Source organism: Aegilops tauschii, chromosome 5 (genome assembly GCF_002575655.3).
Source record: "Aegilops tauschii subsp. strangulata cultivar AL8/78 chromosome 5, Aet v6.0, whole genome shotgun sequence".
Lineage (NCBI taxonomy): Eukaryota > Viridiplantae > Streptophyta > Magnoliopsida > Poales > Poaceae > Aegilops > Aegilops tauschii.
In genome coordinates, this window is record NC_053039.3 from 306,554,740 (window position 1) to 306,626,828 (window position 72,089).

The 72,089-nt window shown below is 48.9% G+C and overlaps 1 protein-coding gene and 1 long non-coding RNA gene across 2 annotated transcripts; one reads left to right on the top strand and one right to left on the bottom strand.

The window, feature by feature from the left end:
• Nucleotides 1-2,065: 2,065 nt before the first annotated feature.
• Nucleotides 2,066-11,044, bottom strand: LOC109764436 (ABC transporter G family member 53). The gene is made up of 25 exons (XM_020323251.4): nucleotides 10,841-11,044; nucleotides 10,310-10,756; nucleotides 10,082-10,202; nucleotides 9,224-9,312; nucleotides 9,062-9,146; nucleotides 8,816-8,975; nucleotides 8,654-8,730; nucleotides 8,488-8,541; nucleotides 8,228-8,318; nucleotides 7,827-8,128; nucleotides 7,204-7,485; nucleotides 6,764-7,080; nucleotides 6,527-6,687; nucleotides 6,272-6,375; nucleotides 6,031-6,187; nucleotides 5,800-5,925; nucleotides 5,522-5,664; nucleotides 5,084-5,416; nucleotides 4,475-4,765; nucleotides 4,277-4,360; nucleotides 4,048-4,181; nucleotides 3,477-3,704; nucleotides 3,195-3,366; nucleotides 2,692-2,946; nucleotides 2,066-2,543 (listed from the first exon to the last, which is right to left on the bottom strand). Exons 2-25 carry the CDS (start codon nucleotides 10,630-10,632, stop codon nucleotides 2,286-2,288), a joined length of 4,347 nt encoding a protein of 1,448 aa, XP_020178840.1. The 5' UTR covers nucleotides 10,633-10,756; nucleotides 10,841-11,044; the 3' UTR covers nucleotides 2,066-2,285.
• On the top strand, nucleotides 9,040-9,591 carry LOC120965066 (uncharacterized). The gene is made up of 2 exons (XR_005757224.2): nucleotides 9,040-9,174; nucleotides 9,292-9,591. It is a non-coding gene; the product is annotated as an uncharacterized lncRNA (long non-coding RNA).
• Nucleotides 11,045-72,089: the final 61,045 nt, after the last annotated feature.

Consider the following 72,089-nt stretch of genomic DNA (forward strand, 5'->3'; position numbering starts at 1 on the left):
TTCTTCTTGCTGATCAGAATCCAAATTTTCATTAGTCTGTTGCTCTTCCACTATGGCAACAATCGCCAACGCATCATTTCGGTTTGGCAAACTAGTGGAAGCACCAATATTACTTGGCTTGAGAAATTTGTGAATACCTCCGCGCTTTGAGTGTATCAATTTATTCTCTTCCTTCTTTATTTTTTTCCTTTTGTGGCTACCCGATGGATATTTCCTCTTGCCGGGCGGCATGAGAACAAACACAATGGAGCTAGGGCATGATAGTTCCTTACCTTAAGTTTGGTGGTGCTACACTTGTTACACTATCATTTTTGTCATAATTTTAATTGTGCATTGTAATTTTGTTTCATGCTATAATTTCTAACACACATGCAAAAAAGTTTTGTCGGCTGCTAGCGGTCCAAATCAGTACACAATTAACAATTATAATGTAGGTGGAACTTGTAGCCATATTGGCATATTTTATGGGTCGGGTGGTGGGGGTGCAGGGAATCGCCGGAGTTCTTCATCGGTGATACCAGGCTTAGAGGGCTGGCCTGGGCGGCAACCACAATGACGGTAGGGGAGGCTCGGGGGGGGGGGGGGGGGGGGAGGGGGGGACGAGGCGGTGCACGGTAGCACCCGCCAACTATGGGTGGTCGATGCCGGCGAGGCAGGCTAGGGGCGTGCGTGAGGATAGGAAAATGCACAATACGCGATTTGTTTTGGATTGTTGGATGAAGATCTAACGTTCTAAATAAGAAGTGACTGATGCAACCGTTTTTTTGAGGTACATGGCAAATAGATGCTCCCAGGTTTACTTTCAATAAAAATATGATACACGAGATATCAGAGAGACTTTAGAAAAATTACAATTCTCAAAACTCGTAAATACAACTAAAAAAGTGAAATTACAACGTGAGAGGAAAAGGCTCCATTTTAAACATTGATTAGGGCATGTATAGTGGTTGATAAAGCGGTGTTATCTTAAGTATAACATATAATTTAGAGATGATAATAAAACCATGTTTACAATGAGTTATCTCTTAGTATTATCTGCAATATCTTTATTCCTAAAAAGATGGTGAGACATATTATGCTAAGAGATCATCTCTTAAATAAGGGAAGACAATCATTTTCTTATGGTTTCTCTCTTCTTCACCTCAACGCTTATTTCTACATGGCACTTCTAAGATAGCATCATTGTACAAGCCTTATAACCGCTGAGGTGCCCAACAGTCCCTCGTAACAGCTGCTTTGTTAGTTAACAAACAGAATTGCTTCGCGGACGATACTTTCCACACGATCTGCGGACGAGACTTACTTCGCAGCAGATGCTCATGCTTGTGCGCTTCTTGTGGCACTGCTAGGAAGGATCGTGCACGAATTGGGCACAATTTTATCGCGTGTATAGCAGCGCTCATTAACAAATCTTCACCCAAATAACACTTGCAATAGTTTGGACAGTACAGTAGTTGTAGGCTTGTAGGGTTTTTCTTCGTTGAGAAATGGATACTAGTTGTAGGTGGGCCGTAGTGCTAACTTCCGGTCGATTAAGGTCTGGTCCAAAAACACCGGTGCTGGATGGGCCGAGGTTTGAAGTTGGTCAGGGCCGGCCGGATTAGCTCAGCAAAACATTCGGACCCCTCAGAAAAAAAAAAGCAAAGCATTCTGAACGCGAGAAATCTCCATTTTCTCGTTGGCATTCCGTCGAGCACCGCCGGGGCTCCATGTCGTCCGTCGATCGCCTCGTCACGCTGGTGAGTTCCCTCCCCGCCGCTAATCGCCGCATATGTCTCGCCTCTTCGCGACGCCTTGCGTACCTTCTGCGCTGAGAAACAGCGGGCGCGATTTTACCATTTTCGTGGATCGAGTTCTTATCTAGTTCAATTGGTGTTCGAATTTCAGTGCAATCGGTCATTCGGAAGGTTCATAAATTGAATCCGTGTATGGTTTCCCCCCACGATTCCTGACAGCTTGTGCGAATTTCGGTATCCGTATCAGTTCGATTGGTCAAATTTCGAGTACAGCATGCCACCATTTTGTTTTGTGAGCGCTCCAAAGGTGTTAGAGCAAATCGACGGTGTGGCAAATTACTTGATTTATACAACTTGCAAAACTGTACTCCTAGGGCACTGGGCACAATGTGCACTGTCACTATACATTCGATCTGGGCACTGTGCTCTCAAAATATATGCTATGCTACTATTCACATGTATCCAATACAATTACAAGGACGTAGTCTTATTGTACTATCTCTGCTTAGTGGGCTTTGGTCAAACTTGGATATGTTCTTCATTGATCACTCATCTCTTCTGGAAGTTGAATAGCTTGATTGAGAGCCCGAATAGGAAAGCAAAGAGAAGAGCGAATGAGACGACCACCACAGCGACCACCCACAGGAAGTCATGATGGTACCCAAAATAGCTTTCTACAAAATCGGATACCCGCACGCCATTATCAAACTTTTCGGTTACATCTCCAAACTGTGAAGTGACTAGACCATTCAGTGTCCATGCAATAGGGCTGAGCCAGTAGTACCACCTCCACCATATCGGGATTCTCTGTAGAATAAAGTAGCCAGTTCACATAATATTACTTTTTGCATGAGAGCTTGCATAATATTAGGAAAAGAAGGAGCAAATTTTGGTTATTGGTTATAGAGGTGGAAGTATAGGAAGTTAAAACACTGAGAGCAAATAGTATACTTACAGTTCTTGGTGTAATAAATCCCGAGAAAAGGTTCCAAAGAGCATAGAATGCCGTGGAAGCAACAGAGGCAACGTTGTAGTTTGGAGTCAGGCCCACCGACATCATTCCGTAAAATGTGAAGTAAGCTAGAGTGAAGTACATGAAGAACAGGTACCAAAAGAATTTGACAGCTGTCCACTCGAACCCAATCATAGCATATACTAGCACACCATATATTAAGGACTGGACAAAGATGTATGGAAGTTCAATTGCAACCTGCAAAGGGAAGGATGTTAGGGCTCTTATTGTCTTACCGTTGCTTTCCACTTAGGGGATTTGTTTTAACTATCGGTACCATCTTTTCTGGCTGTAATTCAATATTATCTGAAACCTTTTATGAAGCCTCGTTTGCATCTGTTTATTATACTTTACATGAGAATGTGATGCCATCTGTTTGTTGAGCTCCCTTTTTTACTTGGCATATAAAATAACTACAGACGAATGTTAATGCAAAGTAAATTTACCTGTCCCAATGCATATGGCAAAGGTGAGTACATGTGAGCCGCTCTTTCCCTGTAAAAGACCGTGCGCTCAACAGCCACAACTGGCTGAACTGAGGCAGAGTTCTGCACCCCCATGAACAAAACTGAGGAATACATGGAACCCATGGCATTGAACAAGTCCTGTTGATTGTGTCTGCAAGAGTAAAATGTTTCTAGTGAATTTTGAAGGTAAGAACCATATGTAATCTCCTCAACAAATACCATGTATTGTTTTGTACTTTCTTTTATTACATATTATCTTACCTTTTTTTGCCAATGCCCCAGAACATTGTCCCAAACAACAGTGCAATCACTGTAGTATAGAAGTACTTGACAGCTGTGTATGGAGGGTTTCTCCAGTATGACAGGCTTTGCTTCCACAGGCAAGCAAAACACTGTGTGAGGAAAGTTTGTGAGTATTGGGTTGGAAAGGATAGGTCGCTTGAACCTTCAGGAGGTGTGCTTAGCTCCTTTATTAGATTTTTGTTCCTCCTGAAATGCAACAAAACTGACAATATTAGTGCACATTTAAGACACTATTCAGTTGCAGAAGATTAAACTGAATACTAGTATGATACTAGTGTTGTCATGCTTTTAAAATGGGCCATATATGATTTCAATGTTGTTTGTAATGCATATTTGTCTGAAAATATTCTGGTGTTTTGTAGTTTAGAGATCTCTCTCTTAAATACTAGTTTAAACTTTAAACGTGCTGAAGAAAATGTTGATTTTTGCTCTTTGTTTCGAAATATAAGATTTCATAGCTTAAATCAATATTTTTCAGTCTTTCATTCTTTAGTTATTAAATCATGAAGTAATGCAACCAGAAGCCTACCGATATAGTTCAGAATTCTTGTATACTTGACTGAAGTTAATCCCAGTCATCTGTTCTTGTGTTGCACTAGTCACTTCCAGCATCCATGTTGAAGGATTGTAACCGTCTTTAATCTTTCTGACATCTTCAATAGCCTGTGTAGAACCAAAGGAAAACAACTCAGTAACATTTTCGTTCGGTGCGAGGCTGCATATATAAACATGCACTAATTTATGTTCTCTTTCGTCACCTCAAAATATCTGATCAGCTCACATGAGTGCCGGCCTAGTGGACCTACATAAATCTCTTCACCTCCTCGTTTCATCAGGAAGAGCTACAAAGACACACAGGATCATCAGGTATTAAAAGCGTTGATAAACAGTATGAATTGTCCTTGTGTTGCTTTACTGTTTTTTTCTTTACTACATGTAGGCACTGCATTTAGTACCTCATCAAAAGACTCAAATATGTCGATGCTTGGTTGATGAATGGTGCAAACAACTGTCCGTCCTGTATCTACAGTATTCCTTATTGCCCTCATGACAATGGCTGCTGCCCGTGCATCAAGTCCAGATGTTGGTTCGTCCATGAAAATGATGGAAGGGTTAGCAACCAGCTCCACTGCTATTGTTAGCCTTTTCCTTTGCTCAGTCGACAATCCACTAACACCAGGTAATCCAACCAATGCATCTCTTAAGGGGGAGAGTTCCACCAATTCCATGACCTCATCAATGAACATCTGCAGACCAGGTTTCATGTGTTAGAACAGTCAGCAGGTATTGTCGCCCTTGCCAAGATATGACTAGTACATAAATGTGATCAACAGTCACGTCAAAATATCTGTCTGAATCATTTCGGTGAATTTGAATTCTACAGTTATCAATTTTATATTTTATATCACACAACATTTAAGATCAGTTGCCAATTTGTTTTACGGAACATAATCAGTTGCAATATTAGTTTTCTCACTTAATCATGTTTCATACAATTTTATAATAAATATATATACTCGTATACTATGAAAACATTAAAAAAAAGCAAATTGTTCTTTGCAAACCTTTCTTGTTGAGGAATCAACATTGGCAGGTAATCGGAGCCATGAAGAGAATGCAAGAGACTCATAGACGGTCACATTTGGTGAATGAATGTCGTTCTGCTCACAGTATCCTGATACACGAGCAAAAGTTTCTTGCTTCTTTGGATAACCAGAGATTGTAATGTTGCCCTCTATGTATCCACTGGTCTTCCGTCCAGCCAACACATCCATCAGTGTTGTCTTACCGGCACCACTGACACCCATAAGAGCTGTAAGCACTCCTGGCCTAAATGAACCACTGATACCCTTCAGTAGTTCCAACCGGCTCTCTGCCACACCTTGTGCTTTAATTTCCTACATTTTTTGTTGGATAAAGGAGTTACGCATGATATTTTCACTCATTTATGTTCCATATATTGTACATATCTGTACTTTATAGAATTTTCAGAAAGAAAATACCTGTGGCATGTCTACACTGTATTTTATATCATCGAATGTGATGGAGAGAGGCACAAAAGGGAGGACCATTCCTTTCTTGCCTGGACTAGAATTCACTGTTGCATGATTGGAAGTTGATTCATCATTGCTCCCATCCTCAGTATCTGGTAGACATATGCAAGTGGTAATTTTAAATTATACCTCAACTATCAGGCTGGGAAGTCAAATTTATTGAGCTTTGCCGCTTGGCCATTATGTTATATCTTCTTCAAATTGATGAATATGGAATCAGTAAGTACCTCTAGATGCTATTGTACTGTTGTTAACCCGTCCTCTCGATGATGCTTCTAAAACTTCACCAGTGAGATTAGCTTGTTTTATCTTCAATGTTTCTTCAGATACTGTTGGCTGGTTGCTGTCAAATGCTGCAGATAGGAGAATGTATGAGATTAGAATTTACAGCATTGTTTTTTGAAATTGCAAAATTAGCTACATATTTGCATTCTAAATACAAGTTAGTTCTGACTCACGGTCGAGGAATGTGAGGCAGACGGTATAGAGGATATTAAATAGTAGCACATATCCGAGCAAGGCACCAGCACCAATCCAGTACCACTTCGTATCAGGAAAGACCCCTCGAGATTTCAGAACTAGGTTTCCAAGTGGCTCCTTGAAACCGGGGATTGTCTGTAGTATAGCAGTAACAATATACTTTAGCCAGACATATTCAGAAAGATGATTGTTTATCCTTTTTCACAAAAGTCTATTTACCTTGTTCCAGCTGTGACCTAGGAACTCATTCACCGATAGTGCATTTTGTGCGTACATCAGGGGTGATATCCAGTACCCCCATATCCACCATTTCTTTACATTCTCTGTTAAATCAAAGGAATGTTTTAATCTATGATTCACAGATACCACATCCAATGAGGAAAAAGTAACTGAACTGAGGAAATTTAGTCCAGGTGTTCTTAGGTGGACACGTCAAAATCAATTTTGGACTTTAGCTTAGCTACTTTTGCGTACCTCTTGCCAGGACGAATCCACCAGTGAGCATAAAAATTAGTATGCAGAAGGAACCGAGGGTGCTTGAAACAACCTGATGCCTTGCAAGACCAGCAATGAAGCGAAAGAGTCCAGACGACGCCTCGTTCATTAAAAAGAGCAGCAGGAACTGCCTAAAAAATCTGTAGCATTACATTGTTTTCATTAGCTTCTGCAATACATTAAAAAAGATCATGTATGTTAGAATTCCACCCTTACCTCTGTACGTTGGGATCAAATCCAATGCCATAGTATGTTATGCCGACCCAAATTGTTACATTGAGCAAGGAGAGAGGGGTCTTAATGAGCCATGACGGCAACGTGTATGTCCATGCTGGAAAGAAGAGAAGATTCCGTTGCTTGAAAAAAACAGGGAGCTTTGCAATAGTTAGACCTACTTCTGCTAAACCATTGAACATGATCATCAAAATCCCAAAGAAGAGAGCACCCATGTATATCCCTCCATCTGTCACCGAGTCATGATGCATATTGATGCGCAGAAAGACGGTCATTGCAATGATCGCCATGATTGTCAACTGAAGAATAAAGAGAAATAGTAAGAAAATTTATGTTATGTTCTTGTATACTTATCTAGGAATAACAACGAAATCAGTTAGTGTTGAATTTTTTTAATAGATTTTGCCTTTTAGCATCATCACCTGAGTTGCCTTGAATATATACACAAAGGAGTTTCTTTTCATGAGCAGCACCTCTCTGTTGATATTAGCTTTGAGTAGTTCCTTCATGCTGGCACCGTATTGTGATGTTTTCAGAGCCGCAGGATGACTTCCATTCTTGTCAAACGGCACTGCTAACTCACTCTTTATAGCTTGACCAACGTGGAAAGATTGAAATGCCTCCGCAAACTCCTTAACAGGAACATATCGGTATGTCTCATCACTGTTTATCCAGTATTGTCCTTGATCTTTTCTTGATGTAACCTATCAAATTTCCAGTTATAGTCAACCACACTTGAACATTGTAGCCAATTATGGTTCTGGTATTAAGAAAATCCGAAGTTTTTTTTTTGGGGGGAAAATCCCAACTTATGACGGAGTTTCTACAACTATCAATTTTCAGCTTGCCATATTTTGCCCAAGACGCAAATTGTATCAAAAATTAAAATATGTCGCTCCATCTGTTCCACTTGTGAGCACACTCTGCCTTTATGAAATTCCCTACATATTTAACGTTTTGTATTTTGAAGGCATTTCACACTAATGTGTTATTAAAACAAATCCATAATTAGAGAAAGCTTCATTCAAACGTTGATGACACTCACTTCTTGCAAGAAGTCAGCTACGCCTTTTCGCTCAGGACATTTGAATCCCATTGATTTAAAGAACTCGAGCACATGTTCTCGAGGGCCATTGTAGACAACCTGACCGTCTGAGAGGAGAATTATATCATCAAACAATTCGTATGTCTCTGGTGCAGGTTGTAGCAAGGCAATGACTGCTGTTCCACCAATAATGTGGATTGTTTGTCGGATGGAGTTCACAATCTGGAAGGTTGTTGAGCTGTCAAGTCCAGTTGATATCTCATCCATGAAAAGGGCTCGTCCTGGTGTGACAAGCATCTCAGCTGCACAACCATGTCAGAGAATGGATGAGTACGAAGTAATTTTGTTCCATAATAACACACAAGCATCTGGTAGGTTTCTTACTCATAGGCTATATTTACCTGTAGTTACTCTCTTTTTTTGCCCTCCTGATATGCCTCTCAACATATTATTGCCTACCAGTGTATCGGCACAGATATCCAACCCCAAGACCTTCCATAATAAAAAAATAAATCAAAGAATTAGTAATGTAGTCACTTTTTAATTTTCTAGAACTTTCTGTGAGCTTAAAGAAAGGAACTTGGTAGCATTCTTGTTATAACTGTGTAACTCTATGTAAACTACAACTGAGCTATAAAATAAGTAGCTGATTCGCATGCACCTTCAAAATGTGATTTGTGACCACCTCGGCTTTCTGCTCTCCTGTCGCAGCAGCCTAGATAAGAAAAACCAAAGATTGATATGCATCAAACTTTCTATTGAAACGTCCTCAAGTCCCAACCACTGAATACGGTGAACTATGATTTGAAATGTAACGACTGTAGTACCTTCAAGTAAATATCAATTTCTGGATCTGGTTTGATATTTTCTTCCTTTTCTCTCCTCGATAGCTCCATTAGCAGGTCTGATCATTTCGTACGAAATTCAGGTTACTCAATGCAATATGCTACTGTGATGAGTTTTGAGGTCTCCATTTTTCTTGTTCTTACCGAAACGGTGACCAATTCCTTGACATTTTGCAGAGAAGTTGACTGTCTCACGGACAGTCAATTCCGCCATATGCAGATCATGTTGGCTAACATAGGCAGCCGATCTCCGTGGCACAAACTCATCCATGGTATGCCCATTGTAAATTATGTCCCCTGACATCTTTTGTGATTGCAATGTTTCCTCATGTTAGTAGTAGCAAGTTACCATGATGAAAAAGAGAACAACCAAAAGAACAAACGATCCACCTTAAGACTCGAAGGCAGGGTTCCGGCCAAGGCCAAAAGCAGCGAGGTTTTTCCCGCGCCAGGGGGACCCAGAAGCAAGGTCATCCTGAAAATGGATGGGATAAGCTGATAAGGTACAATTCAATGGAGATGATTTGCCAAGTGAGCATGTCTAGAAATTACCTGTGAGGCTTGATGATTCCACTGACATTGTGAAGGATTGATATTTTCCGCTTCTTGTTTTGTGTCAGGTGGAGAGCATTTGCCAGGCCCTGTTTGAAGACGATCACCACCATGTATGTAAGTACGCATATTATGCAAGCACAAAAATTAAGGTAAATGAATGCAATGGAGTCCTGCACGTTTGTAACTCCTAACACTGAAGCTGCATAATAGACCAGTATGCTGGATTTGCAGTTATCCTAACGTTCGGAGCTTCAGTGAGCAAACTTGACTTTTTATCCGAGACAGTTTCCTTACTGACTCCGAATGGAGAATACTGATGTTTTTTTCAAAATATTTAGGACTGGTGTGTTAACATGGGATCAAAATGTCGCGGCAGTTAGGATTTGTACAGCTCCTCTTATGCTTCCGACTTTGTTTGCTTCTCGGAACAAGAAATATTTCTGAGCAACGTGTGTCAGCTGTCAGTGCCATCGCAAAGATGAGTAAAATATCATCCAGTGGAAGGATGATGACATGCGAGGCCTAGTGCCACTTGACACTTGTCGAGTTGTCGTTGACGCCTTGTGGTATATATTACCAGCTCAGTGACCTTTTTGGTGGTAATATTGCTCTTGTTTAATTGACGCTTACCGGATTAGAAAGAGATGGGGAAGAGAAAATGGGTAGCCAAGTCAAGCAATCTTTATCGGAAACCAGTCAACATCAGTCTGTAGTGTTTTCTCTCCTAGCCACAGTTTTCGCTGTTGGTCGTGCACTCAATCTATTTCTGTTAACTCTCACCGCAGGCTCAACAGTCAACGTGTAGAAAGAAAAGAAGTGTAAGAGTACTTCCTTGTGGAATTTCTTGTGACGTACCTCGAGTACATTGGCGTAGGTGTTGAGGATGGTGGGCAGGCCCCTGCTCCCGACGTACGCCTCCGCCTCCACGTTGAGGTTGTCGTACCTCACCTCGATCGTCGGCAGCTGGATCCCCACTCTGCATCAGCCATCAGCACGCGACCAGTGTTAGGAGCTACCCTGGCCGTCGCCGGGAGTACTAAGAGGGGAGGAGCTCAAGCAAGCCAGGCGAGTAGGGAGGCGTACCGGTCGACGCGGTCCTTGAACTTGGAGAGAAAGCGCTCGTGGTCGTCGCCGACCCAGGCGATGCGCTGCAGCAGCGCGTGCTTCTCCTGCGCGCCCAGCTTCTCCACGTTCACCTCCTTGAGCTCCCCCTCCGGCATGGCCAGCACCGCCGTGCGCGCGCGGTCGTAGGTGGGCAGCTTCTCCAGCGCCGCCCATCGCAGCGCCTCCTCGTCGTCCTCGTCCCGCGACGACCGCGAGAACAGCTCCTCCCCGCCGCGCGACCACACCGAGCTCTCCCGCCGCAGGCTGCGCCCGAACGCGTGTATCTCGCCCGCGTCGTCCATCCCCTACCTATTATCCCTCCGCCCCGCCGCCAACACGGCGGAGGAAAGAGGAACCTGATCGACAGGGGAGAGTGGGCCGCAGCTGCTGTCCCCCTCTGTGCGTGCTTTGCTTTCTTCCCTGGCCCTGCAGATGAGGAGATGCGGATGAGAAAGAGATTGGCACTTATATAGAGTGGTGGAGCCGAGGAAGGAGAAGGAGCTAGCGTACCCCGTGACGTCGCACGATCTATTCTACGGGCTAACGTCAGGGAGTTGTGGGACGAATTCGTTTTGTGCGGGCCGCGAACTCGTGGACAACTTTTGCATCATCTGTGCTGTGGGTTAAATCTTAAATGTGGAGATAGATAGGACTCCCGTGCTGCTACGAAACAAGCTGCCGCATGCACAAACCCTTCTAGAAACAAATTGAGCTGGATACTACGTACATATGCACTCCCAAAATAATCAGCGAGTATGAAGGGGAGAAAGAAGAGCGGTTTGACATGAGAAACAAGCTGGCACAGCCGCCAAATCTTTGTAGAAAAACTTATACTACGTGACGAGAGCATGGAATTTTGCATAGAATGTACTCACACGCCACGCTGACACATTTTGCACATGCATGATTGGTTGGTATATATGCGGCGCACGTGTTTTTTCTTTGTTTGTTGCTCGCTTCCTAGTATTTTTTTCCCCATTTTTTGTGGGGGGGGACGTACAAAGTGGCACTGCTACACTATCGGGAGAAAATCACCATCTGATCGTGGCAGATTTGATCTCAAAAAAGAGAACAAAATGATACTGGCAATTATTGGAGGCTCTGATTTGATCCGCACCTCCAGCCTGGAGCGGAGCGCTGTCCAATGGCATCCTACGTAACATCATCATCATTATTGGATGAAACAGTGCAATATACAACGTATATACGTATATAAACAGTTTCAAAAAATACTACGTATATACTTAATATGCATAATTTTTTCATGGCGGCTACTCTTTGTTTCAGTTATATATGGCGGCTACTCAGGCGGTGCCAAGAGGGCAGTTGGCCATGAACGAACATCACGTGAAAACGCCAGGTGGTTGTGGGCCTTTGCATCAAACGAAAGAGATATCACTACCAGTGCACTGTCAGAGTGCCAGCGGGGCACTTAACTTTCTTTTCACAGCACTAAATGAGGCTTTACTTTAGTACACGGCCGTCGTTTTCGCGCTTGACCCCGGCTGCTCGGTCCAGGGATTCTTGATCATCGGTCTCTTTTTTCCCCTAGAATATACAGGCCTGGCGGACACGAGAGCAACTTCAAGGCAGCGACCCATTTAAATGGTGCGCTCGCATCGTGTGTCTGTCCGTGTTGTCGGAAACAGTGTCCAACACACAGACCCTTTTCCATTTTCTTTTCGTTTTGTGTTTGTTTCGATTCATTTCCGATGCGAATTTGAGTCACACTTTGAGGCGGACACAAAGCGAATGTTTTTTGTGTTCTCTTCATCTGCCTCTGTTCGCTGCATGTCTTGCGTGACCCACCTGGCACGTAACATCCACTCACACAATGTTTTTCCCCTCTCCCCTTTCTCGTGCCCAGCCATGGCGCGCCGCGCTGCCGCGCTCGCCCGCGGGTAGTACGAGCATGCACGCGTGCTAGCTAGCTTCGCTGGATGGCATGGCGCCCCACGTGAGCTAGCTAGTGTCGTGGGAAACCACGGCCACCTATGGGACCAAGGGCGCCTTGCTGGTTCGGCAGGGGGATGTCTCGCGGCAACGATCACACAGGCAATTTTACCTAGGTTCGGGCCGCCGTGAGGCGTAAAACCCTACTCCTGCTTTGGTGGATTGATGGTGGAAGAATGGTGATGTAGCTTAGTACACTTGCCCGGCAGGGGCAGTAGTGGCTACGCGTGTATGGGTGTGTGTGTTGTTCAACCTTCCAACCCTTTCTATGGTTGCCATGGGCCTCCTTTTATAGTTTAAAGGGGCTACCACAATGGCAAAGTAGTCATTATGCACTGATAAGATAGCAAACAGTGCTATCATACCTAACTCTGCAGGCTGACAGGGTGCATTACATGCACCGCCTAACGTCACGTCATTGGTTGCCCGGCAAGCCTTGCCGGGCTGTTTTGCTAGCTTCACACCTGCTTGCTTGACACGTCACAGGACGGGTGTCGTTCGTGGAGAAATGCCGCCATGTGGCGAATGGCTGCCACTTAGTCACTCTGTGGCTTGACATTGCATCGATCGTCGGCGTGGGTTGTGGTGGAGTAGTTGGGTGAGGTGGTTTAGCCTTCGTGAGTCCCGGCAGGCCCTACCGGGACGTCTTGGACGTCTTCTTCCGGGGGCGACCCCGTTCTTGTCGAGCTCCTCTGCTCGGCAAGGGAGGCTTTTCTCCTGGTGGCATCATGTTTCCCTGGCTTGATCTCGGTCCTCTTGATCTGCATGTTGGTCTTTCGAAGCTCTTGGTTCCTTGCACTCTGACTTGGGTTGATGCATCAATCCTGTTCCCGTGCCTGTGCACAGTCTGGGCAACAAACCCAGGGTTTGTTGCACCGACAGAAGCCCCCGGGCCTGCCCCGATCGCGCTGCCGAGTGTCCTCGGGGTAGGGCCTAATAAGTGCGCAGGCAGGAGTGTTGAAGAGGCTGGCCTCTTGAGGTCTTCTTTGCTTCTTCATTAATCTTGAGCTTGGGTCAGTTTCCGATATCCCCGTGCGTCGTGTAAAGCCAACAGTGGTGGGGCCGCTCTTGTAATGGCCCGTGAATGACTTTAACGCACGGGGTAGAAACTGCCAGTTCACTCTTCCCACCACGCCATTATCCTTAGCCATGTATGCTGCATTTATCACGCGGGGTAGGTAACGGAGGCGCGTGGCATGGGAGGGCATCAAGGCAAGGGCTCGGCCTTCTTGAATTGGTGGAAGAGGACGGTGGCCGCCCGTTGAGGGAGCGGCTCCCCTCCCCGGCCCGCCTATAAAAGGAGAGGTGGAGAGAGGGTGGAGCCATTCATCCTTGTGCTCCCCCTCCTCTGTTTTCTGCTTCTTGCTGGTTATGTCGAAGGGAAGAGCCTGGGGTCAGCCCCCGGGCTCTTGTCCGAGGCTGGTGTTGCCAAATGTTGGTGACGGTGCTCGGGGAGTGAGCCTGGTCCTTGTTCGGAGAAGGTGTTGTGGGCGTGCCGCTTGTGGCGCGGGAGACATCAAGCTTCTTCATTGTGGGGAATTGCTTGCTCTTTCCGCCACGGTCGGCCGCCCATTGGGTAGCGCGGTGCCCAGTCCCGGGCTACCGCTGCTTATGGGCCGGGCGATCGGGTCCTCGGCGTCTTCGGTGCTCTCCCACTTCTGCCGGGCTACCTCTCCTGGAGCCCGAGGGGGGCGGGCCGGGCTTCTGCCCAGGCACTCCTTTTGTCCTCCTCGCCTTCGACCGCCGTGCCTAGGAGGAGTGGGACAAGAAAGGGCATCACGAGGCACTTATCTTTTTTCAATCTTAAACTTGTAGGCACTTGCCAAATTTTAATTCAAATAATGTAATCTCTCGAGTCCATGTTTGTGTTCTGTAATGCTTGTACTTGTATCATCAGCATATTAATGAAAAAGATGAACCTTGCTGGGAACTCTTGCATGTATATGTCCATGCAGAGGTGGGATGCCTCCTTGGTGTAAATAAACGAGTTTTTCCCGGCAGGCTACCCTGCTGGTACCCTCTTGTTTGCCGGAGAACCGAGTCTATCGGGCAAAAATAAAGGGACCAGCTTATGAGGCCATGAACCTAGGGTAGGGTCATAGGCCAGACCTGGACACCTTCCCTAAGGACATCACCCTAAAGACAGAAGCATTTGAAGGGTACCATCATCCACTCGACCAGAGGCATTCCACTCGGGAGAGTCAGTGTCACTCGACCAGTTGCAGAAGCCACTTGACATACAGAAGACCTACAGTCACTCTATGCGGCAACGGTCGGGCATTTACTCATAGACTTAATTATCATTTATAACACTTTATTGCGGGCGTTACCTGTAACGCTTACCCTTTATGAATATTGAACCCTGTGTAACGGAGGGGAGCTGGGGTCCTGGTGCACTCTATATAAGCCACCCTCCTCCTCTGGGACAGGGGTTCGCACCCCCTGTAACACACACACACTTAATCCAGTCGACCGCCTCCGGGCTCCGAGACGTAGGGTTTTTACTTCCTCCGTGAAGGGCCTGAACTCGTAAAACTCGTGTGTACAACTTCGCCATAGCTAGGACTTGCCTCCTCATACCTACCCCCATTCTACTATCAGTCTTAGATCCACGACAGTTAGCACCCACCGTGGGGCAGGTGTCTTAGCGACTTGTTGGAGAAGTTGCGATTTTTCCGATTCCCATCAACATGGTTTCTAGCGGAGGATTGGCTGAGGGCCGCGAGATCCGTCTCGGTGCGCTCATGTTCGTCGCCGACGACTCCGCTTGGCTCCAAGAGGCTCCACTCGACGTCGAGGCGCTCCCCGTCCGCGGGGCTACACACTTTCGCGCATGCGTCCGCGGCGTCCTTCTTCGGCAGCCGTCGACTCAGTATCGGTCGGCTCCTATCGCGTCCTCACCCGCCGTTGTTTGCGGGCGCAAGCGTTCCGGTCGGTCGCGGCTCCAGCGGTGGGTGAGGCATGCGGTGGCCCGCCAATAGGCTACCCCGCAAATCGCGGCGATCGAGCCCGATGAAACTCTCTACGGCCTGTTCGACTGGCTCTGTCGAGACTGCATCCGAGTGCGCAGCAGTGACCCCGCGGCGGAAGTCCTGATGGTCAACGGACCGCGCAGTCCTCCTGGCTTCCCCCGTGATGACGGCGGCGATGGTGGCGGCGATCCGTCGCGTGTCCACGAGGAGTACCGCCCTGAGCCCCTCTCTTCGCAACAGAGAGAAGAGCTTCGCTGCCGCAACATGGATGCACTTCACACCCTATCGTTGGAGAAACCCGCGAGGCCCGGGCCTTGGAGGAGGCGCACCTGGCCAACTTGGATGAGCGCACTCGACTGGAGAACCTCTAGCACGCACTCGACGAACGTGCTCGGCAGCGGATTCCTGAGTCCAGTCGACGACAACTTTTTCCGCCTCCGACTCAGGTATACTGAACTCCGATTCAGAACCTCACAGTTGCAGCCCGAATACAGAATCGATTCAGCCTTTCCAGTCAGAGGCTGGCAGAGGGTTGATGCAGATCCGAGCTTTACTCCGGGCGGCGGGAGAGCAGAACACAGCGGTATCTTAGTCGTGGAATAGGATCCACAGCAGATCTGTGATGGCAGACACAGTTCAGTCGGCTCACAGCCCAAGATCGCCTCCGAGGCGTAAGGGACGTGGAGACCGGCGAGATCAGTACAGAAATCATGAGCAGTATGATCACCGACTCGACCACGATGATCGCCGTCGAGTGCCTACACCTCCCCCGAGGAGTGGGTCATATGTGCCTCGGCAGCACGATGACAGACGCCCTCACAGTGGCGGACAAAGAATTCCAGTCGACCCCAGAGAGCCGGGCTTTGATGCGAGATCTATTCTCGTTCAAGGTCTGGTTGACAGGAACCGAGCACACAGGGAGGGCCATGATAGAGATTATCCGGCTGGCAGCAGAGTACATGTTTTGGGCCCCGAGTGTTTCAGCAGAGCCATCAGAGCAGTAGTGATTCCTCCCAACTTTAGGTTGGCGACTGGAGTCAGCAAGTTCATTGGTGAGTCCAAGCCTGACACTTGGCTTGAGGACTACCGAGTGGCTGTGCAGATCGGTGGTGGCAATGATGAAGTGGCCATGAAACACCTTCCTCTGATGTTGGAGGGCTCGGCCAGAGTGTGGTTGAATCAGTTAGCACCTGGCAGCATATGTAGTTGGGAAGAACTTGCCCGAGTGTTTGTTAGAACCTTTGAAGGTACATGCAAACAACCAGCGGGGTTGACAGAGTTGCAGTCCTGTGTGCAGAAACCGAATGAGACCTTGAGCGATTATATTCAGAGATGGATCACATTGCACCACACAGTAGAGAATGTGTCCGATCACCAAGCAGTTTGTGCCTTCAAGGAGGGTGTTAAGTACCGAGAGTTGAACCTGAATTTCGGTCGGACGGGAGATATGCCCCTGAGTCGAATGATGGAGATTGCCACCAAGTATGCCAATGGTGAAGAGGAGGACCGACTCCGGAGCGGCAAGCACAAAACAGTCGCCCAGGAAACCGGAGGAGGGACTTCCAATCGGAAACAGAAACACAAGGCCGAACCAGCAGCTCCTGGTGAAGCTTTAGTTGTGGCTCAAGGGAAGTTCAAGGGGAAGCCCAAAGGGCCATGGAACCCCAAGAAAGTTAAAGATCAAGACGGAAATGATGTGTTGGATTTACCCTGTCACATTCATATCAAGAAAGACGAGGAGGGTAATCTGATTTACCCTAAACACACCACTCGACAGTGTCGGCTCCTGATTCAACAGTTCCGAGAGAAACAACCCAAGGAGAAGGAAAAGGAGTCGGACAAGGGTGAGGATAAGGAAGAAGACGATGATGGTTTTCCCAACGTCAATTCCACTCTGATGATTTTTGCTGATGTTGAAAGCAAAAGTCGACTGAAAGTTATAAATAGAGAGGTGAACATGGTTGCTCAGGCAACGCCAAGTTACTTGAAGTGGTCCTAGACTGCCATCACATTCGACCAGTCTGACCATCCAGCTCGTATAGCCACCCCTAGGAGGCAAGCCCTGGTGGTCGACCCAGTTGTTGAAGGCACTCGACTGACTAAGGTGCTGATGGATGGTGGAAGTGGCCTGAATATCTTGTATGCGGAAACCTTGAAGGGAATGGGCATTCCGATGTCCAAGCTCAGTGAAAGCAACATGAGTTTTCATGGCGACTTACCTGGCAAGAAGGCTGAATCACTCGGCCAGATCGCCCTTGATGTGGTTTTCGGTGATTCCAAGAATTACCGCAAAGAAAAGTTGACATTTGAGGTAATGGATTTCCAGAGTGCTTATCATGCCATTCTGGGCAGGCCTGCTTATGCACGTTTCATGGCTCGACCATGTTACGTGTATCTCAAGTTGAAAATGCCTGGTCCCAGAGGAGTAATCACTATCACTGGCAATCGGCAGAAGGCAAAAGAGTGCTTCCAGAAAGGCTCAAAAATCGCAGATGCACAAATGGCAGTAGTAGAATTACAAGAGTACCAGAAAAATGCAGATCCGAGCGATTTGTTGCGCTCCAAGAAGCCCGCCGCTGATTCTGCATTTCAGTCGTCCGGTGAAACTAAGCCGATTCATATTCACCCGACCGATCCCAGTGCTGCTCCTACTCATATTTCAACTTCACTCGACAGCAAATAGGAAGAAGCGCTCATCCAGTTCCTCCGTGAGAACTGGGACATCTTCGCATGGAAACCTTCTGACATGCCGGGTGTACCCAGGGGACTGGCTGAGCTTCGTTTGCGAGTCGACCTGAAAGTGAAGCCAGTCAAGGAACATCTTCGACGGTCTGCCGTACAGAAGAGAAAAGCAATTGGCGAGGAAGTGGCTCGGCTTCTGGCAGCTGAGTTCATCCGAGAGATTTACTACTCCGAGTGGCTTGCCAATGTTGTCATGGTCCCCAAGAAGGATGATTCACTTCGCATGTGCATTGACTTCAAGCATATCAATCGGGCTTGCCCGAAAGATCATTTTCCTCTCCCCCGCATCGATCAAATCATCGACTCGACCGCGCGGTGTGAGCGGTTGTCTTTTCTGGACGCCTATTCCGGGTATCATCAGATCCGACTGTATGGACCCGATGAGATAAAAACGACTTTCATTACTCCATTCGGATGCTTCTGTTATGTCACCATGCCATTCGGCTTGAAGAACGCTGGAGCCACATTCATGAGGATGATTCAGAAGTGCCTGCTCACTCAAATCAGTCGGAATGTGGAAGCATACATGGATGACATTGTGGTCAAGTCACGTAAAGGTTCCGACCTGCTGACTGACCTTGCTGAAACTTTTGCCAACCTCAGAAGGTATGATATCAAGCTCAATCCATCAAAGTGCACATTCGGAGTTCCTGGCGGAAAGTTACTCGGTTTCCTCGTTTCCGAACGAGGGATCGACGCTAACCCAGAGAAAGTTGGTGCTATCCTCCGGATGAAACGCCCTGTGCGTGTGCATGATGTCCAGAAGCTTACTGGTTGTTTGGCCGCCTTGAGTCGATTCATTTCTCGCCTCGGTGAAAAGGCATTGCCTCTTTACCAATTGATGAAGAAATCTGATAAGTTCGAGTGGACTCCTGAAGCTGATGCAGCATTTGCAGAGCTCAAAGCCCTGCTTTCCACCCAGCCGGTGCTTGCTGCCCCAATCAGCAAAGAGCCTTTACTGCTTTATATTGCAGCCACTGGACAAGTTGTCAGTACAGTACTCACGGTCGAGCGGGAAGAAGAAGGAAAAGCCTATAAAGTTCAGCGCCCAGTATATTATGTTTCTGAAGTTCTGACTCCATCCAAGCAAAGATATCCACATTATCAGAAGCTTGTTTATGGGATTTATATGACCATGAAGAAGGTTGCACACTATTTCTCTGACCACTCCATTACAGTCGTCAGCGACGCACCATTGTCAGAGATTCTGAACAACAGAGATGCAACTGGTCGAGTGGCAAAGTGGGCGATTGAACTCCTTCCCTTAGATATCAAGTTTGAGGCAAAGAAAGCTATCAAGTCCCAAGCAATAGCAGATTTCCTCGCCGAGTGGGTTGAACAGCAACTCCCGACTCAGATTCACTCGGAGCATCGGACCATGTTCTTCGATGGATCCAAGATGTTGAATGGTTCCGGTGCTGGGGTGGTACTGGTATCCCCCTGAGGTGACAAACTCGGTTATGTTCTCCAGATTCATTTTGACTCCTCCAACAACGAAGCTAAATATGAAGCACTTTTGTACGGGTTGCGTATGGCCATTTCACTCGGCGTCCGTCGCCTCATGGTCTATGGCGACTCGGATTTAGTGGTCAATCAAGTGATGAAGGAATGGGACGCCAGGAGTCCAGCTATGACTGGTTATTGTAATGCGGTGAGAAAGTTAGTGAAGAAGTTCGAGGGGTTAGAGCTCCATCACATACCCCGACTGAAAAATCAAGCAGCCGATGATCTGGCAAAGATAGATTCCAAGAGGGAGGCCATTCCCAGCAATGTGTTCTTGGAACACATTCATACACCTTCAGTTCAAGAAGATCCTTTCACTGAAGAGCCCCCACAACCAAAGAGTGCCACTGATCTGACTGAAGTCAAGGTCCCAGCTGTGGTCGACTTGATCATGGAGGTTTTGGTCATCACTCCCGACTGGACAGTGCCGTACATCGCGTACATTCTTAGGAAAGAGCTTCCGGAGGATGAGGAAGTGGCTCGTCAGATCGTTTGTCGATCCAAAGCCTTTACCGTGATAAAAGGACAGCTGTTCAGAGAAAGTGTAACTGGAGTCAGCTAGAAATGCATAACACCGGAAGAAGGTCGAGTGATCCTTAATGACATCCACTCGGGGACCTGTGGTCACCATGCGTCCTCTCGGACCATTGTGGCCAAAGCATACCGAGCGGGATTCTATTGGCCGCGAGCAAATGAGATGGCAAAAGAGATAGTCGACAAATGTGAAGGTTGCCAGTTCTACTCCAACATGTCTCACAAGCCCGCATCAGCCCTGAAGACCATTCCACTCGTCCGGCCCTTTGCTGTTTGGGGTTTGGATATGGTTGGACCTCTGAGGACTGGTAGGAGCGGTTTCACTCACGTGCTCGTGGCAGTCGACAAGTTCACCAAATGGATTGAAGCCAAGCATATCAAAAGCCTTGAAGCAAGTACTGCTGTCAGCTTCATCGGAGAGTTAACATTCAGATATGGTGTTCCACACAGCATCATCACTGACAATGGGTCAAACTTCGATTCTGATGAGTTCAGAGCCTTCTGTGCTTCCCAAGGTACTCGAGTCGACTATGCTTCAGTCGCTCACCCCCCAGTCGAATGGACAAGCTGAAAGAGCAAACGGATTGATTCTCAAAGGGCTGAAACCCCGACTGATGCGTGATCTCAAACACGCAGCAGGAGCCTGGGTCGATGAACTTTCGTCAGTATTGTGGGGACTGAGGACAACTCCCAATCGGTCGACTGGCCGAACTCCTTTTTTCTTGGTTTATGGAGCTGAAGCTGTACTTCCGAGTGATTTGCTCCACAATGCACCCCGAGTCGAGCTTTTCTCAGAAGATGAAGCAGAATAGGCACGGCAAGATGCAGTTGATCTCCTGGAAGAGGAAAGAGAGATGGCCCTGATCCGGCCGACCATCTATCAGCAAGACTTGTGTCGATTCCACGCCAGAAACGTGAGAGGTCGGGCATTTCAAGAGGGAGACTTGGTTTTCCGAGTGGATCAGCAGAAACCACACAAGCTTGCTCCTGCTTGGGAAGGTCCCTTCATTGTCACCAGAGTGCTCCACAATAGAGCGTACCACCTCTACAATGTCGAGCACAAGAAAGACGAGCCGCGCGCTTGGAATGCGGAGCTGCTCCGCCCCTTTTATACTTAAACACTCATTCTGATGAGATGTAATAAGAAATACCTTTGTAGTTTGTTTATTAAAGACAAGAGCTTTACAGTCTTCTAAAATGATTGTCGTTGCTTATGTTTGTGTCTGAGATCCCCCAGTGGGTGACTTAGCCGTGAATCCGTTTCGCCAAAGTTTATGAAATCCTACTGAGTGGTGAGCAAGCCTCTCACTCGGTGACTTAGCCGCGAATCCGTTTCGGCTAAGTTTATGAAATCCTACCGAGTGGTGAGCAAGCCTCTCACTCGGGGGCTTAGTCGCGAATCCGTTTCGCCTAAGTTTAAAAAAATCCTACCGAGTGGTGAGCAAGCCTCTCACTCGGGGGCTTAGCCGCGAATCCGTTTCGCCTAAGTTTAGAAAAAATCCTACCGAGTGGTGAGCAAGCCTCTCACTCGGGGGCTTAGCTGCAGTCCAGTACTCGCCTAAGTTTAAAAAATCCTACCGGGTGGTGAGCAAGCCTCTCACTCGGGGGCTTAGTTGCAGTCCAGTACTCGCCTAAGTTTAAAAAATCCTACCGAGTGGTGAGCAAGCCTCTCACTCGGGGGCTTAGCTGCAGTCCAGTACTCGCCTAAGTTTAAAAAATCCTACCGAGTGGTGAGCAACCCTCCCACTCGGGGGCTTAGCTGCAGTCCAGTACTCGCCTAAGTTTAAAAAATCCTACCGAGTGGTGAGCAACCCTCCCACTCGGGGGCTTAGCTGCAGTTCAGTACTCGCCTAAGTTTGAAAATCCTACCGAGTGGCGAGCAACCCTCCCACTCGGGGGCTTAGCTGCAGTCCAGTACTCGCCTAAGTTTGAAACACATCCCTATCCGCAAGGACGACGAGGTACAGGTCGACTGCAACCTTCTCCTTTGGAGCTGCGCCACAAGTACAACGTGTGCTTCATCCCTATCTGCAAGGACGACGAGGTGCAGGTCCACTGCAACTTTCTCCTTCGGAGCTGCGCTACAAGTACAACGTACACTTCATGCCTATCCGCAAGGACGACGAGGTGCAGGTCAACTTCAACCTTCTCCTTCGGAGCTGCGCCACAAGTACAACGTGCGCTTCATCCCTATCTGCAAGGACGACGAGGTGCAGGTTGACTGGAACCTCCTCCTCAGGGCTGCATCTCAAGTACAAAGATTATTCCAAGTGAAGAACAGGCTCCGCTCGAAGGCAAACACAAGCATATTTAGAGATAAATTCAGATAAATCCTAAAGTTCAAGACCGCAGATTAAAGTACCGGGCATTCAACCCGAAGGAGTTTAACGGTTACAAAATCACTCGGCATTCCGAGGCAAATTCAAGGTGGAGCATAAAAGTTTGTTCACTCTGCATGAGGAGGACTGGCAGGCTCGACGAATTCGTCCAGGTCGATTCCGTCAGCAATCTGAGTGGCAGCAGCAATGAAGGTCTCCATGAAGGACTGGAAGTCGTGCCTCTTGGTATTGGCAACCTTGATCGCTGCGAGCTTCTCTTCCCGCGCTTCCCGACAGTGGACACGAACCAGAGATAGAGCCAAATCAGCGCCACACCGGGCAGAAGACTTCTTCCATTCTTGAACTCGATCGGGAACTTCATTGAGCCGAGCCATTAGAGACTCAAGGTCATTCGGGAACATCGCCGTTGGCCAGAGAGCTGTGTCAATCCACGACATTGCGACTTTCAGTCGAGCGAGATAATCGACAACACCAGCGATGCGAGATTCCAGTCGGAGTACGTTCATGGCAGCTTCATCCTTCACTGGAGAGTTGATGGGGTCCAAGCTTTTTTCAATTCGCCCGGTCTCTTCCTCGAAGTTCCGGCAAAATTCTGCATGCATAATTCAAGGATGAGTCAATGGTTATATGTCGAGTCGACAGGAACAAATCAGTCGGGTCAAAGAAAATACCTTCAAGCATGCCGAACAGCTTCTTAGCAAGGCTTCCCAGATAATTATCCAGATCATTCCTCCTGCGAGCAATGCCTTCCATCTTCTCGTTCAGATTGTCCTTGTCCTTCTTCAGACGGGTTGCTTCCTTATTGGCTTCGTCAAGGGCAACTTTTAGCTTGGCGTTTTCTTCCTCCAGTTTGCCGACTGAAGCCAACTTCTGTTCAGCGAGTGCGGTTTTCTCACCAGCTGTTTTCTGCGCGGCCGCCAGATCTTGATCCTTTTTCGCCAGAGCTTGGTTCAGTTTCTCTGAAAGAAACAATGCTTGATTCAGAAAAAGCAGAATGAAATCCGGTTCAGAGATAAATCAGTCGACAAGTCTTTCTTACCAGCGGCTTCATCCTTGGCTTTCTGTAGATTTGTCTTGGCCAGCTCCAGATCAAGGTTGAGTTGAATCTGCTGCTTCTCCAGCTCAGCAAAACGAACTCCAAGATCACAAGATTTCTGTAACCAAAGAACAAGTCAGTCGACAGATGAAAAGATTGGTTATTTCGGAGAGATAAAGCGTCAAAGTCAACAAATTCTAAGACTACTACCGAATCAAACATCCAACAGTAGTCTCGGGGACTACAACCAGTGGGTGCACTTAGCGTGCCCCCACTGGTCCAGTTTCCACTCGACACAGTCTGTCCAGGTTGAGTGTAAAAAAAGAAGGTCGCTCTCAGACCATAGTCGACTGCCCGCAGTCGACCACCGTCTCGGGGTCTACACCTAGTGGGTGCACTCAGCGTGCCCCCACTGGTTTAGGTTCCACTCGCCATGGTCCGTCCAGGCCGAGTGAGGAAATTCTGATTCTCAGACCACAGTCGACTGCCCGCAGTCAATTATGGTCTCGGGGACTACACCCAGTGGGTGCACTCAGCGTGCCCCCACTGGTCCAAGGATTCAATCAACAACAACATAGTTAGTGCAAGGTTACTTAGTGACAAGTCAAAACACCAAGTGGGTGTACAAATGCAAGACGCAGATTGATGGAAAGATTCCTCTAAGAGAGTTTTCAGGTACCATATCCTAACAGAACAAGCGGCAAACTGAAGGGTCAGTCGGCGTTCAACTAACCTGGACGTTGTTCTGAAGTGCTGAACTAGCATCGTAAGCAGCTTGGCTAGCCTCTCAGATCACCTTCATCCGCTCCATCATGATGCTCGCTTGGCGAAAAGCCTCCCTGGCAGCACCCGCTTGGTCCTCTGGGATGTGATGTGTAGCAAAGAGTGAAGATGGATTGTCTGGAGTCTGGGCAGTCGACACTGAAGGCTGAGCACTCGTCAGCGGTATGGCGAAAGTTACAGCAGTCCGATTGGTGTCACCGGCTTCCTGGATCACCGGTTCTGTCACCAGCGTCGACGGAGGCGCCTTGTCGGCTGACGTCTTCCTACTTCCTCATTTCCCGGGCCTCAGTGGCACGTCTTCATCATCATCCGGAAGATCAATGACATTGGGAAGAGCCGTGAAAAAGATCGACCACCAGAATTCAGTCGACCCACGAAACAGTCGAGAAAATAAAGACAAGATTATGAGAGTGGTACTCGGATTAGAGGTGACTGCATCCTCCATCTCCTCGTCCTCATTCTTGTAAGCAGAAGTCCCAGAGGTAGCAGCACTACAAATTTCAGAATTCAGTCGGTCATGGCTGACGAAATGAATCGACTCAAATCCAAATGCATACTAAAACAAGAAATCAAGTTCAACTAATACCCGGAAGCAATGGGGATGACCACTTTGATCTTGGACAAGGCTTTTGGTGGTTTGGACGGCGCATCTTTCGGTTGCTTTGGTGCCTTTTCAGTCGGCGCCGGAGAAGACGTCCGAGGGCGCTTCGATGACTGCCCAGTTTGCGCGGTCAGTTTGCCGCGGGCGCTTGCTGGATCGTGAGTAAGCTTGGATCGTCTTTCCCTACGGGGAGGAGAGTCGACCTCTTCTTCATCACTCGGGTCGTCGCTATCCTCGTCCTCTTCACCATCAGAATGCCACTCGCCGCTTTCACCTCCACTCGCCTCTCCCTCTGGGTCCTGCTCCTGTTCCCCGTTGGGCATCGAGTACATCTCAGTCAGGACCTGGAAGACAACAATCAAGACAGGAGTCAGTCGGATGACAACAAACAGTTACTTGATAAATCAAGAAGACACTCGACCATTTGGAGTCATACCTTGTCTGTTTCGTACGAGTTGTTGAGTGGAGGGATCCTCCTGGACCCCCTGGGCTCTTTGTTGCCAGTGATACCCCTCAGCCACCCTTCCAACGTAGCTTCATCGACTTCCTCTGGATGGATCCAAGTGGTGTCGTCAGTGCCCGAATACATCCACATCGGGTGGTCACGAGCTTGAAGCGGTTGAATGTGTCGCCTGAGGAAGACCTCCAATAGATCCATACCGGTTACCCCATCATGGACAAGCTAAACTACTCGCTCGACTGACACCTTCACTTGTGCCTTCTCCTCTGGGGTCACTTTCAAAGTAGAGGGCTTCTCCACTCGGGCCATGGAAAAGGGGGGAAGTCCAGTCTACTGTCCTGGAGTCGGTTGGTCCTTGCAGTAGAACCAGGTTGACTGCCACCCTCGGACCGACTCGGGAAGGATCATGGCAGGGAAAGAGCTTTTACCCCTCATCTGAATTCCAAGACCCCCGCACATCTGCATCACATGCGTCCTCTCTTCACTCGGGTTGGCCTTCTTAACCGACTGAGAACGACACGTGAATATGTGTTTGAAGAGGCCCCAGTGTGGCCGACATCCCAGGAAGTTCTCACACATGGACACGAAAGCAGCAAGATACACGATGGTGTTTGGGGTAAAGTGGTGGAGTTGCGCCCCAAAGAAGTTCAAGAAACCTCGAAAGAAAGGGTGGGGAGGCAAGGAAAACCCGCGGTCGACGTGAGTAGCGAGGAGAACGCACTCACCCTCCTGTGGCTGCGGCTCGGTCTCGTTCCCCGGGAGCCGCGCCGATTCGTGGGGGATCAGTCCCCCCTTGACCAGGTCGTCAATGTCGTCCTGACGGATCGCCGAGCGAATCCAGTCGCCCTGGATCCAGCCCGGCGGCAGGCCGGACCTCGAGGAAGATCCGCCCCGGCTGGACTTCTTCCCCTTCGCCTTCGTCATCGCCTTCTTCGCGCGCTCCAATGCCACCGTCTTCTCCTTCCCCATCACGGCAGACGGAGCTCGAACGGAGTGGCGGCGCCGGGGCAAGAACAGATGCGGTGGAGAAAACAGAGAAGGAATAAGCAGAATGAAAGCGCACTATTCAAAACCCCCGGACGGACGCCTTATATAAGGTTGCCTCCGAGTGACTGACTTGTGGACCCGGACGATCTTATCAAATCCCGCAACAGTCGCACGAGCGATACGTGGCGAAAAAGGTGGCGCGGAAATCGAGGCGGCCCTTCCTTTCCAGCCCGATTGCTGCGGCCTCCTCCGCCCCACGCGCTTCCCAAAAAATCAAATCCCGCGATCTCCGCGGGCGACAGAGCAACCTGTCAGACGGAAGATTTTCTCCATATCAACGCTCGAAGCTTTTTCAGTAAAAGTTCACTCGACAAAAACAAGAATGGATCAAGGCGACTGAAAAAGAAGTCGATGTCACCGTGTTGATTCATCAATCCCAACCAGACGCTCTCAAAATGCAAGAGCTGAGTCGGAAGTATTTTCAACTTCTCCTCCACTCAAACCCTGAACCATCCGGGGGCTAATGATGAGGCCATGAACCTAGGGTAGGGTCATAGGCCAGACCTGGACACCTTCCCTAAGGACATCACCCTAAAGACAGAAGCATTTGAAGGGTACCATCATCCACTCGACCAGAGGCATTCCACTTGGGAGAGTCAGTGTCACTCGACCAGTTGCAGAAGCCACTCGACATACAGAAGACCTATAGTCACTCTATGCGGCAACGGTCGGGCATTTACTCATAGACTTAATCACCATTTATAACACTTTATTGCGGGCGTTACCTGTAACGCTTACCCTTTATGAATATTGAACCCTGTGTAACGGAGGGGAGCTGGGGTCCTGGCGCACTCTATATAAGCCACCCCCTCCTCTGGGACCGGGGTTCGCACCCCCTGTAACACACACACTTAATCCAGTCGACCGCCTCCGGGCTCCGAGACGTAGGGCTTTTACTTCCTCCGTGAAGGGCCAGAACTCGTAAAACTCGTGTGTACAACTTCACCATAGCTAGGATCTTGCATCCTCATACCTACCCCCCATTCTACTGATAGTCTTAGATCCACGACACCAGCCCCCGCCAACTTCCTTTTACCAAAGGCCACTACGACCATCCTGGCTTGAAGCAGCATTCGAGCCAAGGATGGGAGCACCTAAGTTTCAAAAGATTGGCGAGGTTTTCTTATGCACAAGCCATAGCTTACGGAACACTAATGGACAAGAGATAGAACTTATCTGTTGGGCTTGCCGGGGATCGCAACACTGGTGCATCTTCCCAACTCCTTGTAGAGGCCAAGTTCACGGCAGGAACCTGCAGCTTCATGCAGATGGGAGTGATGCAAGATGTGATCCTATCTATATGCATATGCAAATGCTCATGAAATGCTTATGTAGTGCTCTTGGAATGCTTATGCATGATGCAACTTGGTTGGGGGCCCCCAGCGCTTCGTCTATTTCTCTGTTGCTCAGGGTCATCGCCTGGCTTTGTACAAGGGGTTACATGCAATTGAGGCAACGCCTGTACAAAAGGGTGGCTGCCGGGCAGGGTCTGACAGTCGTGCCTTACGGGTAGAACTTGCGGAGATGCTGAATATTCCATGAGTTTTGCAATTGAATGCCATCTCCGGTCTCCAGACGGACTGCGCCGGGTCTGGTGACTCGTACTACCCGGTAATGGCCTTCCCACTTTGGCGTCAACTTGTTTGTACCCTTGGCGGACTGAACGCGCCTAAGGACAAGGTTGCCTTCGTCAAAACACCGGGCATAAACCCTGCGGCTATGATAGCGACCAGGGCTTGCTGATAGTGTGCAACACGCGTAGCAGCCCAGAGACAGTTCTCCTCGAGTAGCACAATGTCGTCACGCTGGTGCTGATCTTGCGCTACTTCATCATAGGCAAGCACTCCAGGCGACCCGTAAATGTCTAAATGAGTTTCGTGGGGATAACTGCTTCTGCCCCATAGACTAGGGAGAAGGGAGTTTGCCCGGTAGCTCAATTTGGTGTCGTTCTGAGGGACCAGAGAACTACCGGTAGCTCATCGATCCACCGCGTGCCATGCTTCTGCATCGTATCAAAGGTTCTTGTCTTGAGTCCTCGCAGCACTTCAGCATTCGCCCTCTCAGCTTGTCTATTGCTTCTGGGATGTGCAAAAGAGGCAAATGAGATCTTGCATCCGAGGGCATGAACATATTGCATGAAGGCGCGGCTCGTGAACTGGGTGCCGTTGTCGGTAATGATCCTTGCCGGGACTCCAAAACGGCACACCAATTCTTTCAAGAATTTGATAGCTGACTGAGCAGTCACCTTTCTCACGACAGTCACTTCCGGCCACTTTGTAAACTTGTCGATAGCAACGAACAAGAATTCAAAGCCCCCGATCGCTCTCAGACCGAAAATGGCCATGATAAAGGGATTGTCTGAAGAGCTTGGGCAGGTAGGTGGATATTCTTGGAATGGAACTGGCAGGCTTCACATTTGGTGACTAGCTCGACCGCATCTTGGAGGGCTATGGGCCAATAGAATCCTTGCCGGAATGCTTTCCCAACTAATGCCCTTGATCCAATGTGGGAGCCGCACATGCCTTTGTGTATCTCAGCCAGCAGTTCCTTTCCTTCTTCCTGGCAGATGCACTTCAATTTCACACCGTTGGGCCTCCTTCTGTATAGAGTGTCATCGACAAACTGATACATACTGGCCCTCCGAGCTACTCTTTCAGCTTCATCTTGGTCGCCAGGAAGCTCTCTGGTTTGGACGAAGTGGACTATGTGCCTTGCCCAAGTTGGAGCCTGGGGCTCGGCAACGAGGACTAGAGGCACCTCCTCTACTGCGGGGGCACATTCCTCGTTCGCGGGGACCATGGGCCCGGCTGGAGGGTGCGGTTCGGCAGGCGGCGAGGAGTTGTTTTCGGCAGGGTCTCTGCCAGGAGCGGACGGTTCTACAGGGAGAGGCTTACCGGAGTCCAACTTTCTCCTTTTCTGGGCCATTGTTACTGGGGATAAGGAGGGCTGAGTAAGATGGAGAACAAAAGTCCCTGGTTCCACTGGAAGCTTCCGCGCAACACACTTTGGCAGATGATCAGCTATGCTGTTTTCCGCATGGGGTACGTGCTCTGTTTGGAATCCATCAAAGCGTTCCTCCAACCTTCTCACTTCCTCAACATATGCCTTCATCAATGGGCTTTGGTAATCCTTGTTGATTTGTCTCACCACGAGCTGTGAATCTCCTCGAATGATCAGTTTCTTAATTCCCAATTCTGCGGCAATCCTGAGCCCGACAAGGAGCCCTTCATACTTTGTTGTATTGTTGGTTGCCTCTTCCCGGGCAAAATGCATCTAGACGATGTACTTCAAGTGCTCCCCGGAGGGGGCGAGAAGAAGCACGCCAGCTCTTGCGCCTTGTAGGTAAAAGGCACCATCGAAATACATAATCCATTCTTGGGGCGATTCCTTGCCGGGGATGACGGTCTCTAGTATTTCCTCATCAGGGGTTGGCGTCCATTCTGCAATAAACTCTGCCAATGCCCTACTCTGGATAGTTGTCATGCTCTCAAACTTCAAACCAAAACCGGATAACTCCAAAGCCCACTCCACTATTCTGCCGGTAGCCTCAGGGTTTCGGAGTATCCTTTGCAATGGGAAACGAGTGACTATCGTAATCTCGTGGGCTTGGAAGTAGTGGCGCAATTTCCTTGAGGCCATGATGAGACCAAAGATCAACTTTTGCACGCTAGAGTACCTCGATCTAGCCCCCTATAATAAGGAGCTGACGAACTACACTGGGCGTTGCACCACTTTCTTCCTTGCCGTGTCCTTGGGGTTGCTCTCGCTGCCGTGCTCATTACTATCTTGATCCTTCTCTGGCTCTGCCGGTCCTTCCTCACTCTCTGCTTCGTCCACTTCCCGCTGCGCCACCAAGGCTGCACTAACCACTTGGTTGGTTGCCGCTAAGTATAGCAGCAACGGCTCTTGTGGTTTGGGAGTAACTAGGATAGGCATAGGGGACAAGTAGGTCTTCAACTCTTGCAAAGTTGCATCTGCTTCCGGAGTCCACTTCATGGGACCTGCCTTCTTCAAAATTTTGAAGAACGGCAGGGCGCGCTCGGGAGACTTGGAGATGAATCTGCTTAGCGCGGCAACGCACCCTGTTAGACGCCTTACATCCTTGACTATCCTTGGCGCTTGGATATGCTCGATAGCTTCAATCTTGTCAAGGTTGGCTTCGATCCCCCGATGGGACACAAAGAACCCAAGCAGCTTGCCGGAAGGAGCGCCAAACACACACTTCTCCGGGTTGAGCTTCAAGTTGATCTTGCGTAGATTAGCAAATGTATCCTCCAAATCCTGAATAAGGGTGACTCTATCCTTGGTCTTGACCACAATATCATCCATATAAGCTTCAATGTTTCTGTGCAGCTGTGGTTCAAAACCAATCTGGACTGCCCTTGCAAAAGTGGACCCGGCACTCTTTAATCCAAATGGCATGCGGATAAAATATTACGTACCACATGGAGTGATGAACGATGTCTTCTCTTCGTCTTCCTTGGACATGAGATTTGGTGATACCCTGAATATGCATCTAGAAAGGAGAGCAAATCGCAGCCTGAAGTGGAATCCACAATCTGATCGATGCGCAACAAGGGAAACGGGTCCTTCGGGCAAGCTTTGTTGAGATATGTGAAATCTATGCAAAGCCTCCACTTCCCTTAGCCTTCCGGACTACCACTGGATTTGCCAACCATGTGGGATGTAGCACTCCTCTCACCAAACCAGCTGCTTCAAGTTTCTTGATCTCTTGCGCAATAAACTACTGCCTCTCCAAGGCCTGCTTCCGAACTTTCTGCTTGACAGGTCGGGCGTGTGGGCAGACAGCAAGGTGGTGCTCGATTACCTTCCTGGGAACACCGGGGATATCAGATGGTTGCCAGGAAAACACATCGATATTCGCCCGCAGGAAGGCAACGAGCGCGCTTTTCTATTTGTCATCGAGGGTGGCGCTGATAGTGAAAGTTCAAACACATCGATATTCGCCCGTAGGAAGGCAACGAGCACGCTTTTCTATTTGTCATCGAGGGTGGCGCTGATAGTGAAAGTTCAAACACATCGATATTCACCCGCAGGAAGGCAACGAGCGCGCTTTTCTATTTGTCATCGAGGGTGGCGCTGATAGTGAAAGTACCATCAACGCCAGCCAGCCCTGTCGGGACCTTCTTCACTTGGGGTGCAAGGACCTTGGATCTCTTGCTGTTGGAGCTCTCCGGCAAGTCATTAATAGGCACAACGCACTCCGGAGAGGTACGCTTCCCGGATTCCTTGCGAGCATCCTTGCTATCCTTCTTCTTTCCTCTGTCCTCCTTGGCCGGAACTGCCGCTGCCTCTGCCGTGACTGCGTCCCGGTACATCTTGTCCATACAAATGATTGCATCCTTCTGGTCTGATGGGATGGTAATGACTCCCATCGGCCCAGGCATATTCAAGGTGTTGTAGGCATAGTGGGATGCCACCATGAATTTAGCCAGGGCTGGGCGTCCAAGAATCCCATTGTACGACAGGGGGAGGTCGACCACATCAAACACAATCTTCTCTGTCCGGTAGTTCAGCTTTCCCCCAAAGGTCACTGGCAGCGTGATCTTTCCCTTAGGATGACTCCTGCCGGGATTAACTCCTTGAAACGTGCCGGTGGCCTTCAACTCATCTTCTGCTATCTGAAGTTTGCTGATGACTGCCGGGGAAATCAGATTCAACCCGGCCCCGCTGTCCACCAACATTTTTGTGACCTTGAGGTTGCGAATCGTTGGAGAGACCAACAATGGCAAACACCCTACCACAGTGGTACGGTTAGGATGATTCTGTTCGTCAAAGATGATGGGCGTGCGTGACCATTTGAGCAGCTTCCGGACCTCTGGCGCTGGTTCCACGACATTGACTTCTTGTGCCCACCGTTTGAGCTGGCGGTGAGAGGTGTGCAAAGATGCACCCCCGTCAATGCACAGGGCGTCAGTAGCCTTCTGAAACTCCTGCTCAGTGGTTTCCTCTTCATCCCCTCCATCGCTCTCATCATCACAGGTTTCCTTCTCTCGACCTCTGGCGGGTTTTCCTAGGTTCCGGAAGGGTTTGCCGGGGCGATTTACTTCACCGCCTCGACCCTTACCGCAAGCGACATTCTGACCCTTTTCCTTGTCGCGCTTCTCATATTCTGCTCTCTGTCTCTTAACAAGCTGCTCAACCTGATAACACTCTTGAAGGTCATGGCCTTTGGTCTGATGAATCTTGAAATACAACCCATCACCTTTCCCGGCCTTCTCGACAGCTGCGGCCTCTCGGCAGTCAGTGCACACGACAGCTTCCTTGCCGGGGACCTCAACCTTGGCCTTCTTGCCGGTACTAGGTGTACCCAGTCCTTCAACAGTCATCACTGTCTTATCCTTCCGCTTCTTACTGCGCTTCTTGCTCTTCTTCTGACTGGTTGATTCATCATCATCCTTTGAATCGATGTTGGTGCAATCTTCCTCTCCAGGCAACTTCCTTCCCTCCTCCATCCGAGCACACTTATCCACCAAGGTATAGAGCTCCTTCACAGTCTTGGGCAACCTCATGTTCATCTTGGAACGGATCCGGTGGTTGCACACATTGGACTGGATAGCTGCCGGATGGATATTTGGGATGTTCCTATGGACCTTGCTGAATCTCTGTAAATACTTACGGAGGGTCTTTCCTTCCTTTTGTTGGAGAAGCTACAAGTCGCTAGGTCGACCTGGCTCTTGATGGCCGCCAGTGAAGGCGCCAATGAATTCATGGCACGGGTCAGCCCATGACGAGATGGAGTTCTCCGGCAGGTGCATCAGCCAAGACCTCACATTGGACTTGAGTGCCAAAGGGAAGTAGTTGGCAAACACCTTCTCATCTCTTCCCTCGGCAGCCTGGACAGCGATGGTGTAGATGCTTAGAAATTCTGCCGGGTTCAGCCTCCCATCGTACTTCTCGGGTATCTCTCGCTTGAACGTGCGAACGGACGGCCAATGGACTTGCCGCAACTCACGAGTAAAGGCAGGGCACCCAACCTCGAAAGGTAGGTGTTGGAAATATGCCCTAGAGGCAATAATAAATGGTTATTATTATATTTCCTTGTTCATGATAATTGTCTATTGTTCATGCTATAATTGTGTTATCCGGAAATCGTAATACATGTGTGAATACATAGACCACAACGTGTCCCTAGTGAGCCTCTAGTTGACTAACTCGTTGATCAACGGATAGTCATGGTTTCCTGACTATGGACATTGGATGTCATTGATAACGGGATCACATCATTAGGAGAATGATGTGATGGACAAGACCCAATCCTAAGCATAGCACAAAGATCGTGTAGTTCGTTTGCTAGAGCTTTTTTAATGTCAAGTATCATTTCCTTAGACCATGAGATCGTGCAACTCCCGGATGCCGTAGGAGTGCTTTGGGTGTGCCAAACGTCACAACGTAACTGGGTGACTATAAAGGTGCACTACGGGTATCTCCGAAAGTGTCTGTTGGGTTGGCACGGATCGAGACTAGGATTTGTCACTCCGTATGACGGAGAGGTATCTCTGGGCCCACTCGGTAATGCATCATCATAATGAGCTCAATGTGACTAAGGAGTTAGTCACGGGATCATGCATTACGGTACGAGTAAAGTGACTTGCCGGTAACGAGATTGAACAAGGTATTGGGATACCGACGATCGAATCTCGGGCAAGTAACGTACCGATTGACAAAGGGAATTGTATACGGGATTGATTGAATCCTCGACATCGTGGTTCATCCGATGAGATCATCGTGGAACGTGTGGGAGCCAACATGGGTATCCAGATCCTGCTGTTGGTTATTGACCGGAGAGGCGTCTCGGTCATGTCTGCATGTCTCCCGAACCCGTAGGGTCTACACACTTAAGGTTCGGTGATGCTAGGGTTGTAGAGATATTAATATGTGGAAACCCGAAAGTTGTTCGGAGTCCCGGATGAGATCCCGTACGTCACGAGGAGTTCCGGAATGGTCCGGAGGTGAAGAATTATATATAGGAAGTCCAGTTTCGGCCACCGGGAAAGTTTCAGGGGTTATCGGTATTGTACCGGGACCACCGGAAGGGTCCCGGGGGTCCACCGGGTGGGGCCACCTATCCCGGAGGGCCCCATGGGCTGAAGTGGGAAGGGAACCAGCCCTTAGTGGGCTGGGGCGCCCCCCTTGGGCCTCCCCCTGCGCCTAGGGTTGGAAACCCTAGGGGTGGGGGGCGCCCCACTTGCCTTGGGGGGCAAGCCACCCCCCCCTCAGATGGGATCTCCAGGGTGGCCGGCGCCCCCCCCCCCCTCAGGACCCCTATAAATAGTGGGGGGAGGGAGGGCAGCAGTACAACAGCCCCTGGCGCCTCCCTCTCCCCCTGCAACACTTCTCCCTCCCGCTTGCGCTTGGCGAAGCCCTGCCGGGATCCCCGCTACTTCCACCACCACGCCGTCGTGCTGCTGGATCTCCATCAACCTCTCCTTCCCCCTTGCTGGATCAAGAAGGAGGAGACGTCGCTGCTCCGTACGTGTGTTGAACGCGGAGGTGCCGTCTGTTCGGCACTCGGTCATCGGTGATTTGGATCACGACGAGTACGACTCCATCAACCCCGTTCACTTGAACGCTTCCGCTCGCGATCTACAAGGGTATGTAGATGCACTCCTTTCCCCTCGTTGCTAGTAAACTCCATAGATGGATCTTGGTGATGCATAGAAAATTTTAAAATTCTGCAACGATCCCCAACAGTGGCATCATGAGCCAGGCCTATGCGTAGTTACTATGCACGAGTAGAACACAAAGCAGTTGTGAGCGGAGATGTTGTCAATTTTTCTTGCCACTACTAGTCTTATCTTGTTTCGGTGGTATTGTGGAATGAAGCGGCCCGGACCGACCTTACACGTACGCTTACGTGAGACAGGTTCCACCGACTGACATGCACTAGTTGCATAAGGTGGCTAGCGGGTGTCTGTCTCTCCCACTTTAGTCGGAACGGATTCGATGAAAAGGGTCCTTATGAAGGGTAAATAGAAATTGGCATATCACGTTGTGGTTTTACGTAGGTAAGAAACGTTCTTGCTAGAAACCTATAGAAGCCACGTAAAAACTTGCAACAACAATTAGAGGACGTCTAACTTGTTTTTGCAGCATGTGCCTTGTGATGTGATATGGCCAGAAGATGTGATGAATGATATATGTGATGTATGAGATTGATCATATTCTTGTAATAGGAATCACGACTTGCATGTCGATGAGTATGACAACCGGCAGGAGCCATAGGAGTTGTCTTTATTTTTTGTATGACCTGCGTGTCATTGAATAACGCCATGTAAATTACTTTACTTTATTGCTAAACGCGTTAGCCATAGAAGTAGAAGTAATCGTTGGCGTGACAACTTCATGAAGACACAATGATGGAGATCATGATGATGGAGATCATGGTGTCATGCCGGTGACGAAGATGATCATGGCGCCCCGAAGATGGAGATCAAAGGAGCAGAATGATATTGGCCATATCATGTCACTATTTGATTGCATGTGATGTTTATCATGTTTTGCATCTTATTTGCTTAGAACGACGGTAGTAAGTAAGATGATCCCTTATAATAATTTCAAGAAAGTGTTCCCCCTAACTGTGCACCGTTGCGAAGGTTCGTTGTTTTGAAGCACCACATGATGATCGGGTGTGATAGATTCTAACGTTCGCATACAACGGGTGTTGACGAGCCTAGCATGTACAGACATGGCCTCGGAACACACGCAATACACTTAGGTTGACTTGACGAGCCTAGCATGTATAGACATGGCCTCGGAACACGGAAGACCGAAAGGTCGAGCATGAGTCGTATAGAAGATATGATCAACATGGAGATGTTCACCGATCTTGACTAGTCCGTCTCACATGATGATCGGACACGGCCTAGTTGACTCGAAGCATGTTTCACTTAGATGACTAGAGGGATGTCTATCTGAGTGGGAGTTCATTGAATAATTTGATTAGATGAACTTAATTATCATGAACTTAGTCTAAAATCTTTACAATATGTCTTGTAGATCAAATGGCCCACGTTGTCCTCAACTTCAACGCATTCCTAGAGAAAACCAAGCTGAAAGATGATGGCAACAACTATACGGACTGGGTCCGGAACCTGAGGATCATCCTCATAGCTGCCAAGAAAGATTATGTCCTAGAAGCACCGCTAGGTGAAGCACCCATCCCAGAGAACCAAGACGTTATGAACGCTTGGCAATCACGTGCTGATGATTACTCCCTCGTTCAGTGCGGCATGCTTTACAGCTTAGAACCGGGGCTCCAAAAGCGCTTTGAGAAACATGGAGCATATGAGATGTTCGAAGAGCTGAAAATGGTTTTCCAAGCTCATGCCCGGGTCGAGAGATATGAAGTCTCCGACAAGTTCTTCAGTTGTAAAATGGAGGAAAATAGTTCTGTCAGTGAGCACATACTCAGAATGTCTGGGTTACACAACTGCTTGTCTCAGCTGGGAGTTAATCTCCCGGATGACGCGGTCATTGACAGAATCCTTCAGTCGCTTCCACCAAGCTACAAGAGCTTTGTGATGAACTTCAATATGCAGGGGATGGAAAAGACCATTCCTGAGGTATATTCAATGCTGAAATCAGCGGAGGTGGAGATCAAAAAGGAACATCAAGTGTTGATGGTGAATAAAACCACTAAGTTCAAGAAAGGCAAGGGCAAGAAGAACTTCAAGAAGGACGGCAAGGGAGTTGCCGCGCCCGGTAAGCCAGTTGCCGGGAAGAAGTCAAAGAATGGACCCAAGCCTGAGACTGAGTGCTTTTATTGCAAGGGAAGTGGTCACTGGAAGCGGAACTGCCCCAAATACTTAGCGGACAAGAAGGCCGGCAACACCAAAGGTATATGTGATATACATGTAATTGATGTGTACCTTACCAGTACTCGTAGTAGCTCCTGGGTATTTGATACCGGTGCGGTTGCTCATATTTGTAACTCAAAACAGGAGCTGCGGAATAAGCGGAGACTGGCGAAGGACGAGGTGACGATGCGCGTCGGGAATGGTTCCAAGGTCGATGTGATTGCCGTCGGCACGCTACCTCTGCATTTACCTACGGGATTAGTTTTAAACCTCAATAATTGTTATTTAGTGCCAGCTTTGAGCATGAACATTGTATCTGGATCTCGTTTAATTCGAGATGGCTACTCATTTAAATCCGAGAATAATGGTTGTTCTATTTATATGAGAGATATGTTTTATGGTCATGCCCCGCTGGTCAATGGTTATTCTTGATGAATCTCGAACGTGATGTTACACATATTCATAGTGTGAATACCAAAAGATGTAAAGTTGATAACGATAGTCCCACATACTTGTGGCACTGCCGCCTTGGTCACATTGGTGTCAAACGCATGAAGAAGCTCCATGCAGATGGACTTTTGGAGTCTCTTGATTACGAATCATTTGACACGTGCGAACCATGCCTCATGGGTAAGATGACCAAGACTCCGTTCTCCGGAACAATGGAGCGAGCAACCAACTTATTGGAAATCATACATACTGATGTGTGCGGTCCAATGAGTGTTGAGGCTCGCGGTGGCTATCGTTATGTTCTCACTCTCACTGATGATTTAAGTAGATATAGGTATGTCTACCTAATGAAACACAAGTCTGAAACCTTTGAAAAGTTCAAAGAATTTCAGAATGAGGTTGAGAATCAACGTGACAGGAAAATAAAGTTCTTGCGATCGGATCGTGGAGGGGAATATTTAAGTCACGAATTTGGCACACACTTAAGGAAATGTGGAATCGTTTCACAACTCACGCCGCCTGGAACACCTCAGCGAAATGGTGTGTCCGAACATCGTAATCGCACTCTATTGGATATGGTGCGATCTATGATGTCTCTTACCGATCTACCGCTCTCATTTTGGGGCTATGCTTTAGAGACTGCCGCATTCACTTTAAATAGGGCTCCGTCGAAATCCGTTGAGACGACACCGTATGAATTATGGTTTGGGAAGAAACCTAAGTTGTCGTTTCTAAAAGTTTGGGGATGCGATGCTTATGTCAAGAAACTTCAACCTGAAAAGCTCGAACCCAAGTCGGAAAAATGCGTCTTCATAGGATACCCTAAGGAAACCATTGGGTATACCTTCTACCTCAGATCCGAAGGCAACATCTTTGTTGCCAAGAACGGGTCCTTTCTGGAGAAAGAGTTTCTCTCGAAAGAATTAAGTGGGAGGAAAGTGGAACTTGATGAGGTGATAGTCACCCCTTCCGAACCGGAAAGTAGCGCAGCGCGGGAAGATGTTCCTGTGGTGCCTACACCGACTGGGAAGGAAGTTAATGATGATGATCATGAAGCTTCGGATCAAGTTACTGCTGAACTTCGTAGGTCCACAAGGACACGTTCTGCACCAGAGTGGTACGGCAACCCTGTCCTGGAAATCATGTTGTTAGACAACGGTGAACCTTCGAACTATGAAGAAGCGATGGCGGGCCCGGATTCCGACAAATGGCTAGAAGCCATGAAATCCGAGATAGGATCCATGTATGAAAACGAAGTATGGACTTTGACTGACTTGCCCGATGATCGGCGAGCCATAGAAAATAAATGGATCTTTAAGAAGAAGACAGACGCGGATGGTAACGTGACCATCTATAAGGCTCGACTTGTCGCTAAGGGTTATCGACAAGTTCAAGGGGTTGACTACGATGAGACTTTCTCACCCATAGCGAAGCTGAAGTCCGTCCGAACCATGTTAGCAATTGCCGCATTCTATGATTATGAGATATGGCAAATGGACGTCAAAATGGCATTCCTTAACGGCTTTCTTAAGGAAGAATTGTATATGATGCAGCCGGAAGGTTTTGTCGATCCTAAGAATGCTAACAAGGTATGCAAGCTCCAGCGCTCCATCTATGGGCTGGTGCAAGCATCTCAGAGTTGGAACATTCGATTTGATGAGATGATCAAAGCGTTTGGGTTTACACAGACTTATGGAGAAGCCTGTGTTTACAAGAAAGTGAGTGGGAGCTCTGTAGCATTTCTCTTATTATATGTGGATGACATACTATTGATGGGAAATGATATAGAATTCTTGGAAAGTATAAAGGCCTATTTGAATAAGTGTTTTTCAATGAAGGACCTTGGAGAAGCTGCTTATATATTAGGCATCAAGATCTATAGAGATAGATCAAGACGCCTCATTGGTCTTTCACAGAGTACGTACCTTGACAAGATATTGAAGAAGTTCAATATGGATCAGTCCAAGAAGGGGTTCTTGCCTGTATTGCAAGGTGTGCAATTGAGCACGGCTCAATGCCCGACCACGGCAGAAGATAGAGAAAAGATGAGTGTCATCCCCTATGCCTCGGCCATAGGGTCTATTATGTATGCCATGCTGTGTACCAGACCTGATGTAAACCTTGCCATAAGTTTGGTAGGAAGGTACCAAAGTAATCCCGGCATGGAACACTGGACAGCGGTCAAGAATATCCTGAAGTACCTGAAGAGGACTAAGGATATGTTTCTCGTTTATGGAGGTGACGAAGAGCTCGTCGTAAAGGGTTACGTCGACGCTAGCTTCGACACAGATCTGGATGACTCGAAGTCACAAACCGGATACGTGTATATTTTGAATGGAGGGGCAGTAAGCTGGTGCAATTGCAAGCAAAGCGTCGTGGCGGGATCTACATGTGAAGCGGAGTACATGGCAGCCTCAGAGGCAGCGCAAGAAGCAATCTGGATGAAGGAGTTCATTACCGACCTAGGGGTGATTCCCAATGCGTCGGGCCCGATGACTCTCTTCTGTGACAACACTAGAGCTATTGCCCTTGCCAAGGAGCCCAGGTTTCACAGAAAGACCAGGCATATCAAGCGTCGCTTCAACTCCATTCGTGAAAGTGTTCAAAATGGAGACATAGATATTTGTAAAGTACATACGGACCTGAATGTAGCAGATCCGTTGACTAAACCTCTCCCTAGAGCAAAACATGATCAACACCAGAACTCTATGGGTGTTCGATTCATCACAATGTAACTAGATTATTGACTCTAGTGCAAGTGGGAGACTGATGGAAATATGCCCTAGAGGCAATAATAAATGGTTATTATTATATTTCCTTGTTCATGATAATTGTCTATTGTTCATGCTATAATTGTGTTATCCGGAAATCGTAATACATGTGTGAATACATAGACCACAACGTGTCCCTAGTGAGCCTCTAGTTGATGTAACACCCCGAGAATCATGCTACAGTATCTCTCTGTGATTAAGCTAATCATGTTGCTAAACAGGGCTTGATCACATTTGAATCACATTTCTTTTCAAACTCCTAATTCAAACTTCAATTAAATTTAAAGTGGACAATAAAAGTTTTCAAAAATTTAAACAAAAATGTTCGGGCCATGCCAGAAATTGCACTGATAATTATTGTGGAGAAAACACATTTTTATAAAATGCCTAAGTACTTTTAAATGAAATAAAACAGAAAAGAAAATAAACAAATAAAAAGAAAATACAAAAGAGCACAGAACAAACAAACAAAAAAAAGAAGAAGGAGAAGGCCCCCCCCCACTGGACCCCTGGCCCAACTGGGCCGACCCCCGGCCCAGCCGGCCTAGCCCACTTCTCCCCCTCCTCCCCTTCCCTGTTCCCCCGACCGGGGTCGGAACAGGGGCCGGTCCCCGCCGCACCCCCTCGCCGGCGACGGGGAGGATAAGGACGCCAGCGCGCCCCCCGCCTCCTCGGGCCCCTCTCCCACTCGCCCCCGCTCACCTCTCGGCCTCTGCGCCTCTCTCTTCCCCCCCAGATCCGCGCCGCTCCTTCCTTCCCCACGCCCGACGCGGTCGCCGCCGTTCTCCGTCGTTCCCGCGGCCACCGTGCCCCAATCGCCACTTCGCCGTGTCGTACGCCGTCGCCGCCCTCGACTACATCACCTCCGCCTCTCCGTTGAAGCTCGGAGCCACTGCAACGACCTCCCCGAGCTCGTCTTCCCCGCACGGCCGCCGTCGATCGCCGCCCCGTTTCGCCGCCTCGAGCCTCCCCCGAGCTCACTCTCGCACACCTGCAGGCTCAATGTGAGCTTCTCCCCTCTCCTCCCCTGTCCTTTCGCTCTCGCGCGCCCCCTAGCTGCTTCCCCACGCGCGCCCGAACGCAGCGCCGCGGAGCTCGTCGCCGGCGGGTCTCCGTTGACCTTTTGGTCACGGGCTCAAGCCCGTTGCACTCCCCACCGCGCGTAGATGCTCCCCAGCCCCTCCGCTTGCTCGATAGCACACCGTAGCCCCGTCTCCGTCGGGCACCCGTGCGCGCCGCCGCCTCCGCCGCTCGCCGGCGCCGATTCCGGCCAGGTCCGGCGAAGCTACGGCCACCACTGGATGCGGCGCTGCGAGCTCCTTCGAATGAGCCTAGCCCCGCTCCTCCCCGAGCCCCGTAGCGCGATTCCGGCCAACTCCGGCGAGGGGCCGCCGCTGTTTTGGTCGCCGGAGTCGCTCCGGCGCCGGCCGCCGACGTGGCTGGCCTGGGGCCACCCCAGTGCCACTGCCAGTGGGCCCCGCAGGCCCCGTTGACTGGGTCAACCCAGTCAACGTGCTGACTGGGCAGGCCCAGCCACTGACATGCGGGCCCCGCCGCATAATTAACAAAAAAAAATGTTTTTTATAATTAAAACTAATTAATTAATCTAATTAGGCACTGACAGGTGGGGTCTAGTAGTTAATTAACTAAAATTAGTTAGTTTAATCTTCTGATTAGCCCACTGTCTATGACAGGTGGGGCCCACTGGTCAGTTTGACCTTGTCAGCCGCTCTGTTGACCTGCTGACGTCAGCATTGCCTCATGCTGACGTCATAATTCATTCTTGCTTAATTCAAATAATTCCAGAAATTCAAATAAACTTTGAAAATTCATATCTTTTAAACCGTAACTCGGATGAAAATGTTTTCTATATGAAAGTTGCTCAGAACGACGAGACGAATCCGAATACGCAGTCCGTTCGTCCACCACACCTCCCTAACCTATCGAACTAGCAACTTTCCCCCTCCGGTCCGTCTGTCCGAAAACGCGAAACATCGAGAATACTTCCCGGATGTTCCCCCTTTCGACGGTACCACCTACTGTCGCGTTAGGACACACCTAGCACCGCTCATTGTCATGTCACGCATCGTCATGCTTATGTTTGCATTGTATTTACTGTTTCTTCCCCCCTCTTCTCTCCGGTAGACTACGAGACCGACACTGCTGCTGCCCAGTTCGACTATGGAGTCGACGACCCCTCCTACTTGCCAGAGCAACCAGGCAAGCCCCCCCCCTTGATCACCAGATATCGCCTATTCTTCTCTATACTGCTTGCATTAGAGTAGTGTAGTATGTTACTGCTTTCCGATATCCTATCCTGATGCATAGCCTATCCTTGCTACTACTGTTGTTACCTTTACCTGCAATCCTACATGCTTAGTATAGGATGCTAGATTTCCATCAGTGGCCCTACATTCTTGTCCGTCTGCTGTGCTATACTATCGGGCCGTGATCACCTGGGCGGTGATCACGGGTATATACTTATATACTATATACATGACACATGTGATGACTAAAGTCGGGTCGGCTCGAAGGAGTACCCGCAAGTGGATCTTTGTGGCGGAGCGACAGGGCAGGTTGAGACCGCCTAGGTGAGAGGTGGGCCTGGCCCTGGTCAACGTTCGCGGATACTTAACACGCTTAACGAGATCTTGGTATTTGATCTGAGTCTGGCCATTTGGTCTATACGCACTAACCATCTACGCGGGAGTAGTTATGGGTATCCCGGCGTCGTGGTATCAGCCGAAGCCTTCTTGACGTCAGCGACTGAGTGGCGCGCGCCGGATTGGACTGGAACGCCACTAGGCTAGGTCTGCTTCCGGCCGCGTACGCAACATGCAGGTGTGCATAGGGCGATGGGCCCAGACCCCTGCGCGCTTAGGATTAGACCGGCGTGCTGACCGCTCTATTGTGCTTAGGTGGGGCTGCGACGCATTGATCTTACGAGGCCGGGCATGACCCAGGAAAGTGTGTCCGGCCAAATGGGATCGAGCGTGTTGGGTTATGTGGTGCACCCCTGCACGGAAGTTTATCTATTCGAATAGCCGTGTCCCTCGGTAAAAGGACAACCCGGAGTTGTACCTTGACCTTATGACAACTAGAACTGGATACTGAATAAAATACACCCTTCCAAGTGCCAGATACAACCCGGTGATCGCTCTCTAACAGGGCGACGAGGAGGGGATCGCCGGGTAGGATTATGCTATGCGATGCTACTTGGAGGACTACAATCTACTCTCTTCTACATGCTGCAAGATGGAGGTGGCCTGAAGCGTAGTCTTCGACAGGACTAGCTATCCCCCTCTTATTCTGGCATTCTGCAGTTCAGTCCACTGATATGGCCCTTTACACATATACCCATGCATATGTAGTGTAGCTCCTTGCTTGCGAGTACTTTGGATGAGTACTCACAGTTGCTTTTCTCCCTCTTTTCCCTTTTTCTATACCGGATTGTCGCAACCAGATACTGGAGCCCAGAAGCCAGACGCCACCGTCGACGACGACACCTACGACACTGGAGGTGCCTACTACTACGTGCAGGCCGCCGCCGACGACCAGGAGTAGTTAGGAGGATCCCAGGCAGGAGGCTTGCGCCTCGTTCGATCTGTATCCCAGTTTGTGCTAGCCTTCTTAAGGCAAACTTGTTTAACTTATGTCTGTACTCAGATATTGTTGCTTCCGCTGACTCGTCTGTGATCGAGCACTTGTATTCGAGCCCTCGAGGCCCCTGGCTTGTATTATGATGCTTGTATGACTTATTTATGTTTTAGAGTTGTGTTGTGATATCTTCCCGTGAGTCCCTGATCTTGGTCGTACACATTTGCGTGCATGATTAGTGTACGGTCAAATCGGGGGCGTCACAGTTGACTAGCTCGTTGATCAACGGATAGTCATGGTTTCCTGACTATGGACATTGGATGTCATTGATAACGGGATCACATCATTAGGAGAATGATGTGATGGACAAGACCCAATCCTAAGCATAGCACAAAGATCGTGTAGTTCGTTTGCTAGAGCTTTCTCAATGTCAAGTATCATTTCCTTAGACCATGAGATCGTGCAACTCCTGGATGCCATAGGAGTGCTTTGGGTGTGCCAAACGTCACAACGTAACTGGGTGACTATAAAGGTGCACTACGGGTATCTCCGAAAGTGTCTGTTGGGTTGGCACGGATTGAGACTGGGATTTGTCACTCCGTATGACGGAGAGGTATCTCTGGGCCCACTCGGTAATGCATCATCATAATGAGCTCAATGTGACTAAGGAGTTAGTCACGGGATCATGCATTACGGTATGAGTAAAGTGACTTGCCGGTAACGAGATTGAACAAGGTATTGGGATACCGACGATCGAATCTCGGGCAAGTAACGTACCGATTGACAAAGGGAATTGTATACGGGATTGATTGAATCCTCGACATCGTGGTTCATCCGATGAGATCATCGTGGAACGTGTGGGAGCCAACATGGGTATCCAGATCCTGCTGTTGGTTATTGACCGGAGAGGCGTCTCGGTCATGTCTACATGTCTCCCGAACCCGTAGGGTCTACACACTTAAGGTTCGGTGACGCTAGGGTTGTAGAGATATTAGTATGCGGAAACCCGAAAGTTGTTCGGAGTCCCGGATGAGATCCCGGACGTCACAAGGAGTTCCGGAATGGTCTGAAGGTGAAGAATTATATATAGGAAGTCCAGTTTCGGCCACCGGGAAAGTTTCGGGGGTTATCGGTATTGTACCGGGACCACCGGAAGGGTCCCGGGGGTCCACCGGGTGGGGCCACCTATCCTGGAGGGCCCCATTGGCTGAAGTGGGAAGGGAACCAGCCCTTAGTGGGCTGGGGCGCCCCCCCTTGGGCCTTCCCCTGCGCCTAGGGTTGGAAACCCTAGGGGTGGGGGGCGCCCCACTTGCCTTGGGGGGCAAGCCACCCCCTTGGCCGCCGCCCCCCCCTCAGATGGGATCTCCAGGGTGGCCGGCGCCCCCCAGGACCCCTATAAATAGTGGGGGGGAGGGAGGGCAGTAGTACAACTGCCCCTGGCGCCTCCCTCTCCCCCTGCAACACTTCTCCCTCCCGCTTGCACTTGGCGAAGCCCTGCCGGGATCCCCGCTACTTCCACCACCACGCCGTCGTGCTGCTGGATCTCCATCAACCTCTCCTTCCCCCTTGCTGGATCAAGAAGGAGGAGACGTCGCTGCTCCGTACGTGTGTTGAACGCGGAGGTGCCGTCCGTTCGGCACTCGGTCATCGGTGATTTGGATCACGACGAGTACGACTCCATCAACCCTGTTCACTTGAACGCTTCCGCTCGCGATCTACAAGGGTATGTAGATGCACTCCTTTCCCCTCGTTGCTAGTAAACTCCATAGATGGATCTTGGTGATGCGTAGAAAATTTTAAAATTCTGCAACGATCCCCAACAGTAGGCACCCGCCAATACCGAGCACGGGCTCATCAACGTCGGGGCCATCACACCCATTGGTATGGCAGTGGTTGTCGTGGCGTCGCTCGACGGCGACGCACGCGTCCGGGGCTCGCCGTCGGCCTAGACGTGCTCGAGGGTCAGAAGAGGCCATCGAGACGTCGTCAGGGTCTTGATTCTGCTGCGCTCGCGCTGGCTGCCATGGTGGGGACTGCATCGTGGGGGTGGCCCCTTCCATACGGCCAGCAGCATGAGCTGTTGTCGTCGCTTGGGGAGGCTTTGGCGGGCCGGCTCGCTGCGAGCCCCCGGCCTTGGCGAAACCGAGCAGACTTTGGATGGTGGCACGGCATTCGTCCATATGTTCGGCCACTGGCGGAAACCTCAGCAGTAGCTGAGCCCACGCCATGGCCTCCGTGGCTGTACTTGGCTGGGTGATGATGAAGTAGATCGTACCGTTGCTCGGCTCTTGATGGTGTCAGCGGCAGCAGCACCGCGCCCCTGCTGTTGCGGGGTGGCCACCTGGATGGCAGGGTGGCGCGGAGAAGGCGCTCGAGGGCCAGCGTGTCCGTCGGGTGCAACGACTTGGTCGACCCGTCTCGAGGGAGGTGCATGCGTTGTGGCCGCTCCTATGGTGGGGGCGGCCGGAGGGCGGAGATTCGCTCCGGACCGAGCGCCATTGTTGTGGCTGTGCCCGTCGGCGGGAGGAAGGGGCGCGGATGGAGTAATCCCTTCACCCGTACCTTGTGGAGCGTGGCCATCGGGGCATTGCTGATGTTGTTCTCCTCCGATGTTTCCTGCTCCTGTGTCGGCTACGGGGGAAGTGGTGACGGTGCCGCCTGAGCCGACCACATCCCCAGCAGCGTCCACGTCCTTGCGTGCCTCCGCACCCCCCGTAGCATTAGAGGCCGCGGGGGGCGGAGCCTTCGAGGTGGATGGATGAGCCGAAGCACCGGATTCCTTCTTCGGCGCCATGGTCGATGGCGCCGTCGAAGGTGAAGACGGTGATGAAGATGACGCGCTGCGCACGCCTTCAGGTTCGCGCAAGCGACCCCCCTACCTGGCGCGCCAAAGATGTCGTGGGAAACCAGTGCCACCTATGGGACCAAGGGCCCCTTGCTGGTTCGGCAGGGGGGATGTCGCGTTGCACAAAGAGCAGAAGAACGTGGGGCGGCGCGACAACGATCACACGGGCAATTTTACCCAGGTTCGGGTCATCGTGAAGCGTAAAACCCTACTCCTGCTTTGGTGGATTGATGGTGGAAGAGTGGTGATGGAGCGTAGTACACTTGCCCGGCAGGGGCGATAGTGGCTACGTGTGTATGGGTGTGTGTGTTGTTCAACCTTCCAACTCTTTCTACGGTTGCCATGGGCCTCCTTTTATAGTTTAAAGGGGCTACCATAATGGCAAAGTAGTCATTATGTACTGATAAGATAGCAAACAGTGCTATCATACCTAACTCTGTAGGCTGACAGGGTGCATTAAATGCACCGCTTAATGTCACGTCATTGGTTACCTGGCAAGCCTTGCCGGGCTATTTTGCCAGCTTCACACCTGCTTGCTTGACACGTCGCAGGACGGGTGTCGTTCGTGGGCATTTCTCGTAGAGAAAGGCCGCCATGTGGCGAATGGCTGCCACTTAGTCACTTTGCGGCTTGACACCGCATCGACTGTCGGCGTGGGTTGTGGTGGAGTAGTTGGGTGAGGTGGTTTAGCCTTCGTGAGTCCCGGCAGGCCCTGCCGGGACGTCTTGGACGTCTTGTTCCGGGGGCGGCCCCGTCCTTGTCGAGCTCGTCTGCCCGGCAAGGGAGGCTTTTCTCCTGGTGGCATCGTGTTTCCCTGGCTTGATCTAGGTCTAGGTCCTCTTGATCTGCATGTTGGTCCTTCGAAGCTCTTGGTTCCTTGCACTCTGACTTGGGTTGATGCATCAATCCTGTTCCCGTGCCTGTGCACAGTCTAGGCAACAGACCCAGGGTTTGTTACAGTGACAGCTAGGTAGCTTCGTTGCATGGTGGGTGCCGACCCGTGCATGACACCCCACACGATCTAGCTACCTAGCTTCATTGCATGGTGGGTGCCGGCTCGTTCGCGCTCGAGCCACTCGGCCTCTTTGACACGTCGACCATGGCCGCCGTTGTAGACATTGCAGGGGAGCTTCGCTGGTGTTCACCGACTTCGCAGTTGTCAAACATGGCTAGCATGAGCACCGTGCAGGGGTCGTAGAGCTCCCACTTGGATTGCTCGTTCCACCATAGGCTGCACGAGTCGACGATGATGAGCATGCACACCCAATTTTGCCTGGCTTGGCCTGGCCGCGCCCAGTCACGCCCGGCCTTGACTCGCCACACCTCGGCTCGCCGCGACGCGCCGGCATGCTCGCCGTGTCGGCCCGCCGTGGGGTTCGAGCGCGCCCGCGTCGGGCCGGTGCTGCTGCAGCCATCGGCCTCGCCTGTCTGCGCCTAGCCACTTCAAGCTCCCCTGCCTGCTACATGTTTGACGAAATGTCGGAGCGGACATGTCAGAAATTGGTCGGCCACAGTTGGACGTACCGGCTGACCCAAACGAAAAAGCGGACAAACTCGTCCGCTCGGTCGACCCAAATGGACAAAATGCATGCAAAAACAAACACGATTTGGGTCACTGCGCATTGGAGTTGATCTGACCCATCTCCATTCGAACCCATTAAGTTATGAGAGAATGGCAGCCAACCAGCATGGCCATGTGGTGCATGCTGGTTGGCTGTAAGGATTGCAATTTTACCCATGGATACGAGTACCCACTGGTACCGTACCTGCATGGGTAGGGTATGGGCACAAGTTTATACCCATCGGTAATACCCGTACCCTACTCGTTAAGTCACGGGTGGGGCACGGGTATAACCTCGTACTGGTATACCCATACCCTGCCCGTTTATATACCTTACCCGTGGAGGTTCAGCATTCGTTCTCGTGAGCTTGTGAATCTATTTTAAAGTTGTCATTAATTGTCAATTTGAGTTGAGATAATTGTCCTATACTCGAATATATGTTATTGAGTTGAGATAATTGTTTTTCTTTTATCAAGGTGTTATCGATGAATGTAAAATTATGTATAACATGTCTACTATTTGATCTACCCGTTGGGTACCCGACGGGTATGGGTACGGTAAAGTTTTATACCCGTGGGTACGGGTATGGGTAGAGTGTTGTGTCCATTGACTACACGGGTATGGGTATGGTATTGCTCTACCCGCCCCATACCCTACCCATTGCCATCCTTTTTGGCTGTGGGCAAGAATTTTTTAATTTTTTTGGAAGATAAAATAGAGAAAAAATTTGATTTTTTTCGAAGATGAAATTAAGACCTTTTTTCTTTTGAGAAAAGTTTTTTTAGAGATTATTTTTGAAAGATGAAAGTGAGACTTTTGTTTTTTATTTAAAAAATATATTTTTTAGCCTTTTCCTTTTTCTTTTTGAGATGAATGTGATATTCATGTGTTGTGGGAAAGTTTTCTTTTTAATTTTGAAATGAAGTTGAGGTTTTCTCTTTGAGAGGGAGAAACACACGCACACTTCCCTCTCAAGAGGCCCGCAATGGCGGGCCCCAACCACTAGTATGCATTATTGCTGCATATCTCCATATGTACCTCTTATACATTTTGAAAAATAATGAAGGCTCCAATTAAAACATCTGGAACACGATTACCTGATGTTCCGTTAAGACCTCTCGTAGTGAGGTATCATAATAGGTACTCCCTCCGGGGTTTTTAGAATGCATATAAAATTTGTCTAACGTCAAGCTTCATTAAGTTTGAACGACTTTATTGGGGAAAATATCAACATTCATGATATAAAATCAATATCATTACATGCATCGAGAAACTATTTTTCATACTATATAACTTTAGTATTGGAGATGTTGATAGTTGTTTTTTTATAAATTTAGTCAAACTTTGTATAGTTTGACTTCAATCAAATCTTATACGCGGAGGAAAAAGAAATGAAGAGAGTATTATGCATGTCAACTCGACCATTTCTGAGATGACACACAATTAAATGAAGAAAGAAAGAGTTTGGTATCATATAATATGATACCGTGATGTAAAAGAAATAAATGATGCAATCTAAAATACTACTAACTTAAAATATTAGCCTAAACGTGTCTTACATGCATGTGTATGTATGTCCACTGAGCGCCGAAATCAATCATGTGACAAATCAGGGGGGGGGGGGGGGGCACGCTTGGCTGATGAGCTAAGCATCATAGTGAAGTTTGGATTGCAATTTTCATAAAACTAGATGGTATCTTGTGTTGTATGTGAGCGTCTATGTTTGTACATTGTTTTCAAAAAGAAGGATGGTATCCCGTACGTGGTAATTGGTTGCAATATATTTCATTGATATTTTGAAATTATTTTTTTGGATTAATAATATGAAAATGAAAACTGAAAATACATATCATTTGTTGTGTTCATTATTCTTGCAAAATATTAACTGAATATAAGTAGCATAATAAAATAGAAAAGCTAAGCATTTTGCCATGCATTGTTGCATGCTGAGGTGAATGTTTTTTTTTTGCAGGTGCTTATATATTGAAGTTGACATGACTGCACATTGAAAGAAATATGTTACTGTGGCTCGTCTATTTAGTTCTACAAGATTTACGGGATTAGATGACACATGCATGAAACATGATATGAAAATACGGAAAATGAAAAATGAAACAGAAAAAGAGAAAAAGGAACAAAAATGAATAAATAAATAAAGAGATATCAGTGCTTTGTGCGCATCATTGTCATTGGATTTGTGGGGAGATATAACTATGCATGTCTGGCGGCTAACAACCTATGATTACCATATATTTTTGTGACCAAGTAAGGTCGACACTTCCGTTACCTTTTTTATATTTTGCGAATCTGACACTTTCTTTACTTAATTGCACATCATATCGCGTAGCGAGCAACATACGCTAGTGGTGGCATGTTGCCATCATGCTGTTAAAGTGTTATACGCATCTTCGCATCTCCGTTTTTCAACCACCGTTGTGTTAGTAATATACTTGGGACCTAACGAAGCTTCTTATATATGTCCATCTCACCGATGTCCCTGTCTTGGACGCATCCAAAAAGCTCCCCGAGTCACTGTTGTGGAGTGTAGGTCTTATGTTTGTCAGCTAGACCGTGCCTTGTACGGTTTTCGGCGGTTTTTCTTATGAACGAGGTTAATTTGTTAAGGTTTTCGATCCGGTTTTCCTTATAAACTGGATCACCATTCTGGCATTTTGGCCACTTTGAGTAATATATTCAGGTGTGGAAACTCTCCCGGTGATTCTAAAAAAAAAAGAGCATCTACAATCGGACTTGGCAAATCTGGCCTCTCAAACACCCGCGGACGCGTCCAGGCGCGTCCGCGGACGCATCCAGACGGGCCATCATATTTCCTTCGGTGCGTTCACATATTTCAAATTCGGACTCTCAAATCCATGCAAATACATGCACGTCGATCATGCAACACAATGTCGCACGTAAATAGCAGTTGTTGGTATCAAGCATACATAGTGTTTACATAAAATTTATTTGAAGTGTCAAACTCAAGCATTGCCTCCTTGGTTGCCATTGTGGATCCACATGTGCTCCACAAGATCATTGAGTAGCTGCGTGTGTACCTGCTGATTTTGAAGATTCTGATGCATCTACAAAAAGTTCATAAGCTGAGCCACATCTTGATCTTTCGGGACTTCAACTTGTTCTCTGAGTGCATCGAAATAATGGGTTTGGGCTACACCATCACCCTCATCCTCGATAATCATATTGTGTAGAATAATACAACATGTCATCAGCCGCCACAAAGTTTCCGATTCCCACATCATTGCAGCGCTCGGCACAATTTCCCAACGAGTTTGAAGCACACCAAATGCCCTCTCCACGTCCTTCCTAGATGCTTTCTGCATTGTTGCAAAGTGGCTCTGTTTATTGCCACGCGGTTCGGATATGGTCTTCACAAACACCACCCATTGAGGATAGATATCATCGGCAAGATAGTAGTCCCGGCTGTTGACGGTGTAGTTGCACAGCGGTGATTCCCCATTGCAAAGCCTCCTGAACACCGGAGATCGTTGAAGCACGTTGATGTCTTGTGAGAACCGGGCATTCCAAAGAAAGCATGCCAAATCCATAAGTCATGTGATGCCACCGCTTCTAGTATGATGGTGGCCTCTCTGGTGTGACCTTGATACATTTCCCGCAGACCTTTAGGGCAGTTTTTCCATTGCCAATGCATGCAATCAATTGATCCGAGCATTCCTGGAAACCCCCTTGCCTCTCCAATAGCCAACAACTTCTTCGTGTCTTGCGCATTTGGTTCTCTGAGATACTCCGGTCCAAACACCTCAACCACGTCATGAGTAAATTTGACAGTAGTCTTGAGGCACGTGCTCTTCCCCATCTCGACCATCTCACCAACAGTGTCTACAACAGTTCCAAGTGCAAGCATCCTTAGAGCAGTCGTGCCCTTCTGCTTGGCCGAGAAAGAGAGTTGGCCGCAACAATCCCTTCTCAGCTTGAAGTAGTCGTCGTGTGCCTCCACTCCCTCCACAATGCGCGAAAACAATGGTTTCCGCATGCGAAAACAGCGACGAAACCATGGATCATCCGGGAAAGCAGGTGTGGGAACAAAGTAGTCATTGTGCAGTAGCTTTGCTCCGGACACCCTGTCCCGGTTGATCACTCTTCTCCCTTTGATTGAGCCCTTGAAATTGAGAATATGCTCCACTAGCCGGTCCATTCCCTCTTGCATGCTCATGAGCATGATCATGTCCACTTCTTCGTCTGAATCCGACGAATGGAAGAACTCATCTTGAATCAATTGGTCAAGCTCCGTCGGTCCATACTCCTCGTCCGACGAAGCATTGAAATCCATCATTTACCTAACAAAATCACAATAATTCCGGTCAGTCAATGTGTCGAACATATCAAGCGCAAGGCGAAGCTGGAGAGTTGCCGGACATACCACGGTGGCGTCCGGGCCGGCGACAACGTCCCCCGCGGCGAGGACGGGAGCGCTCTTCCGGAGCTGGCGGCGGAGAGCCTGGGAACGGCTGCGGAGCGGGCGCGACAGCGGAGATGTGAGCCGAACGACACGTAGGAGGAAGAATAGAGGAGAGAACAAATGGATCCGACAGCTCGGGGGGGGATTTGATGCAATTTGAGGTGGGGTCGGGTTGTCGGGTCCGACATGGCGGGCGTGCCCGGGCGCCCCCATATCCGCCCCATATTTGGGCTAGATATGGGGGTGCCGGTCTCCATCGCCTGCCGCCAACACAGCCACCGGCCCGTCGGGGAACGAGCAGCAAGCATCCTCGCTGCATCCCTCGGTGCGGCAGGACGGCCGCACCGCCACTCCGTCGCTGACTCCCGCTTGTTGGAAATATGCCCTAGAGGCAATAGTAAATTGGTTATTATTATATTTCCTTATTCATGATAATCGTTTATTATCCATGCTAGAATTGTATTGATAGGAAACTCAGATACATGTGTGGATACATAGACAACACCATGTCCCTAGTAAGCCTCTAGTTGACTAGCTCGTTGATCAATAGATGGTTACGGTTTCCTGACCATGGACATTGGATGTCATTGATAACGGGATCACATCATTAGGAGAATGATGTGATGGACAAGACCCAATCCTAAGCATCGCATAAAAGAGCGTGTAGTTTCGTTTGCTAGAGCTTTTCCAATGTCAAGTATCTTTTCCTTAGACCATGAGATCGTGCAACTCCCGGATACCGTAGGAGTGCTTTGGGTGTGCCAAACGTCACAACGTAACTGGGTGACTATAAAGGTGCACTACGGGTATCTCCGAAAGTGTCTGTTGGGTTGGCACGGATCGAGACTGGGATTTGTCACTCCGTGTGACGGAGAGGTATCTCTGGGCCCACTCGGTAATGCATCATCATAATGAGCTCAATGTGACTAAGGCGTTAATCACGGGATCATGCATTGCGGTATGAGTAAAGAGACTTGCCGGTAACGAGATTGAACAAGGTATTCGGATACCGACGATCGAATCTCGGGCAAGTAACATACCGTTTGACAAAGGGAATTGCATACGGATTGATTGAATCCTCGACACCGTGGTTCATCCGATGAGATCATCGTGGAGCATGTGGGAGCCAACATGGGTATCCAGATCCCGCTGTTGGTTATTGACCGGAGAGGCGTCTCGGTCATGTCTGCATGTCTCCCGAACCCATAGGGTCTACACACTTAAGGTTCGGTGACGCTAGGGTTGTAGAGATATATGTATGCGGAAACCCAAAAGTTGTTCGGAGTCCCGGATGAGATCCCGGACGTCACGAGAGGTTCCGGAATGGTCCGGAGGTGAAGAATTATATATAGGAAGTCCAGTTTCGGCCACTGGGAAAGTTTCGGGGGTTACCGGTATTGTACCGGGACCACCGGAAGGGTCCCGGGGGTCCACCGGGTGGGGCCACCTATCCCGGAGGGCCCCGTGGGCTGAAAGTGGAAGGGAACCAGCCCTTAGTGGGCTGGGGCGCCCCCCTTGGGCCTCCCCCCATGCGCCTAGGGTTGGGAACCCTAAGGGGGGGGGAGTTCCCCCTTGCCTTGGGGGGTAAGGCAACCCCTTTCCCCCTTGTGGCCGCCGCCCCCCCTTGAGATCCCATCTCTTGGGGCCGGCGCCCCCCAGGGGGCCTATATAAAGGGGGGGAGGGAGGGCAGCTACCTACAGCCTTGGGCGCCTCCCTCCTCCCCTGCAACACCTCTCTCTCTCTCTCGCAGAAGCTCGGCGAAGCCCTGGAGGAGACCCGCTACATCCACCACCACGCCGTCGTGCTGCTGGATCTCCATCAACCTCTCCTTCCCCCTTGCTGGATCAAGAAGGAGGAGACGTCGCTGCACCGTACGTGTGTTGAACGCGGAGGTGCCGTCCGTTCGGCACTCGGTCATCGGTGATTTGGATCACGGCGAGTACGACTCCGTCATCCACGTTCATTGGAACGCTTCCGCTCGCGATCTACAAGGGTATGTAGATGCACTCCTTTCCCCTCGTTGCTAGTAGACTCCATAGATGCATCTTGGTGAGCGTAGGAATTTTTTTAAATTATGCTACGATTCCCAACAGTGGCATCATGAGCCAGGCCTACGCGTAGTTACTATGCACGAGTAGAACACAAAGAAGTTGTGGGCATTGAGTTTGCCAATTCTTCTTGCCGCTACTAGTCTTTTCTTGTTTCGGCGGCATTGTAGGATGAAGCGGCCCGGACTGACCTTACACGTACACTTACGTGAGACAGGTTCCACCGACTGACATGCACTAGATGCATAAGGTGGCTAGCGGGTGTCTGTCTCTCCTACTTTAGTCGGAACGGATTCGATGAAAAGGGTCCTTATGAAGGGTAAATAGAAATTGGCAAATCACGTTGTGGTCATACGTAGGTAAGAAACGTTCTTGCTAGAAACCTACAAACCACGTAAAAACTTGCAACAACAATTAGAGGACGTCTAACTTGTTTTTGCAGCAAGTGCTATGTGATGTGACATGGCCAGAAGATGTGATGAATGATATATGTGATGTATGAGATTGATCATATTCTTGTAATAGGAATCGCGACTTGCATGTCGATGAGTGTGACAACCGGCAGGAGCCATAGGAGTTGTCTTTATTATTTTGCATGACCTGCGTGTCATTGAATAACGCCATGTAAATTACTTTACTTTGTTGCTAAACGCGTTAGCCATAGAAGTAGAAGTAATCGTTGGCGTGACGACTTCATGAAGACACAATGATGGAGATCATGATGATGGAGATCATGGTGTCATGCCGGTGACAAAGATGATCATGGTGCCCCGAAGATGGAGATCAAAGGAGCATGATGATATTGGCCATATCATGTCACTATTTGATTGCATGTGATGTTTATCATGTTTTTGCATCTTATTTGCTTAGAACGACGGTAGTAAGTAAGATGATCCCTTATAATAATTTCAAGAAAGTGTTCACCCTAACTGTGCACCGTTGCGAAGGTTCGTTGTTTCGAGGCACCACGTGATGATCGGGTGTGATAGATTCTAACGTTCGAATACAACGGGTGTTGACGAGCCTAGCATGTACAGACATGGCCTCGGAACACATGCAATACACTTAGGTTGACTTGACGAGCCTAGCATGTATAGACATGGCCTCGGAACACGGAGGACCGAAAGGTCGAGCATGAGTCATATAGAAGATACGATCAACATGGAGATGTTCACCGATCTTGACTAGTCCGTCTCACGTGATGATCGGACACGGCCTAGTTAAACTCGGATCATGTTTCACTTAGATGACTAGAGGGATGTCTATCTGAGTGGGAGTTCATAATCAGATGAACTTCATTATCATGAACATAGTCAAAAAGGTATTTGCAAATTATGTCATAGCTTGCGCTTTAGTTCTACTGGTTAAGATATGTTCCTAGAGAAAATTTAGTTGAAAGTTGGTAGTAGCAATTATGCGGACTGGGTCCGTAAACTGAGGATTGTCCTCATTGCTGCACAGAAGGCTTATGTCCTTAATGCACCGCTCGGTGTGCTGAACCTCAGCGTCGTCTATAGATGTTACGAAACATCTGACATACACGTTTTGATGACTACGTGATAGTTCAGTGCGGTTTAGAATTGAGGCACCAAAGACGTTTTTGAAACGTCGCAGAACATGTGAGATGTTCCGAAGACTGAAATTGGGATTTCAGACCAGTGCCACGTCAAGAGGTATGAGACCTCTGACAAGTTTCTTAAGCCTGCAAACTAAGGGAGGAAAGCTCAATCGTTGAGCGTGTGCTCAGATTGTCTGAGTGCCACAATCGCTTGAATCGAGTGGGAGTTAATCTCCCAGATGAGATAGTGATAGTTCTCCATAGTCACTGCCACCAAGCTAGTAGAGCTTCGTGATGAACTATAACATATCAAGGATAATTATGATGATCCTTGAGCTATTCGCGATGTTTGACACCGCGAGAGTAGAAATCAAGAAGGAGCATCAATTGTTGATGGTTAGTAAAACCACTAGTTTAAGAAGGGCAAGGGCAAAAGGGATACTTCATGAAAGAGCAAGTCGTTTGCTGCTCTAGTGAAGAATCCCAAGGTTGAACCCAAACCCGAGACTAAGTGCTTCTGTAATGAGAGGAACGGTCACTGAAGCAGTACTACCCTAGATACTTGGTAGATGAGAAGGCAGGCAAGGTCGACAGAAGTATATTGGATATACGTTATATGAATGTGTACTTTACTAGTACTCCTAGCAGCACCAGGGTATTAGATACTGGTTCGGTTGCTAAGTGTTAGTAACTCGAAATAAAAGCTGCGGAATAAATGGAGACTAGCTAAAGGTGAGATGACGATATGTGTTGGAAGTGTTTCCAAGGTTGATGTGATCAAGCATCGCATGCTACCTCTACCATCGAGATTTGGTGTTTGCATTGAGCATGATTGGATTATGTTTATCGCAATACGGTTATTCATTTAAGGAGAATAATGGTTACTCTGTTTATTTGAATAATACCTTCAATGGTCTTGCACCTAAAAGGAATCTCGATCGTAGTGATACACATGTTCATGCCAAAAGATATAAGATAGTAATGATAGTTCCACATACTTGTGGCACTGCCATTTGAGTCATATTGGTATAGAACGCATGAAGAAGCTCCATGTAGATGGATCTTTGGACTTGGTCATTTTTCGAAAGGATTGAGACATGCGAACCATGTCTATTGGTATATATGCATGAAGAAACTCCATGCAGATGGATCGTTTGGACTCACTTGATTTCGAATCACTTGAGACATGCAAATCACACCACATGGGCAAGATGACTGAAAGTCCTCGTTTTCAGTAAGATGGAACAAGAGAGAAACTTATTGGAAGTAATACATTTTGATGTATGCAGTCCGATGAGTGCCGAGGCATGCAGTGGATATCGTTATGTTCTTACTTCACGGATGATTCGAATAGATGCTGAGTGTATTTACTTGATGAAACACAAGTCTGAATTATTGAAAGGTTCAAGTAATTTCAGAATGAAGTTGAAGATCGTCGTGACAAGAGGATAAAATGTCTGTGATATGATCATAGAGATGAGTATCTGAGTTACGAGTTTGGCACACAATTGAGACATTGTGGAAAGTGTTTCACAATTAATACCGCCTGGAACACCATAGTGTGATGGTGTGTCCGGACATCATAGCTGCACCCTATTGGATATGGTGCATACCATGATGTTTCTTATCGAATTACCACTATCGTTTATGGGTTAGGCATTAGAGACAACCGCATTCACTTTAAAAGGGGCACCACGCAATTCCGTTGAGACGACACCGTTTAGAGAAACCTAAGTTGTCGTTTCTTAAAAGTTTGGGGTTGCGATGCTTATGTGAAAAAGTTTCAGGCTGATAAGCTCGAACCCAAAGCGGATAAATACATCTTCATAGAATACCCAAAAACAGTTGGGTATACCTCCTATTTCAGATCTGGAAGCAAAAGTAATTGCTTCTAGAAACAAGTCCTTTCTCGAGGAAAAGTTTCTCTCGAAAGAATTGGGTGGGAGGATGGTGGAGACTTGATAAGGTTATTGAACCGTCGCTTCAACTAGTGTGTAGCAGGGCACAGGAAGTTGTTCCTGTGGCACCTATACCAATTGAAGTGGAAGCTTATGATAGTGATCATGAAACTTCGGATCAAGTCACTACCAAACCTCGTAGGACGACGAGGATGCGCACTACTTCAGAGTAATGCGTGATCCTGTCTTGGAAGTCATGTTGCTAGACAACAATGAACCTACGAGCTATGGAGAAGCGATGGTGGGCCCATATTCCGACGAATGGCTCAAGGCCATGAAATCTGAGATAGAATCCATGTATAAGAACAAAGCATGGACTTTGGTGAACTTGCCCGATGATCGGCAAGCCATTGAGATAAATGGATCTTTAAGAAGAAGACGGACATGGACGGTAATGTTACCATCTATGAAGCTCGACTTGTGGCAAAGTGTATTTTCACAAGTTCAAGGAGTTGACTACGATGAGTTTTTCTCATCCGTAGCGATGCTTAGGTCCGTCGGAATCATGTTAGCATTAGCTACATTTATGAAATCTAGCAGATGGATGTCAAAACAAGTTTCCTTACCAGTTTTTCGTGAGGAAAGGTTGTATGTGATACAATCAGAAAGGTTTTGTCGATCCTAAGGATGCTAAAAGGTATGCTAGCTCCAGCGATCCTTCCATGGATTAGAGCAAGCATCTCGGAGTCAGAATATACGCTTTCATGGGGTGATCAAAGTTTTTGGGTTTATACAAAGTTTGTTAGAAACTTGTATTTACAATAAAGTGAGTGGGAGCGCTACAACATTTCTGATAAGTATATGTGAATGACATATTGTTGATCCGAAATGATGTAAAATTTCTGGAAAGCATAAAGGGTTGTTTGAAAGGAGTTTTTCAAAGGAAGACCTGGATAAAGCTACTTACATATTGGGCATCAAGATCCATAGAGATAGATCAAGACGCCTGATGATACTTTCAAAAGACAGCACACCTTGACATGATTTTGAAAGAGTTCAAAATAGATCAGCAAAGAAGGAGTTCTTGGTTGTGTTACAAGGTGTGAGTATTGAGTGAGACTCAAGACCTGACCACAGCAGAAGATAGAGAAAGGACGAAGGTCATCCCCTATGCTTTAGACGTAGGCTCTATAGTATGCTATGCTGTGTACCGCACATGTAGTGTGCCTTGCCATGAGTTGGTCAAGAGGGTACAATGGTGATCCGGGAAAGGATCTCATGACAGCGGTCGAACTTATCCTTAGTACCTAGTGGATTAAGGAATTTTCTCGATTATGGAGGTGGAAAGGAGTTCGTCGTAAAGGGTTACGTCGATGCGAACTTTGACACTAATCCGGATGACTCTGAGTAGTAAACCGGATTCGTATAGTAGAGCAATTATTTGAAATGGCTCCAAATAGCGCGTGGTAGCATCCACAAGATGACATAAATATTCGTAAAGCACACGGTTCTGAAAGGTTCAGACCCGTTGACTAATAACCTCTCTCACAAGCATAACATGACCAAACCAGAACACATTGAGTGATAATCACATAGTGATGTGAACTAGATTGTTGACTCTAGTAAACTCTTTAGATGTTGGTCACATGGTGATGTGACCAGTGAGTGTTAATCACATGGTGATGTGAACTAGATTATTGACTCTAGTGCAAGTGGGAGACTGTTGGAAATATGCCCTAGAGGCAATAGTAAATTGGTTATTATTATATTTCCTTATTCATGATAATCGTTTATTATCCATGCTAGAATTGTATTGATAGGAAACTCAGATACATGTGTGGATACATAGACAACACCATGTCCCTAGTAAGCCTCTAGTTGACTAGCTCGTTGATCAATAGATGGTTACGGTTTCCTGACCATGGACATTGGATGTCATTGATAACGGGATCACATCATTAGGAGAATGATGTGATGGACAAGACCCAATCCTAAGCATCGCATAAAAGAGCGTGTAGTTTCGTTTGCTAGAGCTTTTCCAATGTCAAGTATCTTTTCCTTAGACCATGAGATCGTGCAACTCCCGGATACCGTAGGAGTGCTTTGGGTGTGCCAAACGTCACAACGTAACTGGGTGACTATAAAGGTGCACTACGGGTATCTCCGAAAGTGTCTGTTGGGTTGGCACGGATCGAGACTGGGATTTGTCACTCCGTGTGACGGAGAGGTATCTCTGGGCCCACTCGGTAATGCATCATCATAATGAGCTCAATGTGACTAAGGCGTTAATCACGGGATCATGCATTGCGGTACGAGTAAAGAGACTTGCCGGTAACGAGATTGAACAAGGTATTGGGATACCGACGATCGAATCTCGGGCAAGTAACATACCGTTTGACAAAGGGAATTGCATACGGATTGATTGAATCCTCGACACCGTGGTTCATCCGATGAGATCATCGTGGAGCATGTGGGAGCCAACATGGGTATCCAGATCCCGCTGTTGGTTATTGACCGGAGAGGCGTCTCGGTCATGTCTGCATGTCTCCCGAACCCGTAGGGTCTACACACTTAAGGTTCGGTGACGCTAGGGTTGTAGAGATATATGTATGCGGAAACCCGAAAGTTGTTCGGAGTCCCGGATGAGATCCCGGACGTCACGAGAGGTTCCGGAATGGTCCGGAGGTGAAGAATTATATATAGGAAGTCCAGTTTCGGCCACCGGGAAAGTTTCGGGGGTTACCGGTATTGTACCGGGACCACCGGAATGGTCCCGGGGGTCCACCGGGTGGGGCCACCTATCCCGGAGGGCCCCGTGGGCTGAAAGTGGAAGGGAACCAGCCGTTAGTGGGCTGGGGCGCCCCCCTTGGGCCTCCCCCCATGCGCCTAGGGTTGGGAACCCTAGGGGGGGGGGAGTTCCCCCTTGCCTTGGGGGGCAAGGCAACCCCTTTCCCCTTGTGGCCGCCCCCCCCCCCCCCCCTTGAGATCCCATCTCTTGGGGCCGGCGCCCCCCCAGGGGGCCTATATAAAGGGGGGAGGGAGGGCAGCTACCTACAGCCTTGGGCGCCTCCCTCCTCCCCTGCAACACCTCTCTCTCTCTCGCAGAAGCTCGGCGAAGCCCTGCAGGAGACCCGCTACATCCACCACCACGCCGTCGTGCTGCTGGATCTCCATCAACCTCTCCTTCCCCCTTGCTGGATCAAGAAGGAGGAGACGTCGCTGCACCGTACGTGTGTTGAACGCGGAGGTGCCGTCCGTTCGGCACTCGGTCATCGGTGATTTGGATCACGGCGAGTACGACTCTGTCATCCACGTTCATTGGAACGCTTCCGCTCGCGATCTACAAGGGTATGTAGATGCACTCCTTTCCCCTCGTTGCTAGTAGACTCCATAGATGCATCTTGGTGAGCGTAGGAATTTTTTTTAAATTATGCTACGATTCCCAACACCGCTGGTTCGTCGTCTCACGCTCGTCGCGCTCCCACGGACGCGCGGGCCGCGCTCCTCATGGCGCACGAGCTCCTGCGTCATCTGCCCAGTCGACGACCTCTACAAGGACTGGCTGGACCGCATTGTCGAGCTCGTCAGCGCCACAGGGGGCTCCCCTGCACCATCCCTCTCGCTGCCTCGTCCACCGCCAGCTACGGGCGACGTAGCTCATGGAGCACCTCCACCACCTCTACGCCAAGACGGTGCCCTGGCGCCAAGGCGCATTGCTCCATGGTGCCCCGCGCGTGAAGAAAGAAGCTGTCAAGAAGTCCCTCGACCGCAAGAGAACGCTCCACCACTCCCCGCACCGCCACGCCAGGATCGCTTGCTGCGGCAGGGCCCCACGCCGCTTGCCGTGGCGGCGCGCGGGCGCCAAGACCAAGCCCCACCTCCAAGACTGGCCCCGGTGACCACGGCAGCTGCCGCGCCTTCACCCCTGAGCTGCGTAGTGTCGCCTGGCTGGGCAAGTTCAAGTCGGATCTACCTCCTCGCTACGACGGCACCCCTGACCCCGTGGAGTTCCTGCAGCTTTACGAGCTGAGCATTGACGCGGCCAACGGCGACGAGAAAGTCATGGCAAACTGGTTCCCCATGGCTCTCAAGGATGGTGCCCGCTCCTGGCTCCTGAACCTGCCTCCAGGCTCGATCTCCTCCTGGAACGAGATGCGCAACAATTTCGTTGCCAACTTCCAGGGCACTCGCGACCGTCCACCGGCCGTAGGTGACCTGCGCCGCGTCAAGCAACAACCAGGAGAGACCCTACAGAAGTACATCCAGCGCTTCAACAACGTTCGCCTCAAGATCCCCAAGGTGACGGACGAGGCCATCATCTCACCGTTCTCTGATGGCGTCCGCGACGTCAAGATGAAGAAGGAGCTCGCCATCCACGAGGAGCTGTGCACGTCTCTCGAGCTGTTCAATTTGGCGACCAAGTGCGCAAGAGCTAAGGAGGGACGCCTCTCCCTCCTCGAGCTCCCGGCTGCGGACCCGGAGGAGAAGAAAGCCAAAGCCAAGGACGTGAAGCGCAAGGGAGCAGCCGTGCTCTCGGCGGAGCCAGACACCAAGCGCGGCAGAGACCAGCCCGAGTCATCCAAGAGCAGCCGACCGTTCTGTGCCTTCCATAACCTGCATTGCCACAACACCAGCGACTGTCAAGAGCTCAGAGCCATTCGAGAAGGACGCTTTGGTCGACGCCCCAAGCGCAACAAACGGGGCTACGGCCGAGGAGGAGGACGTGGTGGCGGACGCTGGGATGACCGTGGCTCGCGCCAGGAGTGGCGCGAACGGCCTCGTGAGGACCGCTGGGAGGATCAGCCTCGCGAGGGTGCCTGGAGGGATTAGCCTCGTGAGGATCGTCCTCAGGGCAACGCCGGTCTTCCTCCATTGCCACCACCGCCAAGAAGGAATGTCGACCACCATCAAGACGAGGGGGCTGGGGGCTTCCAGGAGCCGCGTGCTATCGCCTGCATCTTGGGCGGAGCTCAGGCCCCAGCCTCGCAGCGTATCTTCAAACAGTTTGCTTGTGAAGTGAATGCAGTCCTCCCCAAGCTCGAGGCCACGCGCCCGCTCAGATGGTCCAAGTGCGCCATCACGTTCAGCTCGGGAGATCAGCTCAAGTGCGCAGCTACCGCTGGCGCCCTCCCGATGCTTTGCTCACCAGTCATCACCAACGTGCAAGTCACCAAGACCCTCATCGATGGCGGCACAGGGCTCAACGTCCTGTCCGTCGACACGTTCGACAACCTCCAAGTGCCGTATGACTAGCTTTAGCCCACCAAGCCTTTCTCAGGAGTGACCGACGGCTCCACTACCCCGATCGGGCAGGTCCGCCTCCCCGTCACCTTCGGGGAACGCAACAACTACCGCATCGAGCTCATCGACTTCGACGTCGCACACATCCGTCTGCCGTACAGTGCCATCCTCGGGTATCCAGCCCTGGCCAAGTTCATGGAGGTGACCCATTACGGCTACAATGTCCTCAAGATGCCAGGAAGCGGCGGAATCATCCCAGTCCCGTAAGAAGAAAGAGACGCGGTGTGCTCCCTCGAGCGTGCCTCCCAAGCTGCAGCAATCGACGACCCCGACAGCAAGAGTGAGTGCCCTCCTGAGGCCACCCCCAAGAAGAAGAAGAAGAAGCAGCTATGCCGTACAGGATCTCAGGAGGGTGGCGTCGCGAGTGGAACCCCGTCAGGATCAGCGCCCGCGCCAGGGGCGCCTACCTCCATCGCATAGGAAAGCGCGCCCGGCGCCCTTCTCGGGCAGGGCTCGGGGGCTCTCTTCTGGAGGGTCTCAGACCTTGCCAACATCACGAGGGAGGCGCTTGGGCACCACTTGGAGGCGTGCTTCGCGGCATGTTTCCCTTAGGAGAACACGGGGCGAGGAGCGCCAACCACTCAGGAGTTCATCGCCAAGACCACTCAGGAACTGCAAGACGCAAGGGCCATGCGTGGCGACCGCCATTCACCAGGCGCAGCTCCCCATCCAGGCGAGGATGCCGGGCTGCGCGTCTGCATCGACGTCCCACGGCTCAACAGGGCCGCAACTCAGGAGCTCTTCTGGCCTTCGCGCATGGGATGCTGCGAGGGGCCACCGCACAGCGTGGCGTCCGCCTATCAGCGCAACTTGCAGCGCGCCCTGGCGACTCAGGAGGCCAGGCACCACGCCGTCCTGACGGAGATGGAAACGGTCCTCAAGGAACCGCTTGGACCCCCAGAGCCCCCCGAGGCTCAGGGCCCCGGCGGCTCATGAGGAACAACCCCTTCGCCGCGTACCTTTAGCTGCCCCAACATCCCTTCATCAACAAAACCAGGTGACATTTTCCTAGTTTATTTAGCTGGGAGCGCCCCCCGGGCTGCATCATTCCCATGCCACGTGGGTCCGTCCCTGTGGCATGTATCCCTTTTTCATGTCTTTAGCTTACCTTGTTGGGGGCGCCCCTCGGGCTGCATCATCCCCAAGCTGCTCGGGCCTGGCCCAGTGGCATGTATCTTCCCTGCATTTACTTAAGCTAGTATGATTTCCTTGCTTAATCTACCTATGACTATCACCTGCTCGATCGTCACCCACCATGGGAGCCGCGCACCGACCGTCTTTTCTTCAGGACCCTTTGCGTGAGAAGGTTAGGCACGACGTCTGTGCTCGGGCCCGTCCCTGCAGCGTCGATAAATCCAACGGCCGAGCTCTGTGTAGCGACCAGACCTCAAATGGTCTGTGCTGCTGTGCACCAGTGTCATCCCTGGATCAGTAATGCTGACACGCATAGTACAAATGGAGGATTTATAACAGAGTAGCAATCACACACTTATTACATCGAATATCTCCAAAGAGATTAAGTATGATAAACATGGCTTAAGGCCATCTAATACGATAACAACGGAAGACTTGGAAGATAAGTGAGTCCATCAACTCCAGCGGCATCACTGAGTATAAGACCACGACCTAAGGCACCTTACTCGTCGTCTGAAAAGTCTGCAACATGAAACGTTGCAGCCCGGAAACGGGTCAGCACATAGAATATGCTGGCAATGTAACACATAGAGATTAATGAACAATAGTAAGGCTATACTACATGCATATTTGGCTGGTGGAAAGCTCTATGGTTACAATTTTGCGAAAAGCCAATTTTATCCTACTTCAAAGGAATAAATTTTATTTAACTATCATGGTGGTTGTGAAACATTGAGATGGTTGACAGCATCTCAATCCCGATTAAATGTCATCAATAACCCAACAAAATTAATTAGAAGTAACATAGTGATGAGATTCACATGACAATCCAAGTACTAGATACTCAAGATGTCCATAACCGGGGACACGGCTAACCATGATTAGTTTGTACACTCTGCAGAGGTTTGTGCACTTTTCCCCACAAGACTTGATCTCCTCCGTTGGATTACTCGCACTACATGGTGTTTGAGTAACGGATGACCAAGACACAGTCTTTCAGAAGTGTTTGCACCTTACGTATGGGTAGACAGTTACACCTACTTTCCCCTACATCTGCTAGTCTACCACTGTAAGAGTTCACACAACTTAATCAACTATGCTAGAGCCCATAATAGCTTGCGGCTGCACACGGAAGTTTCTAGCATGAATAATCTCATGATCCCTTTGAACCTGGGTGGCGGTCCAAAAGAAAAACAGGCAATCCTGGAATACCCAGGTACCTCAATCCACCCAGATGTGAGTTTTAGTTGCCACCTTAAGTAAACCATTATTAACAATCTCACATCTGTCATGAATTTCACTCAAACCCAATCCACGTCTACGAGCATAGCATGGCAATATAATAGCAAACGTAGAAGTAACTCCCAAGGGTTTGATAATAAAACAGGTAATAGGTTCTACCTCAACTACTTCCCAATACCCACAATTTAATTAGATCTAATCATGCAATGTTTGAGGATAACAGATCTAATGCAATAAAAACTGGGTATGGAAGGTATATGATCAAAGTGTTACTTGCCTTGCTGATGATCCGCAAAACCTAGCGATTCGAAGTAACAAGCGGCACACTCCGGGTACTCTATCGCAAACAAACAAGCATACAATCAGTACTCATCTAATGCACAGGTAAAACTCGAATGAAAGATCCAACCAGAAAGTTCAGCTTAAGAACTCCGGTTTACAAAAAGAATCAACTCGAAAGAAGCAACGAAAGTCAAACGGCGAAAGAAAGTAGCTTCGTTTACTAATCTGGATCTAGGTCAAATTTTACTGTAGCAAAAACTTGTTTGAGTAGGTTAAACGGAAAGAGAATTTCGAGACAAAACTCTAGGCGCTTGAATCGCCTGATTCCGATAAACGAGCGAGAAGTTAAACAAAATCGAAAATTCGATCAGAAATCGAATCTGAGATAATTGCAGAAAAATCCGACGAAAAAGAAAAACGGACGAACGGTTAAAGAACGGACGTTCGTTAACAGAGAAAAACCAACGAACGCGTTCGTTGAAACGAACAGTTCGGTGAACGCTCGCAAAATAATAAAACCGAAAAAAACCGATCTAGGGTTTTTTTTAAACGAAGGGTTTTTTTTAACAAAAACCGGCAACGACGAACGGCAGCGAGGCAGTACCTCGTCGGGGCGGCTCCGGCGAGGGCTCCGGCGGGGCGCGGGGGTGCGGGGTGCGGGGGTTCGGGCGAGGGCGAGGGGCGGCGGCTCCCGGCGGCGGCGAGCAAGTGCGGCGGCGGCGGCGGGATGAGAGGAGAGAGAGGGGGGGGGACCGGAGGCTTGGGGGAGGGGGCAAGCCGAGCGGTGGGGCTCCCGTGTCCATGGAGGACACGACGACGGTGACGGCCGTGCGCGGAGAGGAGAGGGGCGCGGGGTGGGCCGGCGGCCTGGGCTCGGCCCAGCGCGGGCGCGCGCGTAGTTTTTTTAAAAAATAAGTTCCGCGGAAAATAATTTGTAGAAAAAAAAATAAAAATCAGAAAAATATAAAATAAATTTTCCCTGTCTAGTTAGAAAATCTAGAATAGGGTGAACATTTTTTTAAGACGAAATAAATATTTTGAAAAACATGCAATATTTTTAATGCAATAAAAATTGCAAATAAAATCCGAATAAATTCCAATAAAAGATTTAAACATTTTTCCTCCAGTATTTCAATGGTTTTGGAGAAGTCATATTTTCTCCTCTCGTTTGTTTTTAAAATGAAATATTTTTCCGGAGAGAAAATAATTAAAACCAAAATCCTCGTTTTATAATTTGACGAAAATCAAATATGAAAATTCAAGAAAATCCCCAACTCTCTCCGAGGGTCCTTGAGTTGCTTAGGATTTATCGAGGATATGTCAAAATGCAATAAAACATGATATGAAATGATGATCTATGTATAACATACCAAATTGAAAATTTGGGATGTTACAAACCTACCCCCCTTAAGATGAATCTCGCCCTCGAGATTCGGGTTGGCTAGAAAACAAGTGGGAGTGGTCTTTCCGTAGATCTTCCTCTCGCTCCCAGGTGGCTTCATCCTCCGTGTGGTGACTCCACTGAACTTTGCAAAACTTGATAACCTTGCTGCGGGTAACTCGGCTGGCATACTCAAGAATCTTAACTGGTTTCTCCCCATAGGTCAAATCACTTTCCAGCTGGATCGCTTCCGGTGGCACAGTATCTCTCAGCGGTATATCAGCCATCTCTGCGTGGCACTTCTTCAACTGCGAAACGTGAAATACATCATGTACTCCAGACAATCCTTCGGGCAATTCCAGCTTGTAAGCAACCTCTCCCATACGTTCCACAACTCTGTATGGTTCGATAAAACGGGGCGCTAATTTTCCCTTAACTCCAAAGCGCTTCACTCCTCGGAGTGGTGATACTCGAAGATAAACTCGGTCTCCGACTTCGTAAACTGTCTCCTTTCGTTTAGAATCAGCATAACTCTTCTGTCTGGACTGGGCTACCTTGAGCCTATCGCGAATCATCCTCACTTTCTGTTCAGACTCCTTAATCAAGTCTGGTCCAAACAACTGACGGTCTCCAACTTCGTCCCATAACAACGGTGTTCTACACCTCCTTCCGTACAAGGCTTCGAAAGGGGCCATCTTCAAACTGGTCTGATAACTGTTGTTATAAGAAAACTCCGCATATGGCAAATTGTCGTCCCAACTGGATCCATAATCTAGTGCACATGCTCTCAACATGTCCTCCAAAATCTGGTTGACTCTTTCGGTCTGTCCTTCTGTCTGTGGGTGGAAAGCGGTACTAAATTCCAGCCTGGTTCCCAATGTTTCATGTAACTGCTTCCAAAACTTTGAGGTAAATTGGGTTCCTCTGTCTGATACAATGGTCCTCGGAACTCCATGCAAACATACGATCCTGGTCATGTAATTCTTTGCCAACTTAGCACTGGTGTAAGTGGTCTTCACTGGAATGAAATGTGCCACTTTCGTCAAACGGTCGACTACAACCCATATTGAGTCATAGCCTGAACGAGTCCTGGGTAATCCGGTGATAAAATCCATGCCTATTTTATCCCACTTCCATTCGGGTATCGGAAATGGTTGTAGCAATCCTGCTGGCTTCTGATGCTCTGCCTTCACTCTCTGACATACATCACAAACTGCTACGTATTCCGCAATATCCTTCTTCATTCCGGTCCACCAGAAAATATTCTTCAAATCCAAATACATCTTCGTATTTCCTGGGTGAATCGAGTACGGTGAATCATGGGATTCTTGCAAAATCAACTTCCTGATCTCCGGATCATTTGGCACATATACACGGTCCTCAAACCATAAGGTATCATGCTCATCCTCACGAAATCCCTTGGCTTTTCCTTTGCTCATCTTCTCCTTTATCTCTTCAATCTCCTTGTCAGTTTTTTGAGCTTCTCTGATCCTTTCCATCAAGGTAGACTGAATCTCCAATGTCGCTAGATAGCCTCTTGGGACTATCTCCAAACATAACTCGCGAAGGTCCTCGGCTAATTCCTGAGGTAACTCTCCTGTCATGAGAGTGTTGACATGACTCTTGCGGCTCAACGCGTCTGCTACTACATTAGCCTTTCCGGGGTGATAATGCAATCTCATATCATAGTCTTTAATAAGCTCCAACCATCTCCTCTGTCTGAGATTTAATTCCTTCTGCGTGAAAATATACTTCAAACTCTTGTGATCCGTATACACCTCACAATGGTTTCCGATGAGAAAATGTCTCCATGTCTTCAAAGCATGCACCACGGCTGCTAATTCCAAATCATGCGTAGCATAATTCTTCTCATGGGGTTTAAGTTGTCGTGAAGCATATGACACAACTCTTCCTTCCTGCATAAGCACTGCTCCAAGTCCTCGACGAGAAGCGTCGCAATAAACTTCATAGTCTTTGCGTTGATCGGGCAGAATCAACACTGGTGATGTAACCAATCGTTTCTTCAACTCCTGGAAACTAGCTTCACATTCCTCAGTCCAATTGAATTTGGTGTCCTTCTTTAATAGCTCAGTCATGGGCTTAGCAATCTTCGAGAAATTCTCGATGAATCTCCGGTAGTATCCTGCAAGTCCAAGAAAACTCCGGATTTCTCCAACTGTCGTGGGTGATTCCCAACTTGTCACTGTGTCAACCTTGGCAGGGTCTACTGCTATTCCTTCTCCAGAAATAACATGTCCAAGGAATCCAATTTCCTTCAGCCAAAATTCACACTTGCTGAACTTGGCATATAACTGATGTTCTCTGAGCTTCTCAAGTACCAATCGCAAATGCTCCTCATGCTCTTCCTCATCCTTGGAAAAGATTAAAATATCATCAATGAACACCACGACGAACTTATCCAAAAATTCCATAAACACTTTGTTCATCAAGTTCATGAAATAGGCAGGTGCGTTAGTCAGACCAAATGACATAACGGTATACTCATACAATCCATATCTGGTGGTAAATGCCGTCTTAGGTATATCCTGCTCTCGAATCTTTAACTGATGGTATCCTGATCGTAGATCGATCTTGGAAAATACTTTAGCTCCTTGTAAGCGGTCAAACAAATCATTGATCATCGGCAGTGGGTACTTGTTTTTGATGGTTACTTCATTCAATCCACGGTAATCAACAACCATCCTCAGCGATCCATCTTTCTTCTCCACTAGAAGTACTGGTGATCCCCAAGGTGACGAACTTGGGCGAATATAGCCTTTATCTAGTAACTCCTTGATCTGCTTCTTAATTTCCTCCAAATCCTTTGCGGGCATCCTGTACGGTCTCTTAGATATTGGCCCTGTGCCTGGCAAAAGTTCAATCAAGAACTCAATGTCTCTATCTGGTGGCATGCCTGGCAACTCTTCTGGAAATACATCCGGATAATCCTTCACCACTGGTACTTCCTCCTGTACAACTCCTGATAAGGAATTTACTTGAGTCCTCTTCGGCATATGTCGGGATACATAGTTGATCCTTTTTTCCTTCCGGGGTGGTAAGCAAAATCGTCTTGCTGGCACAATCGATGTTTCCTCCATACAACGATAGCCAATCCATTCCCAAAATTACATCCAAACCTTGCGATTCCAAAACAATGAGGTCTGAGGGGAAAACATGCCTACCAATGGCCAATGGTATTTGAAAACATCCTTGGGTGGCCATATACTCTGCTCCTGGCGAGGTTACTAACATAGGATTTCTGAGAACTTTGGTGGACATCTTAAACTTATTCACAAATCCCCTTGATATGTATGAATGCGATGCACCAGTATCGAAAAGAACGGTTGCAGTAAATGACTTAACCAAGAACTTACCTATTACTGCATCAGGCTGAGCTTCAACCTCCTCCACGCTCGTGTGGTTCACGTGTCCTTTGTTGAACGGGTTCGGCTTCTTCCCAGAGCTTCCATTGCCATTTCCATTTTGGGCTTCAGGACATTCATTGGCATAATGTCCATTCTTCTGGCACTTGAAACAAGTGACTTGGCTCAGGTCCCTCTTGGCTGGGGTAGATGGGTTGGTGCGGTTCTGTCCGTTGCCTCCTCCATTCCCATTACCATTCTTGGTGCCATTATGGTTGTGCGAACTACCTCCTCCATGGGTATGCTGAAACTGTCCTCCCGGCTTCGGGGCAAAACGAGGCTTCTGCTGAGCTCTAGAATTGTACTTCCCTTGTCCATACTTCCTCTTGCGGTTTTCAATCTGCTGTTGCTTCCCTTCAATCATGAGGGCTCTATCTACCAGCTCCTGGTAGTTGTTGAAAGTTGCTACCATCAACTGCATACTTCGTTCATCATTCAGTCCTTCCAAAAATTTCTCCTGCTTGGCAGCATCTGTAGCAACGTCATCTGGTGCATAACGTGCTAGCTTACTGAAATCCTCCACATACTGGCCTACGGTGCGTCCTCCTTGCCGTAGGTTGCGAAACTCACGCTTCTTCATAGCCATAGCTCCTGCTGAAACATGTGCTGTACGGAAAGCTTGCTGAAACTGGTCCCATGTGACAGTGTCAATAGGGTGCGTGGCTGTATAATTCTCCCACCATGATGCTGCGGGTCCATCAAGCTGATGTGCGGCAAAATGCACTCTTTCCGCATCAGTGCATCCTGCAGTGGTCAACTCCCTTCCAACTTTGCGGAGCCAATCATCTGCAACAATCGGCTCGGTGCTACTGGAAAACACCGGCGGGTTTAGTCTTAAGAAACGGGCTAAGTGATCAACAGGTGGTGGTGGCGGTGGGTTGTTGTTGTTGTTGTTGTTGCCTTGGTTCTGCACTAACACTTGCATCAGGGCATTCTGTTGCTGAATCAACTGGGTGATCTCTGGCGGGAAAACAAATCCGGTGTCGCGTCTCGGAGGCATCTGATAGGTTTAGAAAAGATGAGAGTTAAGAATAGAATG

Excerpts from the sequence above, each read along its gene's own strand:
- LOC109764436 (XM_020323251.4), bottom strand. The coding sequence starts at position 10,632 with ATGGACGACGCGGGCGAGATACACGCGTTCGGGCGCAGCCTGCGGCGG. Across the intron at positions 6,376-6,526 it reads TGGATTCGTCCTGGCAAGAG|AGAATGTAAAGAAATGGTGG; the intron begins GTACGCAAAAGT and ends TTGATTTAACAG. Across the intron at positions 3,367-3,476 it reads TGGGGCATTGGCAAAAAAAG|ACACAATCAACAGGACTTGT; the intron begins GTAAGATAATAT and ends TTACTCTTGCAG.